The 72,089-nt window shown below is 39.2% G+C and overlaps 1 long non-coding RNA gene across 1 annotated transcript; it reads left to right on the forward strand.

Moving 5' to 3' along the window:
* Positions 1-25,557: 25,557 nt before the first annotated feature.
* Positions 25,558-28,520, forward strand: LOC127463745 (uncharacterized). The gene is made up of 3 exons (XR_007900920.1): positions 25,558-25,909; positions 26,421-26,536; positions 28,445-28,520. It is a non-coding gene; the product is annotated as an uncharacterized LOC127463745 (long non-coding RNA).
* Positions 28,521-72,089: the final 43,569 nt, after the last annotated feature.

Below are 72,089 nucleotides of genomic sequence, written 5' to 3' on the forward strand. Positions count from 1 at the left end.
CCCAAGTTCTCAGCAAAGGAACAAAGCCGTGTTTAGCATATGAAGCTGTTTACAAACAATTCAAACACAGCTTAAGTAGCTGTCCTTGCGAAGCACAAAGACTGAAGTCTTGTATTGCTGGAAAATGAAAATACCCAAACAAATAAGCCCAAAGTCACTCTCTTCCCCACTGAAATATGTCATCGTCAGAAGCTAATTAGAGGTCGGGAAAACCAGGATCCACTTCAAAGTTTATTCTGGGGTTCCCCAGTGTAAAGCTTATGAAACATGCTGGGGAAAGTCAAGATATGAGTCATTCATACCAATCCATCAAGACATTGTGGGAATCTACTGTTATTACCCTTTGGGCTAAATGACTTTCCGGAGAAATTCCACTGAAAGCAAGACACAGAGGACTATTTTGGCCCTCTATGTTGAGTTCTTTTTTCCTTTTATTTCTTTCCTTCTTGTTCTCTTGAATTTTCTTTCCTGCTTGCTTTCTTGCTATTCCTTTCTGTCTTGTTGTCTGGCGTTTTTGCTTGTTCTTTCTTGCTTTTACTCATTCTTTCTCGCTTTTACTCATTCTTTCTCTCTCTTCCTCTTTTTCATTTTTTATTCTTTCCTTCCTTCCTTCTTAGGTCCTCAGTATAATATGAACAAAGGACTGAATTGAGGTTTGGACATTGATTTGAGGGTCTTATGTGACTTAAAGGGAGAGCTGTGGCAAATATAATCCGTGCAGAAATGCACAGTGAATGGCTGTAGTGGACCCAGAGAGCTTGTAAACAAACATGCTTTCCACCAGGCTGAGTCTGCAAGATATGGAAAAGAATGTCACATGGCAGTGAAGTGACTATTTCAGCATTATCCTCCTACCTTACAATAGGAGGATCAAACACTTTGAGAATATATATATATATTTATAACTTGAGCCAATTGACACTGAGAGTTTGTTGTCAAAAAACTAAGCTACAAATGCAACTAATCATTTTCTCTGTCTCCTATTTCTCCCACCAGTTCTATACCACATACTCCTAGTCTTTACACCTCCAATCTTTCCATATTTCTTCAGCCTAAAGAAATGCATTTTAAGGATGTAAAAGCAATGAAATCCGATAAAAGCGCAATATGAGGTGTCTTCAGCTTTTATGAGGATTGACAGAAAAATATTGATGGAAACTGTCTGAGAGAAAAAATTTGGCTTCCAAATCTCATTTCTGGTCCCCAGACATCATGCTTACTGTCCAGAGAAAATACAGTATTTTTTTCCTGAAAATTTAATGCTTTTGGAACAAAAGACAATTCCTGTTACATCTGAGGAGCAGCCATATTATGTTACTTTGCCTCTACCAAAAAGCAGTGTTTTCTGGCCTAAAATTGGATCTAGACTCTGTGGAAAGTGGGAATGTCAAGGACTCAAATTTTCTTGAAGGTTCCCATAGGCACATGTCAGAACATGATTTTTCACTTACTGGTTTTTACAGAAAACAATCAAACAAACAATAACAAAAAAATCCAACTCCCAAATTTTTATTAGGATTTCTGCAACAATTTTAATATTATCTCACTGGGAATTTTCTGTTGAAAAAATGAAATACACAGCATCAGACATCTCCATTTTTCCAATAACCCTCATCTCTTAGCTAAAGAAAGACATTGATGTACTTTTGGGCATGTTATGATTAATATCTGATTTACTGACAAGTGGAGGATGTAATCTTACTGATTCTTCTTCATACTCTGAAGCCCAACAGGATGCAAAATCAATTATTTTTCTACTCTTGCAAACAAACAGCTCTTGCATGACCAGCTTTGTGTACTTATTTACATTTTTACTGTGTACAGCTGAAGATTACTAAACATTAGAGCTGAATTAATTACTAACTGTAATTAGTTATTCTGGCAGTTAAGGCCCTCCCTCCTTCTGGACTTGGGAGTGACTCCCCCTTCACTTGGAGTCTGTGGTAGGACACTCGGTCTGCTTTATCATAGGAGCTCCTGCAGGGCTCTGCTCAACCTACAACAAGCCAGCAGTGCTCTTTCTCTAACACCTTGTAGCTCCTTGCATTCCCCTGCATCACAAAGAAACATATCTTTAGGAGTAGAATAATTTACTTGAGTGCTCAAATAATGCTACTGAGAATGTTTTGGGAATTTTTTTCCCTCTGCAGAAACAGGGAACCTCCTTTGTTTCCCACTTCTTCCTCACCCAATTGCAAAGTTTTAGAGAGAATTTTTTCAAAGAAGTTTCAGCACAATCTATCATGATTTTTCTCCTGGCTAAAAAGGCACCTCACTTCTGCAACAGAGACTCTACAAGGGGGTTTCTAAGGCAACCTCTCTCTAAGTGCTGCCCGAAGGCTCTAGTTTAGAGGGAGACCCACTGTCAGTTTATGGTTAGTCTGCACATACAGGGTTTATAGTCAGTCAATTAAAATATCTCTGTCTCTTCAAAGAAAGTAGGAACTATAGTTCCAAAATTATTACCAGACTCATACTACCAGACTTGCATTTATAGATGCAGTTAAGTAAGTATACAGAGCATCATTAATCTTCAGTTAATACCAGTGCTAACGAAATGCTGTCAATGAAATACTTTGCTATTGTTGAAGGTAGTAATGATTTGCAAAAAAAGTTCTTGGGTGGCTGAACAGCTTTTAAGTTACTCGGTTCAAAAGAGTTATCTATGAAATTAATACAGTTTCCCTTCCTTGAAATGCTGATTTTCGGAATTAAATTATGCATACCAACAGATGTTTGGTTTGAAAAGGTGGCACCATGCCCATCTGCAGATATTAAATCACATGAGGGCTCAACTGCAGAACCATTTGCAAAATAAAATGGTCATCCTTTTGCGGGGATGCTAAAGCTTGGAGACAAATTTTCTATAGTTGCAGAACTCATTAGTGGTCAGATCTGGTAATGAGTCTTGTTCCCTAAACATCAGGTGTGAGGCTGTCTGAACTACATTCTCTCTTAGTTAGCCAGTAAAGAATAAGTGAAAATGATATCACCTAATTTTATCAAACATTTTTGTCACTTTAGTATTGCTATGAAAGTTTGTTCACTACTAGAAATCTGGTTTAATAATTTACATTCTTATCCATCTACTAGAAAGACAATGTGCTTAACGCCTTTTTAATGTTCCATTTAGTAAATGCACCCAAATTTAGGAATTTGTTTGCTGACACCACCTTTCTCTTCTAACAATTGCCTTGGAACCAGATGTATTAGGGTGAACTCATGATATGAAAGCACACTTTTCCTCTCCACTCCTGTGTGTATTTGCAACACACAACCAGTGCTACTTATTCTGTCAGGTCACACCACAGATTTGGTTCTCCTTCAACCCTCTTTAGGCCTGAAAGCTTTTTTGATTTCTAATCAGCTGAAAAAGATAGGTATGATGATACAAAAATGTGTCTGCTCTTACCCCAAATGAGAGCTACAGACAATATCTACTCAATTGCTTCTCATTTTTTATGACAAGTGGTTAAGAACTCATTCTTGTCATGCTTTTCTGTGATAAAGGTGTTCATATTTGGAATATATCTTTGTTATTATACTCTGCATTGATGCAAAAAAATTATAGCTCTTCATTTGAGCTTCACTCCAGCTGATTACAAATGAACACATGAGTTTACACTGCTAAGACAACAGCTTTCTTGTCTTTTCCCAGCATTTATGATGGGAAACACTGGCAACTGGTGAGAGAAATTTCAGAAAGGGGTGGAGCAACTCACAGAAGACAGCACATGGCTCATTTTTAAATATGGTCCCTGAGATGTGACGTTCAGCTTGGGTAGTTTCTAATCCACTGACCCTAATAAACAGAGAGAGCAGAGTGACCACAGTATTTTGCAGTGCTTTTCCTGGCTTTGATATCCTTTGTTCACACACTTGCTGGTGACAGGTTTTTTCTAGCCCCTTTCAACTGCTCCTCTGTGTAAGTAGTTTTCTGGAAGCAGTTTTCCTTGGGATCTGGTTTTGCACTTTTGATTCTGGAGAATTTAAAATTATGGTATTACCATGAAAAACCATCACCATGACATGGTTGCTTCTTCCTTCTGAAGTTTTGTACTGGGAGTGAGATTCCTCTCTGAGTCATAGGCATTGATTCTATTTTGAGTTGTGTGTGTTACTACACAAGGTTTTGTAAGTGAATGAGTACAGAATGTAACACAATGAGCAGAGTATGCCAGATTTTGTCAGTTCCTATGGAAAGCATAAGGAAAATATTGACTTTAAGATACCACATCACATTATCTTAAATCAACATAGGATTGTGATTAACTGTTTAAAGATATTATTTCCATGATATCATGAACTACAAGTTTAATGATTCCCATGAACACAGTATCTATTTAAAAAAACTGGGGACATGGCAGGTGACAGTGACACACTGTCCTTTGCTGCACTAGGTGTGGAAACAGTACTTGCCAGGCAGAGGACAAACCAGAAAATTGCTCAAGAGCAATTAGCTAAATCTTCCCTGCAGAAGAATCTGTAGACACACCCTGCCTTCTGTAATGAGATCAAAGAGTTCTAGAAATACATATGCCAAGGCCTTTACAGAGCATTATCCTCAGATCACCTGGAATGTGAGTGACATGGTAAGTGTGTTGTCTTTGGTGGCATTTCTAAGCTCACAACTGGGAGGTCATGCAACTTACATTTGTATCTTTAGAGAAATGAATTAAGTAGCATTAGAAAGAAATATGAACAACCTCTTTTTGCTCAATGGATTCAGGACTAAGCAGAACTATAATGCTTTGGCTTATCTAAGCACTCCTGCCTGTAACTTCATTACCTTCTCTACTGTCTTAAATTGAGTTTACATTTCTTTGCCTGCTTTTTTTTTTTTTTTTTTTTTTTTTTTTTTTTTTGTGTGTGTGTGTTTTGAATTAGAAAAGGACTTTCAAAAGCCTTGTCTGGGCAGACATTCTTTGTGTCTCAAGACTGAGCAGCCTATTCAAAGATTCCCAGCTATTTGCCAAAAAAATAGGTCTGTATTGTGTAGTCTTTTAAATGTGCCCCAAATGTAAAGGAATCAGCTTCTGATGTGCAACAGTTACAAAATAAAACCTGAATAACAGCACATCTAGTAGAACAATATGAATAAAATACTTGTACCATTTTAAAGATTTTACTAAAATACATATTTTATGTGTCTGTAGATTTTAGTACCAACAGTACACGTTGAAAACACTAAGCACACTACCAAAAGACAATGAGTATACTAGTGGGGGTTTCTAATAATTCTAAAGAAAAACAATTGTAATTGTCATTTAGGATGTATAATCAACCTTCTATGGTACACGTGAGCAGTGCTGACTGCTCCATAACCTGGCCAGGCACTGAGGTCAGGCTGACAGGCCTGTAGTTTCCTGGGTCCTCCTTGCAGCCGGTTTTGTGGGTTGGTGTGACATTTCCCAACTTCCAATCATCTGGGACCTCCCCAGTTAGCCAGGACTGTTGGTAAATGATGGAGAGTGGCTTGGTGAGCTCTTCTGCCAGCTCTCTCATCCTCCTTGGGTGGATCCCATCTGGTCCCATAGACTTGTAGGGTTCCAAGTGGCTCAACAGGTCGATGTTTCCTCCTGGGTTACAGGGGGGCTATTTGGCTTCCTGTCTCGGTCTACCAGTTCCGGAAGACACTTGTCCTGGAGACAACCTGTCTTACTGTTGAAAACTGAGGCAAAGAAGGTGTTAAGTACCTCATCCTTTTCCTCATCTTTGGTGGCTATGTTCCCCCCATCCATGTCCAACAAAGAATGGAGGTTTTCCTTGTCTCTTCTTTTGCTATTGAGGTACTTGTAGAAACACTTCTTGTTATCCCTAACAGAAGTGGCAAGACTCAGTTCAAATTGTGCCTTTGTCTCTCTAATTTTCTTTCTACATGACCTAATTATATTCCTAAACTTGTCATGAGTAGCCAGCCCTTTTTTCCATAGTTGGTAAATTCTCTTTTTTCCCCCAATTTCCTTCAGAATCTCCCTGTTCAGCCAGATGGATCAGCTTCCCCGCTGGCTCACCTTTCGGCACACTGGGACAGCCTGCTTCTGTGCGTTCAAGGCTTGCTTCTTGAAGCATGTCCATCCCTCCTGGACCCCTTTGTTTTCAAGGGCTGTTTCCCAAGGTACCCTCTGAACCAGTCTTCTGAATAGGCTGAAATCTGCTCTCTGGAAGTCCAGGGTAGAAGTTTTATTGATGGCCCTCCTTGCATCCCTGAGTTTTGAAAACTCTATTATTTCATAGTCACTGTGCCCCAGATGGCCTCTGACCACCACATCTCCCACCAGTCCCTCTCTTGTTTGTGAACAGCAGGTCTAGCAGGGTCCTACCCCTGGTAGGCTTGTTTACCAGCTAGAGCAGGAAATTATCCTCTATACACTCTAGGAATCTCCTAGACTGCCTCTTCTCCGCTGTGTGGAGTTCCCAGCAGACATCTGGCAGATTAATGTCACCCACAAGAACAAGGGCTGATGATTTTGAGACATCTGCCAGGAGCCTGTAGAATAATTCGTCACCCTCATCATCCTGGTTGGGTGGTCTGTAACAGACTCCCATCAGGATGTCAGCGTTGTTGGCCTTCCCCCTGATTTTGATCCACAGGCACTCAACCTTATTGTTACTGACTTCAAGTTCCACAGAGTCAAGAGACTCTCTAACATACAGAGCCACCCCTCCACCTCTCCTACCTTGCCTGTCCCTTCTGAAGAGCTTGTAGCCACCCATGGCAGCACTCCAGTCAGGTGAGTCATCCCACCACGTTTCTGTGATGGCAGCTATGTCACAGCTTTCCTGCTGCACGATGGCTTCCAGCTCGTTTGTCACCCACACTGCGTGCATTGGTGTACATGCACTTCAGCTGGGCTGCTGATTTCACTTCTAACTCTGACTTTCCACCCTTAGGCTTCTCTCTGGAAAGCCTGGTTTCAATCCCTTCCCCCTTCAAACCTAGTTTAGAGCCCTCCTGATCAGCCCCACCAAGTTATGGACTAGAGTCCTTTTGCCCTTGCTAGACAGATGAAGCCCACCCGACTCTAGCAGGCTTGGTACCACAGAATTTGCCCCATAGTAAAAAAACCCAAGATTCCGCCAGTGGCACCAATCCTTTAGCCACTTATGGATTAGATGGGTCTTCCTACTCCTCTCCTCATTCATCCCTGCTACTGCAGGAACTGAGGTGAACACCACCTGTGCTCCTGTCCCATTAACTAATGGACCCAGTGCCTTGAAGTTCTTTTCAATTACCCTGGCACCTCTGTCATTAATGTCCTCTCTGCCAGCCTGGACCACCAACAGTGGAGAATAACTTGAGGGCTGGATTAGCTCAGGGAGTCTCCTACTAATATCCCTCACCCAGGCCCCGGGAAGGCAGCAGACTTCCCTATGGGATGGGTCCAGTCAGCATATAGGGCCTTCAGGTCCCCTCAGAAGGGAGTCACCAACTGCAACTACCCTTCTTTTTTTCTTTATAGCTGTGGTTGTAATCCATCTGGTAGATGGGGTGCAACCAGGAGACTCTCCAAACAGATCCTCCTCTTGACTGTCCTCTGCCTGACTCTCTGGGTCCAGGGCCTCATACCTGTTCTGTAAGGGTACTCTGGGAGGTGATGGGGGGGCGGGAGGGGATTCTTTTACCTCTCTGGTCAGGGACCTGTTTCCATTCCCTCCATCTATTTGGTTTGCTCCATCTGCCTGATGGCAGGAGGGGCAGGGCTTCACCATCTCCTGCTGGACTTCTTTTGGGGTCAAGAGTGTATGACTACACCAGTCTATTTCCCTTTCAAGGAGCTCCCTAAATATCACAGTTTTCAACACTTTGAACTAGAGTCCAAAGTCTGAGCCTGCAAACCACGAACCTAATGATCAGGAACCTACAGGACAGGAACTGGGCTCTGGATCCAGTTCTCTCTATAATAAGTGTTAATATATTTTGTACAAAACACTTCTTCAATACATCATCAATCTTCACAACAGGAAGGGTGTAGCAAAACTTCACAGTCTTCTAAATGAAAATCTACATCCTTGTTATTCTCTTATTCAGTGAAGGCTTTAACACAAGGACTTTAAGTTCTTATGACTTAAGGTTACTTACAGTGTTCTAAAAAAGAGGGGCTGTTGTAAGATCTGAGAATATGGAACTGAAGACAGCAGTATGATGTTAAATATAGTTTGCAAAAATGTTTGTTAACTAAGCTTTGAGTAAAATTAGGAAGACAACTATGATCAAACAGTTATTCTGCCACTCATTTTTTTCATTCATATTGCTACCTTCATGGTATTCCATCCTTTCATGTACGTGCAAACATTCCAGAAGATTAAGCAAGATCCAGCTTAAAATCAATGCAATTTAACAGTGGGACCAAATTGAGTTAAAGTGAACCAACATGAGAAATCGTTGATGCAGTTTAAATATTAAGTTAGTAGCTCGAGCACTGATTAGTCAAGTCTGTTTTGGCGAAAAATAATAATAATTTTAAAAAAAGAAACATTAAAAAAACCCCAAACAAACCAAATGAAAACATAGACTGCTCCTGAAGAATAACACAAGCACAGCGGTAAAGATAAAGAACCTTCCCTGAGACCGAGTCTAATTTGGGTAATGGGACCAAATTTTACAGTCCTTATGCGTGAAAGATACTTGTGCAAAGTATTTCCTACAGGTGCTACTTGCCCTACAATTACCTTAATCTTCACCTTAGTTAGTCCAGATTGCTAGCAAAAGGTATAATTTGTTATTTGAATTTCAAAAGAATCTCACAGAAGCGTTGAAGGATCAGGCCTTTTTGTAAGAAAAGAAGGCAGATTCCTTCCTCATTTTTTTCCCCTCTAATTTTCCCCATAATGCATTAGGTTTTTCCAATCTTTCCAAGCTCAAGGAACTCACACAGAGTGGTCAGATGCTTAGAATGCAGCAAAAGACACACATGTGTTATTGAACAGCAAATTTGATGCTTTTAAGAGCACTAGACAACTGAGATACTTTCATTCATATGTATTTTATAACTGAGAACATAGATAAGGAAATTGTTCAAAACTCAGAGTTCTTAATTTTGCTCTAGTTTCTTCACATTTCGCAGTCTACTGAAGCAGGGGATGCTGAAAGCAAAATGGAAACAGGTAAAACTTCCCCTCCTTCCTCAGGAACATTCTGACAGGTTTTGTGTAGCACTTGGAAAGGCAGATAAATTGTCTTTTCCACACCCCATTTTTGTTTCAACAAGTACAGCTCTGACACATTCCTGTCAGCTTTTTAATTCAGACCAAGTAGGACTGTAATTTTTTAAAGGACCTTGTGTATTTCCGACAGAGGCAAATCACATTTTCACCGCAGAAACAGGAGAGAGAAAAAAGAACAAGAAACAACAAAAAATATACCAGATAGAAAAAGCTATTGCTGGATTATTTTCTGAAACAAGTTGTCCATAGCAGCTTCAACAGAATTTGTTGTATTCAGCAATTCCGAGTATTAAGGAATGCACAGCAGAGGGTATGGTATCATGGAAATAAAGTCTGAATCTTGTTCTGTAGGTAAATCCCAAAGTACTCAAGGAGTATCTATCTCGAATTTATCTGCCATATGGTCAATCTTCAAGTGCTTACTAGATATCATGATGCTTCATTTTCACTGAGCTTCCTCATGAAAGGGCTACATTTCTTTAATATTTTCTTTAATATGTTTGCATTTATATTTAGCCAAGACTAAAATTTGAAACAGAAAAATCCTTGGACAATTTTTCTATTTATGAAAGGTAGTCTACATGCAGAACTTCTACAGTAATAATAGCAGGTTATTATGGTAAAAGTCTAAATTTCTGAAAGCTGAATTTATGTGACATTTAAGTACATAAAACTACACCTTTTCATTTAGACAGGGAAAAAATGTGCTTATGTCTAGTTTTATAATCAAAGAATTGCAAAAATGCCAACTCACTTGAGTTCTGTCACACTGTTCTAGTAGTATTTAGAAATATTTATTTAGAAATACTACTTAGAAAGATTTATTTTTTCTCATCTGCATGGGAGTGCATATGTCTTCCAGCATAATGGTTCCATCAAAGAATTTCATCCTTTTGTTCCTATCTCAAATTTAATAATTTTCAGTTGAACATTATCCTGTGTTTTGGAAAGTGACCCATTCTTGAGCTACCAATTCCTAGTGATGGAGGTTACAGCTGGTTGGGAAAAAAAAATCCCTTAGAAAAAATCTCACGTGAAATATCTGAGTTCAGATTCCTTCAGTCGAGATTGTGAACTGAAAGTTTCAAATACGTAAGAAGTAGTTTCAAACAAGTCTGAAATACAATAGCATCAGGGTTGGGTGTTAAGCACTGAATCTTTATCTGATGGCATATTTTCTGACAAAATAAGAGTAATATTAGACCTATCCTTAAAAAAGTTTAAATCTGGGGAAAAGAGTGAACATTATTTCCAAAATTGGCTTTTCAAGAAAATATTGATCTCTGTAAAAAAGAAAACTCTCACTGAACAAAAAACCATATTCTCTGTTCAAATAAATCCCTTGGTAGGATGTTATATTAGTTAAATATTCTCATTTGTAATTTGCATTTAAATTTAATTTTTCCATTGCCAGCTGCCAGACAGTCATTACTCTCTTTACTTTAGAGTCAAGGAATCTCTTCTATCAGATCCTGCATGTGCTGTTTCAGATTGTAATCAAGTCATATTTAAGATTTGCTTGTTTTAGCAACCACAGTTCTTTTACCAGGAGAAAATAAAAAAGGTCAAATCTCCTTTTTAAAGGAGATTAAATGTGGTTTTGAGTACTTTATCCAAGGAATTGTCAAACAATTCACTGAGGTTCTTATGGCAGTATATCCCTAATATCTGTAGATAATTATCTTCACTTTTAAAACTGGCATTGCTCTATGTAGAGAATATAATAATGGAATTCTTAATCTGCACTCAAAATATCTGTTTACATGGTCACTAGAATGACAGTACCATGCTTAGAAGACAAACTAAACCTTTCATTATCCTTAATAAGAATTGTTTTAAAGAAGACTTATTGTGGTGTCTCATTGCCCTTTGGAAGGAAAAGAAAGAAAAGAAAATGAAAATTTTTTAAAGTAAGTCCAACAGGAAAAACATGTTCAGCAAAGAAATGCCTCTTCTCTTATTTAAAGAGCTCAGATTCTGAACAGACAGCTACTAGTATTTGTACATTTCTTTTTCTGATGTTTCTCATTCTACAGATATCAAATATGTCTCCTTTAAGAGCTATTTTAAGCTGGTTATCGGAAAAGCTTTGTTTCTTGCAACTCATGAGTTAGGGAAAAAATATTGCTATAACATTTAATCAAAGTGCTCCTAGTTTGTTTTTGGTTTTAATTCCTGTTTCATACTGGGACTACAGGAGGATAAAAAGTATATTTATAGAAATATAGAACTGTAGTTGTATAGAACTGAACTGTTTGAGTGCCTGGGGTAGCAGAAAATGTTTACTTTGCTTGTGTCTGCAACTTTGCCTTGCTTATTAAACCATCTTTATTTTGTTCCATTTTTCTTGCTTTTGTTCTTCTGATTCTATCCTCCATCCCAGTGTGGATTGGAGTGAGAGGAGAGATGGGGAATGGTTGGTTACTCATGGAGGCCAAGCCACCACAGTATTGAATGTACATGAGGACAGAGCTCATTGACACTGTAGTTGGCCTTACTATGGTCTGTAAGCCCACACAACAAATGAAGTTCATTAATAGCTCAGATTTAACTGCACAAACCCTCTCCCTGTGGAATGCTGAGATCTGGCTGTGCCAGATTCCTAGCACTCACCCTCATCTAGGCAGACACAGCAAATAGCTCTGAGCAGGTTCATATCTGGATCATGATATTGGCATGAAGTTACTCAAAACTGCACAACCAAACAGTGTGGACTGGTTTCATTCATGGCAGGGTAATCACAAACCGAATTTACCTGAAATCAAAATGTGAACCTCTGTAGAGGATGCCATAGTGGGGAAGAGAGTTTGATCTGAAAAAGTGACAAGGAATGTGTATTGCCTAAGCTGTGATCAGGAAAACTGAGGCACATACAAGAGAAATAATTACTGCAGGGTGTGCAAATGTCCAGTGGCAATGCTGAGAGAACACCAACACACACCAAGCACATCACTTTTTAAGGTATTTGCTGCTTTCTCGCATTACCTCACTGAGCTGTTGCAATTCAATTTGCCCCTGGAGACTTTAAAAACACTTGCAAATGGTAAAGCACTCTAAGTGTTGGGAGCATGGCCTCTCACTGTGATAGTACCCAGAGAAACACTGAGGATAAAAATCCCATTTCCTTCCCTTCAGCAATGTCTGTTACATGCCTTTCCCCCCCACCCCTTCTCTGGTTGCTGGAAGACATTATATTGCATATCAACCCACTTTTGCTTTGCTGAATTTGCAAATTCCTGTGTTTGGTTGGTTTTTTATTTTTTTTTTCTCATTTGTTTTGTTTTGGTTTTATGTGTTTGCTTGTTTTTGTGTTTTTGTTTGGTTTGTTGGTGTTTTGTTTGTTTGTTTGTTTGGTTGTTGTTGTTTTTGTTTGCTTTGTTGTTTGGTTTGGGGTTTTTCGGGTTTGGTTTGGTTTTTCCTTTCCCTGTCTCATTTGATTTATAGGTTTGAAACACTATTAGAGGGCTTGCAGCCTATTTCTGGAAGACTCTATTTGAACACATCTCTGCTTTTCCTCCCCCAGTTCGTGATAAGACTGCAATACCTGCTGCCTTTAATAGTCTCCCCAGTCCAGGAAATGCACTTGTCCTTTCCTTAGAAGTGTTCCGGTATGGTTAATAGATTGGATTCTGTCCTGTCTTTGCTTTAAGCCTAAGACTTGCTCAGCTGCTGAGTACTGTATGAAAAACATTCCTTAAATTATTTCCTGGGACCTAAACCATTCTAATATATAAAAGGTGAGGGCTATGGTGTGAGGATGTCCAGGCAGACATGTCATCAACATTGCCTCAGAAACTCAGTGTTTCAATTTCGTGTTCTTCAGGCCCACAACGAACACACATAGACAGAAGCTCTACTTAGGGGAAATCTAATTTACCTGAGTGAAGAAACTCTCTGAGACAAAACCTCTTTGAGTTTCCTCACAAGATTTCTGCTGGAGGAGCTCAGGAACAGACTCTTTGTGGTTACAACACAATAACATGGCATCCTGGCCCATCAATAATCTAAGCTATGCTGCCTGCTCGTGAGACATGTCTCTTAATAAGCCCTATGAAAATGGTGTGGTAAAGTCCTTACAAAGCATTTCTTAACCATCTTGTACCTAAATTCACTTAGAAGTCCTGTAGACACTTCTGTGTGGGATTTCTGATTTGATTCTTTATGAGTCACCTGTGCCCTGGAGGACACAGTGCACAGAACAATAAATAACCTTTGGTCAGCGGAAACTCCTAACAGAGAAGAAAATAGTTAATGCCTCGTGTATCCATAGAAGGGTAAAGAACAAAATGAGCTAAAGAATATGACTAGGTGACTGGAAATAGATGGGAGCTTTATGAAGTAACTTTATGTTTTGTTTGTCTCTTCTTTCTAGCCTTGTGGTTTGGTTTTGGGCTTGATTTATTTATTAAATCTACAGAAATCTACTCATTATATTTACCTATTCATCTTTCTGAATCAAGCTAGAAAAGCATCTCTTCCTTCTTGAAAGTGAGACAGAAAAGAGGCAGAGCTTTCTTTGTGAGAAGAGACACACATATACGTATCTAACAAGAAAAGTTATATTACTGACAAAGTTTTCAAGCAGTTCTTAAAAAATGAATTCCATTCCTGATCAAGCAGTATTTATCTCTCCTCCTTCTACTGAAAAGTAAATACAGCAAATATCAACAGTTCATTCCCCTGTCCAAAAGGTGGTGGTGATGTCTTGGCACTGAGGGTATAAGCCTAGGACAATTTAGTGAAGTCAGGGTCATGAAAACTGAACACTCTTTCCCACATAGCCATTTAAAGGCAATTTTATTATGTGTGTTTACAAATCACAACTGAACCCCCCCTCATTTCTGTAGAGCAGGAACTTGTTACACCAACCTTAAGGTGAAGGAGAGGCAAGAGTTGGGTTGACTGAACTTGTTTGGCATTGCACTCAGTGGTTCTTCATGCAACTCTATAGGTAAAGATGCTCTCTGAAATGAAAATGTCATAGTAGCACTATCAAATACCACAATTGTCTGCCTGAATGAAAACAGGACCTGCCCTTTTGAATTCTTGTGGTTGGGACATTTGGAGGGAAATGGGTTTTAGTTTGTTCTGGTTTTTAGCTCCCTGCAGATGGACATATTTTCTAACTGAAGCATAGAGGAAGGAAGAATTTATTTCACAGGGATGACTGACAGCTAAAAATCTCACCTACATCCTACATACAGCCCATTTGCCTTAGCAAACCCATGCACTTTGTGTTTCTAAGGCAGAACAAATGCCCATGTACTTCCATTAGCTACCGTGGTCTACCATTGTAAGACAACTGTCCAGAATGCTGATTTCCCTGTTACTACTCCAGTTTTTATCTATGAAAATTTGGGTATGAGAAAAATATCAGCTGTATATAGAAATTAAGCTTTTCAGAGCAGCAGTGTCTTGATGTGATGAACACGCTGTTCTCAGAAGTAATGCCATGTAAAAAATACTTTGCAGGCCTGAAAAGAAGGAGAGACTACTGGTGGTACAGTGGCAGTTCAAGTGATTCAGAAATACAGTGATAAGTAAAATATGCTGTTCCATTGACATTTACACCTTCCATCCTTGTGTTTCAACTCTTTTTTTGAACATTTGGGCAGAGCCTTGCACTTCCAGGTTCTCAAACAGGAACATACAGACTACTGGCAAACAAAACAATGTTTTAGTGTGGGACAAGGCTCTGAGGCTTTGCAACACATCTATTAAAATATTAATAGCTCTTCTATTTCTGATTGTTTTTTTGCTTCTGGAGGGTAAAGGCAACACACTGAATGCTTGTGCTGAAGATAAGCCCTCTGGCTGAAAACTGCAGCTCTTGCTCTCACCCAAATCCGTTCACAGTTTCTACCACCCCTAATCTTCCTCTCGGACACTATCTGGGAGCTACCTGGGTCCTAGTTCCTCACAAGGAAGAGAAATTTATTAAATAGTTGCAGCATCCTGCACTCTTTACTGAAACTGAGTCAGCCTCTTACAGAGCAAGGGCTGGAATCTGGAACTGAGACAGCAGAAAGCGGTATTGATGTGGCAAACACTGGAAAGTGGTTTGCCTATTGCTAACAATTGTTAAAGTGCAGGTGACAGCATAAGAGTAAGATCAATACAATGGGGAATGTCCATGAGTCTCCAGAAATGTAGAAACCACTACAGTTTAGCTTTACAAGTGTTGCAACACCATGAAAATAAATAGGGGAACTAAATATCTGTATTTCAATACTTGCTCATCATTAGAAAACAAATACCTCTCTCACATATATTTAAATGAGAAAGGAAACGAACATATGATTGATATTTACATATCTAACTCTACTTTTTATAAGCCTCACAAGAAAGTGATTATCAGTCACCTTTCTCTATTCCTGAACAGTAAATGATACTAAAGAAGACAAGCATCAACATACCTGATTGATAAAACTGACACAGTTGAGGATCACAGACAATGAAAATGCAACATGTCCAAAACACACTCCTGCTTTTCCCAAGGTGTTAGTAACAAGCATGTTGATTTCTGTGGTCTTTCTTCAGGAAACACTCTCTTCCCTTCCTCTCATCCCTACCTTCAGTTCAGACATTAAAAGAATCCATAATGGAATAAAATAACTATTTGTTCACAGAACTCCTTCACTGCGTCCAGATCCAACATGCAATTGGAGGCACCTACGTGTCCACTGGGAAGTCCTGCAGTTTGCAAGGAAGATTATTTTTAATTTGCTAACAAAGCTATTCAAGGAATCAGATGTTGACAGACCTTCTTCAACCCTAAGCATTTACGACCTGACCTTGATTGGAAAAAACCTGGTTTTTATGTATACTTAAACCTGCATGTCCTTCATGAAAGGTCAGCACATCTTTGCAGCTACAGCAAAAAACTTTATCTTTTTTTTCTTTTTCTTATTTTTTTTAGTTTTATTTATCTTTTTCTCTTCACTTTTTTGTTTTCTATGTTTTGTTCACAATAGATGCTCAGAAAGTCCACTATTTTTTACAATGCCTGTTAGTAAGTGCATATTTTGTGTCTAAACAGAACAAAGGTGATTACTACTGATTGTAGAGTAAACTACAAAATACTGGTGCTGAGATTCATTGAGTTTTCTTACTGTAGCTGGTACTTAACACCAAGCAAAAGCTAATAGAGTAGGAATGAGCATGAAGTAAGACACTGTTTCTCCCATTGTAAGCAGACTATTTGTAAACATTATGTCTATCTGGTATTGGCCTCATTAGCCACCAGCATGCTTGTAACAAATGTGGATAGAGCCTTCCTAAATCTTCATTTGCGAAGCCTAGCCATGATGATGATGACGATGATGATGATGATGATGATGATTTGTGAACATATTTAATTCTGTTCATGCTTGTATTCCTGAGAGCTGACATGGATTTTTTTTTCTTTGCTTCTAAAGTCATAAAGGTATGTCCCAAGGTAGATCATGAATGACAGTGGCTAAATGTGTTTAAAGGAAATGGAAAAACATTAGAGATGTGAATAAACAAGAGCTTTATGCCATTGAAAACTGCCAATGAAAGAGCCTTCCAGGATAAAAGCAACTGTGCTATGGTTTGAGCCTTGATGAACTGCATGGCACGTTTAACATCACATCAGTTCTTCCTCTGAAATTCCACTCCTGCTTCCAGGCCACTACAACTGTGATAGACTTTAAACTTGACAGAAGAAAACTAGGGAAACAGTGAAATATGAAAAGATACTCCAAGGATTGTCATCCTCTAACGGACTTGCTGACCTACTGACCTGGAACTGGTATCAGAGGAAGTTGATCTAACTGGCATTTTTGCAAAGTGGAAGTGGGCACACTGAACAATATTATATGGGATCCTGGGGGGACTCCACCCATAAATAATAGAATAGAAAGATTACAAGAAATCTTAGCTGCAGTACAGAAGATGACATTGCTCCTCCTGTTGCTTAGGATTTTACAACCCATAGTATAAATCACACTGTAAATTTCATAGATCATGTGAGGATACCTCAAAAGCTGAAGATCCTCATGAGACCCCAACACAACCCACTCCTAAACATTAAGATAAAAGATTGGCTTACAGCCTACAGAAATAAAATGCTAAACACTTGATTGAAATTGCATGGCATGTCAGCGACAGAGTTAAGAAGAAAACCCAGTTTATCAAGTTCTAGCTGCCAAGAAAAAGAAATGTCTCCAAATGAGACATAATATATAGGACTGCAATGAAGATTGGTATTCCCCCAAAATAGCTCTGTGATAATAATGTCTGAAAAAAATCTCGAGCAGTGTGTATGAAGCATATTCAGGACTGAAAAATCTTCGTGGAAAGTCAGATAAATTATTTCACGGAACACTTGATATTCGCTAAACCAGACTGTTAACAAGACCCTTGCTTAAAAATATGAGGATTTCTGAACTACTCTAGATCTGTTCAATGGGTAGGTTTCATTCTAGATGAAAAGAAATACAAAAATTCTTGACCAGCCTCAAGAAACTTGTTGGAGTTTCTCAGCCTTCTGCACATCTTTTTATGCTGTGTTAAAAAAAGGTTCATGGAAAAACTGTCCCAGAGAAACAGTTCAGTTGAGGGACATCTTTAAGTTCCTTCAAGAAGCACCATTGGCAAAATTCCTAAAACCTGCGAGGGACCACATTACTGTGTGTTATCCTCTGGATCATGGTAAACTGGTTTTACTCTGTAATGCTGGAGAAGCCTCAAATACCAGCTTAGCCTAAGGGCTGTGGTGCTTGAAAGAGGGCAAGAAAAAAAAATCAACTACATAAAGAGGCCCACTACAGGTTTGGAGCCCTCAGAAGCATAATTCTGGTTATAACTAACCCACATTGAAAGATTTTCTACATCTTAAAAAGTTTTTCATTTAGGAGTTTGTGTTCTGCAGAAACCAGGTGTGGAAAGTTTAGTTATCTGGGGCAAAAAGTGAATCTGGCTCAACTAAATCTTTGCATTTTCAGAAGTCTGTGTACATACAGCTTGAAAATGATGCAGGAGTTCACATTAACCTGGATGTATTAGAGTTCACTGTGAACAAATGGCATGCTCTAAATTCTACATTCTCCTTTAATACACTAATTTACTCTGAGTACTGCTTTGGTTGAAGCTATGAAGAATTTTAGAAATAGTCATTACAATTCCCATAAAGGTTAAATTAAAAAAAAAAAAGGAAAAAAGGAAAAAAAAAGAAGTGTGCTTTTATGAGATATATACGCATATTTAGTAGTAGAAATGTCTATACTTAAATTCCTAAGTCTTCTTGTTCTTGTTGCCTTGTTTTTTCATCCTTGAAACAATCCTCTGTAAGATGAAAAGCTATTTTAGAATGAAAAATCATAGATCTCTTTAACAATATATTTGTACCCTCAGAAAATTTCATACTTTCCAAGGTTTCATGGACTAACAGAAAATTTACATCTTGTGCTTTGAGGTTGCAGATGCCTTGACTGAGTTTTTCACACTGTGTACAAAGTAAGCATATGCATTTTTATTCAATACATTATTTGGTTTAAAAAGTGTTCCAAAAAATATTGTTGTCATACTACAATGTATTTCAGGAGAATAACAAAGTGTCATACCAAAGTTTTTTTAATTTATCAAGATCTGACAAACATCACAAAAGTTGTATATTACAGTACTTCTATGTGAAGAGAAATATGGGGTCCAACTTGAGCTAAGCCAATACCAGTAATTTCAATTATGTATGTTCCAATGTTTTTTCTGTTTTTATGTATATATATGCACACATGTAAAAGAACCCCAAAAAAACAACATGTAAAAGAACCCCAAAAGAATAAAATGCAGTAAAAAAAAACTTAGTTATTTTTTGTAACTATTTAGATATTCACCTCAATATGCCTTCAACTTCATGCTGTTGTTCTAGTGGGTGAAAAGATAATTTGCCAGAGTTTATTGTTGAAAACCTCCTGTGTTTGCAAAACCAAATTTGAAATTTCACAAGGAAAGTCTCCCTTAAAACACTGCATCACTTTTATTTTTGCAGCTCAAAAAACCAAGATCAGACAACTGTGGTCCTGGTAAGAAACTGACTGCCCAGATCTCCCTATGAACCAGTTAACTCAGGGCTCACTATCACTTGAATGGTAAAACTAAGTTGATTTTTCTTTCCTTCACACTTTGACTATGCCTTGTTTGTTCTTGCCACATGCACAGCAAGGCTCCACTGGAGTTGACTTTTGTTCTGCACTGTTGCACTTACCCAACAAAGGCATCTTAGACATTATACTGGCTGAATCACTGTTTGGTCTGATATTAGCATGGACATCTCTCCTGAAGCAGGTGCTGACAGACCTGAACTGATTCCGCCTGCCTTCCTCACTGCCTGAGTGAAAGGCAGGTCCAGTCTAGAAACTATATTATAGCCCCGTATTTTTTTTCCTATAGATAATAGACACTACCTGCAGATTTTGGCAGGAAAACTTGCTATTGTAAGGTCAAAACATTCTCCAAACAGTGGACTAAACCATTTGTCACACATAGGGATCTTCTTCTGAGCTTGAAGTAAGATGGGACAGAGGTGTTTTCAATGTCAGGAATTCTTGACAACCACAGTCCCTGCAGTTTCTCTCAGGTTGTGTAACACATAAACTATAACAAAAATCTCATTAGACTGAGTTTTCTTCAAAGCCGTGTGGCATCAAAAAGTGCTCTGAAAGCTGGCACAGTTTCGTGGTTTTGAACTCCCAATAGGTAGTGTATCCTTGTCACTTCCCACTGTCACAACCTGTCATATTTTGTAGCTTTACCTTCTGGAGACACTTGTGAGGAGCATATTTTGTTTTGCAGATGGTAAAATATGATATTACAGAAAAATCCCAAATGTTTGTAGTCTGTAGATGTAAGGAGAAGCCATTAAATGGGGTGGTAAAAAGAGAGTCCTTCATGCAAGGGCACGTAGTTAGTAAAACTCAACCCCAGTGACAATCCTGCCTTTTATGTTACTTAGTTGTTTTCTCCCATAAATTATTTAGTTGTTTTCTCTCTGTCCCACTGGAAAATGGTAAAAAATGCAAACCAGAAGGAAAATAGCTTGTTCCTTTATTTGACTAAACTCAACATACGTTCAATTTTGAGTTAAATGAGTATTTTTCATTATGTCCAAAAACAAATGGAAAAGCTAGTGGCTTTTAAACAGCTTGAGATGAAGATGACAGTTATGCCTAACTTTTGGAATTCAGCTTTTTGAAAACACTTAAAAATATTATCTATTTGTACTGCAATATTTCCAAGATACACTGGGTTATGCCTTTTCTCCAGCTGGTACATTGAGCATTTCCATGCAGTAGAAATTATGCATCTCCAAGTGTACTTAAATCTACTGGCCTCCTGCTGTCACACATAGTCTACTCACGCTACAGAGGAAAAAAAACGACCCAAAACCTGTGCATTTGTGTAAAATTCAAGCATTATGGGGAGATGCACATTGCATAAAGCAGTATGGTTTAATTCAAATACACATGAAGATGAAACACAGACCTCTTTTGCCAACTGTTTATTTCATGAGGCAAGGAAGGAGTGTTAGAGACACCAGGCTTTCTCTTAACCCCAAAAAAGGCAGGTGTTTTGCTATACACTACAGGATAAAATCTTTCTTCCCCTGACTCTGTTTTGGTCCAGCAGCGCTTCAGCTGGAGATGATTCTGCAATTTCCCAGAGGAGATATGTGACCTCAAGTGTGGTGCTCCATTTTCACTCCATGGACCCCTGTTTTGATGTACTCCAAGGTCTAACCCTGGCTGGCCTGTCCTTGTGTTCTATACTCTAGTTTGTGTTCTGCAGAGCTGCTTCCACATGGAACCACTGGGGTAGATTTGCAAGGCTTTGGAATGCTCCTATTTCTGTATGGAGCCAAAGTAGTTCAGGTAAATTTTATCACTTCTGGCTCTGCTTCACAGGAATTCAGACACACAGTTTCTAAAAATGTAGATAACATAGAAGAGAAGGCAGCAGCACTACTGTGGTGCTAAGCATTTAGGAAATGTCCCTCCTGGACTAAGAATTCCTCACTCTCTCTGACACTAACTGACAGCTTGACAAGCAGCCACTGACAGTGAAGGACTGACTGAAATATGCACACTCTCTTTCTACATACAGCTGTGCACAGGCTTTCAGAGGAAAGGAAATTAAATCACAGAATATCCATACAAAAGGCAGCTATCCGATCAAGGACAAATGCACCACTTGAGCAACTTAAGTGACTGAACAGAGATCTTAAGCACCTGATATTTCACTACACTACTGTCTTACAGAAAAGTGGTGTGACTTACCCTGGTTTTGGCCTTTTGTCAAAAATAAGGAGGAGGGAGGCAGACTCTATACCTCACATGGACCAAGGTCATACTAGAAGGTGAGCCCAAGTCTCCTGAGCAGTGTCTAAATGTCCTCCCTATGCCTGCAAATAATAAAAAAAAAAACTTTCTTATTCATTCTCTGACCTGTTCATGATGTATTTAAAGAAAAAGAAGAATTTCAGCAGGAGAAGTGGCAGAAGCTGAGGCCTCAGGCAAAACCATTATGTTAATAACCATGATTTTTTTGCTCTGGCTCCTTAGTTTAGATATTCAAACAGGTATTCAAACATATTGGGATAGAAATTCTCTCAGATACACACTCAATATGTAGTTATTTGTTTTCTCTTGGTCCCTGTGACTAGGAAAGTGACTTTCATATATCTCCCTCTATTAAACATAGAGAGTTTTGGCTCGAATACACTGCAAAACAGAAAAATACGGTTAAATACGAAATATTTTTAGAAAGAAGTGCCATTTCTACTTCAGCTGTAATTAAAAATTTTTCTTTTCATGTCTACATGGAAAGTGAAGAAAGAGTGAGAATTGCCAAAGTCCTTAATTTTAAGTCTTCAAGGGACTATCGTGAGTGCTCAATATGAACTACTGGACAGTTTCTCTTGTAAAAGTTGTCTCTAGTCTTCCATTAAAAAACTCTAGGTGTTCATGAGCTTCCCTCCTCTGGAAAGCTATTCCAGTATTTGTTTAAATAATGTTTAATTATGTTTAAATTAATAAATAATTTATTTTAAAATATAAATTAATATATTTTTTTATAAATTAATGTTTGATTAGTTAGTTTTCCTAAAATTTCTTTTCAGTGTCTACTTATTTATTATTCCCATGTTTTTAACAATCTCATGTAAAGATAAGTTTCACATAAATATGTGACTGCCAGAGATTTAAGAGGGTAGTTACTTTTTTTAATGCTGCAGACACTTGATAAATCATCCTGATTTTCTAAGGTGTTAGTCAGGAACATCATCCTGTTTTCACTGTAACTATCTACTTTCATGAAAGGGCTTAGGAAGGGTTCCCTGGTGCCAGACACCCCATTTGATTTGGTCTGCTCAATGCCCCATGGTTTGTATGTTTTGAATGCTTTGATTATGAGTCCCAAGGCATGGTGCCAGTGGCACAAGTGATGCTTGGATGGCTCTAGACCCTTTCCAGTGCTTTTACATTCACCTCACATTACTGAGGCCATGCAGTGTCATGAAAATAAAACCACAAGTCACAGAAATGACACTTCCAAGATGAAGGTAAAGAGCAAGATCTCTAATGTGTAAACAACTATTTTTTTTCTTAAGAAGCATCCTTTTGCTACTTTATTATTTAGTTTTGGAGTTGTTGCAACTCATTGAGCTGTTTTTGTCATTGGATAACTTCTTCAAAGCTCTGTGCAAGCAGTACCACATCTGTAGTGTGCATTGATGTAACAAGTAGAGACTTTGTCCTCTATTTTCACCTGTATTTAAAAGAGATTTTGTCTTTCACAGGAACAGCGTGACACACATAATAATTGAACTTCCAGCAATTATTTACAGTGATATCACTGAACACTTCATATTATAATAAAATAGTTTACATAAACATGATAAAACTATCCCGTATCATGTACTGTCACTGATTAACACACTTAGTGATTTGGTTATTGCAAAATTTTTGCTGTTCTTGTTGATTGTTTTAAAAGACATTAATACGTAGGGATAACTGCAAATTTCTGATTCCTTTACAGCTATTTTAGTATCCTAGCTCAGTATTTCATTTTATTAAAGTGTTTAATAAAAGTTCATGTTGCACCAGTAACTGCATATTGTATGTAGTATCTTAGGATCAGCTTTGAAGAAATATCCCTAGAAATAACGTTCCCTAAAATCTTAAGTATCCCTCACCTCACAATAAACCAGGATTTTTGTCCTTTTTTTTTCAAAAACTGTTTTAAAATACAGTGTGTGACAAGATCATGAGGTCTGGTAGAGTTTGCTCTCCATGGAGGTAATGGGACAGTTCTGATGAAAAATTGCTTTCTCCAGGCCTCACCCTGCCATTGTTTGTCTGGGATGCTTGTTCCCAGGCTGGTGCCTGCCCCATGCTGATACAACAGTCCTTGTCTAAGTGCTCTGACACGGGGTGCCACAGCCCCTGTTTGCACAGGTTGTTCCTCTTCAGATCAAGAATGTTCCAGAGAGAACCGATTTTCCCACCAGTCGGTGAAGGTCTTAGTCACCCATCTAAACAAAAGGAAAGGCAGTATATCGATGTTTTAAGAGAAAACAGCAGGGTTAATCTTCAGATTGGAGACAAGTCCATTTACTAAGATGTTAATTTTGTTTAGGTTCTGTACTTTGATTTGCTGTTCTTGTCTCATTTTCTTTCTTGCCCACTTTTAAGAAGACAGTGTGGACTCTTATGTTCAGCTCAATAAATTAAATCAGCATGAGGACTAGCACTCCACACTACTAGCCTTATGAAAGAGTGACTAAAGCCTGGCTTTCCTCCAAAAGCTTAAAATTCTCTTACTGTATCAGAGATATTGGCTCATGCCTGTTACATGCCTACAACACAGGCTGTCCAACTGTCTGTTTCTGTGCTATAAAATGCCACACAGTGGGCATTTAACCCATTGTGGATTAAATTAAGATTTTGCAGGATCTGTCAGGAATAGTAATTTTCAAGCAATACAAATAAATAAATACACACACATGCACAGATGTGCAAACCAGGGGTACCAGGATGGTAGACGTGTTTCTAGCAGTTTGGTTAGTCTGTAATCTGGAGAGGCTGGATTCTTCATCAGACAAGGCTGAGGGCATCAGAGTGGCCTGGGCTGCTTTTGTGTCTAACCTCACTGATTTGTTCTGAACCCTCTCCAGATCAGAGGATGCCATGTGTGTGTGTTTACTGTGATAGCATCAACACATCTGATAAGAATCCAGACCATCAGCAGGTATTGATTAGCAGAGTTCAAGTCAAGTCACTGATCCTTTAAGGATCCTTTCTTGTAAACCCAGTTATAACTGACCCTTTTTCTCTAAAGCTCTCTCTAGCCCACAGAGCCATATCCGTGGCCTCTATTTCCTTTTTTCCTCCCTTTCTCCCTGAATATCCCCCTCCACACAAACTGCTGCACTTGGACCATGCCTCTGTTCCTTTCCATGCAAAGTTTAATCTCTTTTTCAACTGTGATCAAGAGCTGTCATCAAAATGATCTCTGCTTTCATGTTGGATTGAGGGTTATGTTTACTGCACTCAATTTAGGCTCAGACAGTGATGTATCAGGGAAAGCTTTGTTAAGTAAGAAGTCCAGCTCGTGTGGTCAGGCCTGTCTACTTAAAGAACAGCAGCGGCTTTCATTTAGACTGTGAAAAACCTGCCCCTCCAAGTTTTTCTCTATGGCAGTAGTCTGTAGACAGGAAAAATCCTTAAACCTAAGAAAGAATAAACCAGGTGTTCACAGAAAGACTTATAAACAATCAGGGAGAAGAGCGCAGGTAGGCTTAAGAGGAATGTAAAATGGAATGTAAAACGTTGACACGAACACAAAAAGCAGCAGAGAAAAAATTTTCATAACTTAGGACTCCAGCTTAAAAAAAGAAAAAAAAATGTATACACACATGAGACAGAAATTTGCCACAGAAACCATCTTGAACTGTGTCATAGTTTGGAATTGGCCCCCCTGAGAGGCTGGGGGGGCTGAGGGGTGATTGGGTGCCAGGGCAGTGTTCTCTGGAGAGCCGATCACTGTCCATGTTGTTCGCTTCTGCTCAAAATCATATATCACAGCACTGGAAGCGGTTGGCATTGCAGTCTTGGTTGTTTTGCTGTTGGTGTCTGCTGTGTGTAGGTGGACAAGGCCAGGGGGTGGCTGGGCTCCCTCTCTTCCCCTCCGGGGGGGAGAGGGGAGCCCTGCGACCCCCCAGCTCAGCCTTTGGCTAAAGTTAGAGTCAGCATTTGGAGTGTGTGCTGTGAAGGAATAGATTCACAGCACCTGAGGTAAGAGGAGAGAGGTAGGCTTTGCAGCCAAGCCTTCTTCCCCCTCCTTTTTCTGCAGTGAAGCTGTAGAGGGGGGCTTTTTCTTTCCCTCCACTGTAAGTGGAGGAGGGGCTCAGAATTAAAGCTGAGCCAAGAGACTGGGCTGTGGAAGAAGGCCCGGCGCTTGGGAGAAGAGTCCCAGGTGAAACTGGAAATGAGCCAAGAGCTCGAGAGTTGCCTGACGAAGCTGACTGGGGGCAGCTGAGAACTGATGTGGAGGAATGAAGATTCCAGGATGTGGATGCTTGATAAGCTAACTACAGCAGCCTATGAACTGAGGTGGGACACTGAGAGGGAGGAATCACCAGCAGCAGAAGAGCAAGGACTCAAAGCTATCTTCTTGGACTTCATGAGGAGGAGAGACTACAACAAACAGCTGCTGGAACTTGGTGAGGAGGGAGTGTTCAGGAGCCCAGAACACCCCCACAGCAAAAGACTGTTACATATCAGCCTTAAAGGCTGCTCCTGGACTAAAGTTAAAGGAGGGGCTTGAAAGGACTGACTGATAGTAATGTAATATATATATATATATATAATTGCCTTTAGTTTGTATAGTATTTATTTGTGTAAATAAATGTATATACTTCCCCCTTCCCCTACAGAAGCCTCTGGCCTGAAAGTTTCTCTCCGGTGTTAGGATAAATTGTTGAGAAGGGGTGGGGGAAGCCTAAAATTGGATTTTAGATTTCTAATGTGGCTCAAACTACCACAAACTGTCATCTCAGAAAGTCAGTATATGAACCCAAAAAGAGAATAAAAACATGAAACGGGAAGACCAAAAATGTGTAAATGTGTCAATTTACCCAACCTCATCTTAATTCTGTTGGTGAAAGTAATGTGCAACTATATCGGGAAACCTTTTATAGCCATGTGTCTTAACAAATTTGTTCTGTATTACAGAGTAAATTCACAAAACAGGAGTTGTAGAGGCTTTTGACACCACTACCAGCCTGGAGCATGAAGAAGTGATGTGAAGATGGCATTTCCTAGAAAAAGCGTGCTGGAGTGGCAGGAAGGTGAGACAATGTGGCTTATTAACTTTTTTTTTTAATTAAATTACACATCTGTGCATTCAATAAGTTGTTTGGTCCAGGGAAAGTTTCTTCCACGAAGCTGGACTACCATCTGACAGTCATATGTCCTTTGCCCAAGCTGAGGCTGTGACACTCAGACTTGATCTGGAGAGCTGACCTGTGTTTGGGAGGACCTAGCAGGGGCAGTCATTGCTCATTCAGAGGAATCACACGGGTGTAAAAGCCTGACTGCAGGGTCCTGTGGCATATGTGGGGCTGGAATTTCCCTGCCTGAGAAGAAAATATCCTCTGATGCATGATACCTGTTCACAGTACCTTGCAAGAGTTTACTCCCTTTCTCTACATCATTCTGAAAGGGCTTCTCCTGAAAGAAAAATTGTAAGCACTGCTTTTAAGCTCCTCTTTTCTCCACTGTCCTGTACATCCTATCTTATAGCATCTGCTATCACATACCCGCTCTTTCCATGAAAACCATCTCTCACCAGTTATTCTGGAGACAGGCTTTTACCACCTGATAAAAAACTCAAGCCAGCATGTTCCTGCTTTTAGGACTCAAATTAAAGAACAGATTTAATCCATGTGAAAAACCACACACACATAAATACAGACATTGTAAGACAGCTACTGTTCCTGCTCCAGGAATTTTTCATACTCTGATGACTTCTTAGTCAGCACAGATTGGTTCTTTCCACAGCCTGTCTCTTGAGAGCATTAGTGTAGTCCGAGACAGGCTGTTGGACAATCTTTATGTCCTTCCCCATCCAGAAAAGGGCAAATCCACACACAAAGAGCTGTACAGTGCAAAACAGGCCAGAACAGCTCAAAGAAGAGTAACAGGAGGGTATAGGTGCCTAGGAAGGTTGGTTATGCAGATGTGACAGGACACTAAAGCCCCTGCCAGGGAAGACTTTGTACAGGGGAGACTCTCCCCTGAAGCATCTCTCAGGTTAGACAAGTCTCTGAGGGGCTGGGCTCACTCACAGAGGGTACTCATGGAAACCTGAGCTGTGGTCTTATCAGTCTGTAGAAGCTGAAAGGTGTACTTGATGAGCTCCCACATTGCTTTGGATCTGTGGCCTTTTAAGCTGCTGTGACTCTAAAACCATTACTCTAGAGTACTTGAGTCTGTTCCTCCTAGCCCATGGTTTCCAATTATGTTGATGTATAAGAAGAAAATGTAGAAGTCAATTAATCACTTTCATAATAAACTATGAAAAATAAGTTTTAGCTACAAGCTCATTGCCCATCCTCAAGTCTCTTACTTTTCACAGCTTCCTAAATTTGTTAAAAATATGCATGCTTTTAAGAAGACAGAGCATCTGTCAGCTAAACAAGTGGAAGAGTTCTGCTTGATTTTGATGAGATGCTCTGTAGTGACAAACTTGCCCTTTGGACATTTAAGACAGCTGAGTGCCAGGACTGTCTCAAGGAAAAGTGGTAGCAAGAGAAGTAGTAAGTTGTGGCCATGTGTTCAAAGGCAAAGTCATATAAGTGCTCATGCATTTGTGACTCAAATGAACAAGCATGCTTCCACTCTCCATTCCCCTCTCTAACTGAAATTATGTGCATTAGAGTCTGAATTTGTCTCATTTGTCACAGGTGATGAAAACTCAGTAAATTTGGGTTGAAATCTTGACCTCATCACAAACTCTTTTCCTGTTATGACCCTGGGTATGTCTTGTATTTTCACTTTTTCTATCATGATCCTGACCTTTTCAGGACACACGTATGTAAGGGTTTTGCATACCTTGGCCCTGATTTTAGTGTACATACTTCGTACCTTCACCCTGATTTTAGTGTGCACATTAAACTACACTGTCACAAAAATAACAACCATTTTCTGCTTTCTTTCCTGACCTATTAATTTTCTATTTCTTTTTTTCTTCTTAGACACATAGAACAAAGATTTAGCAGAAAAAAAACACCTTTCAAGCAACAGAAGTAGCTTAAGGCATTCAACAATCTGACCCGCTTCCCAAATCAACAACTAAAATAAAATAATAACACTTAAACATGAGTTTTGCTTAGAACAAACTCTCATAGTAAATGCCTTGTTTGTAACAGTAAGAAAATAATTTCCTGACCAGAAGAGGGCATTTGACTTCATGACTTGGACTCGTGGCTGTGGGCTCATCATCTTGAAATAAAAACAAAACCACACCAAAACCTATTCTACATTACTAAAAATTCTTACCATTAGTGGTTACTTCTGTGCAGTACCAGATGTTTAAACCTTTCACTCAAAGATCCCCCTGAAGTCCAGAGGGGCTGAGAATATGACAATGAAGAAAAGAGTCATTGATCGATCCTTCCCTGAATTATCCACTTCCCACTTTCTAGCATCAAGACAAGCAAGAGCTTTACTCAACCAACATTCAAGAAAAAGAGCCACCTGCAAATGGACTTGTTTGTCCCAAGTTGCAGGCAGTTACTTGCTGGTCTGAACTGGCGCAGTTATTCCTCTTTATTTTCTTTGTTGTTAGTTAAAACCTCTGAAACGGTGAGCATACAGGAGTTTTATGTAATCTCAGATCTTAAAGTGGGGGATATTTACACCCTTGTAAAAGGTGCTTATCATCCTCAATCATTACACCAATTAATAACTAGGACAAGACCCCAGCTGTGTGAATGTGGTTTTCCACAGTGTTGACAGTGAGTAGAAGAAAAATACACTCACTGAAAAGTGTGTGCTTTTGGGATCTTAATTTAAAGCAAGAAGTACCAGGCAGGGGAAATACTCTCCTGTAGTTGAAGGGTGAACAGTGTGGATAAATTGCAGAGTTGGGCAAAATAGCTAATAAAAAGAAATACTAGAGTTGCCAAAACTGCATGTTTCATGTTGTCACATTGACTTTCCTGAAGTGTCATCCTTGACACTGAAGTTCCCAACTTTGGTATTTTTTTAAGAAGAAAATCCCTTCCCTTTTAAATGCCAATAAGTATATTGGTATTCCAAGAAATTTGAAACTTGATTTGTTTCCTATGGATGCAAACAAAACACAAAATATTTCTGTTTTAAGTTTTAAGAGTTTAAACATTCCTGTTAAATTAACATTAACTCCAAAGTTTTAATGTTGTCTGCTCACCAGGCATGAACTGGAATTGTCCCAGACAAAATTGCTAACAGTAAAACCAAATAAATCTGCTTCTACTTTACTTAGTTGCATATTTTTCAATTTTAAGTTTTTATGAATACTTACAACCCAATTGCCATTGACCTCAACAGAGCCTCCAATTTTATGCCATTCTGGTCTTGAATATGCTGGGATGTCCTGCAAGACTAGAACAGAGTCAGGTCACAGCAGCTCAGGCAGTGAGAGTTAAAAGTAGCTTAAGCCAAGAGCAGACCCAGGAGACCCCAAAAAGGGAGTGTGAAGGTGTTCATAACGTAAAAGTTTAGGATCAGTTTTCTTGTGAGAGTTTATTTTCCAAATGGGTTTAGGACAATCTGGGTTAGGTGATATCTGAAACAAAGAAAAGGAAGTTATTATTTCAGTGTTTTATAATAGATTCATAGTTTTCTCTTGAGGTTGTTATGCAAGATATGCACATGTGCCTGTGAGAAACAGAAACTAAATGTCAGACACACGTTAACATTGGAAACCAGAATAACAATGAATATACTTGCTTATTAAAGAGATCAACACTTTGGTTTCAGCATGACACAGAGAAGTTCCTAATGCTATGAAGCAAGTTTGCCAAGTGCAGCTGAGTAGGTGGAACTGACAGCTGACACCGTTCAACCTAAAGCAAGACATGCAATTTTGCAAATGAGGAAACCCAATCACAGGAGGTGATGACGGCAGGATACATTAAGTACTCTGTCATGTGGTATTTTCAGCTGGAGCTGGCAAGCCTTCCCCAGAAGAAAGCAGTTGCTCAGTCACCAATTGCCAGAGAACGAGGTGGAGCCACTTGGAGAAACATCTGTGGTTTGCCTCCTGCAAGGAACCAGTCCATTACTGAAATGGCTTGCTCCTGGCCTAGATTCTGCTACAGCAATGCTGCCTCTGAAAAACTGAGCAGTATGAAAACATATGGTCTGGAAACTTGTGGTGCATCTTTGAACAACAGGAAAGTCTACTCATTAACAGATAAAGCAATGTTCTGGTTAGTCAAGACAAACAAAATTTGGGAAGTACTTATTTGCTGGTTATATAGTGCTCCAACATATCATGGATGCTGGCAAAACAGATTCCCCTTGCACACCACAGCACTGCTTCAGCCTTTGGCCATCACTTTCATTGTCAAGTATTTAACTTCTTTTAATGTATGAGTGCAATTAAAATCTACGACAAAGCACTACCAGAGATATCAGCTATACCTTCACATTCCTCAGTGGTTTTAGTATCAGAGCAGAGCATCACTCCTACACTGCCATGCACCTGTGCTATGTTAATGGCCTAAAAGCCCAAGGACAAGATTCAAGACACCATATAAAATAATTATATAAAGCAGCCTCTACCCTAAAATGCCGCCATTTACTAGGCTGATGAGCCACATCATGGAAGAACTAGAAAGAAAACAAAAACAGAAAAGAGGCTTGTCAAAAACATGAATTAGCTTTCATAAAAGCAGCAATACAGAACTTCTTGAAAAAAATCTTTGAAAAACATGATCAAGGACAATGGATGTGATAGAGATATCTAAAATTGTGAGTGACACGGAAAATGATCTCATCATACAGGGGCAGTATTTTTTTCATACATCTTATAGAGGTACCTGGATGTTAGGTAAATTCACTGACCAAAAAAAAAGGAAAAATTTATTGTTGATTTTCATTTCTAAGCTTTTGGGCTTTATGTGCAGTAGCAGGATTTTTGGTCAAAACCTTATGACAGCTGTTCTTGATAGACTGAAGGAGGCTGACCAGACAGTATAAATGAACAGACATACCTCTTTTTCCTTCCTTCAGCTGTCTACATTGTGAAGATGATTTCATTCATGGCTAGGCTTCATGAACGAGGATTAAGGAAGGCTCTATCCACATTTGTTACAGGCACGCTGGTGGCTTATGAGGCAAATACGAGATAGACATGTCCAATTGCAAAAGGCACAGCAGAAAGACTCCTTAGGTGGTATATTCTGCAAGACATGGTTCTTTCTGCGTTGTCTTTTCTCCTTGAGAGTGATCCTGCGGGCGTTCTCAAAGGAGACAGCAGCGTTATAGATGGTGTGTCTCCAGGCCTCCTGATTGGAGGCCAGAGTAGACCAGTTATGTTGATCAATATGGCCAAGGCTGAGATGTTGTTTCAAGGAGTCCTTGTATCTCCTCTTCGGGGCTCCTCTCATGTGGCAGCCAGTGGCAAGTTCACCATAAAGGAGGATCTTAGGGAGGTGGTGGTCCTTCATCCTGGAGACGTGCCCTGCCCAACGCAGCTGTGTTCTCATCAACACGGCCTCAATAGTTGTGACTGCTGCCTGTTCTAGAACAGATGTATTGGTCACATAATCTGACCAGTGGATGTTTAGGATTATTCGGAGGCAGCGTTGATGGAATTATTCTAGGAGTCGCAGGTGGTGGCGGTAGATGACCCATGATTCGGAACCATACAAGAGAGCAGAGAGCACAATGGCTCTGTAAACACTGATCTTGGTGCTTTTCTTTAAGTGTTTATTACGCCATACTCTTTTGTGGAGTTTTCCAAAAGCACTATATGCCTTTGCTAACCTGTTGTCTATCTCTGTCAATCTTACCATCCGAGGAGATGAGTCTACCTAGGTAAGTAAACTGCTGGACTGATTTGAGCTCTGATTGGCCAATGGTGATGTGGGGATGATGGGGGACTTCCTGAGGTGCAGGTTGATGGAGAACTTCTGTCTTCTTCAAGCTGACTTCCAGCCCAAAGAGCTCAGCAGCATCTGCAAAGCAGGATGTTAAACGCTGCAGAGCTGCTTCTGTGTGGGCAACAAGGGCGGCGTCATCAGCATAAAGCAGCTCCTGGACAAGATGGTTTAAGGTCTTGGTGTGGGCCTTCAGTCACCTTAGGTTGAATAGGCTTCCATCAGTACGGTATTGAATGTAGATACCATTCTGATCATCGAGGTCTGCCGTGGCCCTTTGGAGCATCCTGCTGAAAAAGATTGTGAATAGGGTTGGAGCGAGAACACAGCCTTGTTTCACACCATTCTTTATTAGAAAGGGCTCAGAAAGTGTGTTGCCATATCTGACCTGGCTGTGCTGATCCTCATGGAGTGGGATGATCATTTTAAGGAATTTGGGGGGACAACCTAAACGTTCCAAAATCTGCCACAGACCTTTTCTGCTCACAGTATTGAAAGCCTTGGTGAGGTCGACAAAGGTTACATAAAGATCTTTGTTCTGTTCCCTACACTTCTCTTGCAGTTGTCTGAGAACAAATACCATGTCTGTGGTGCTCCTGTTGGCTCTGAAACCACATTGGCTTTCAGGTTGAATTCCTTCTGCTATAGTGGGTATTAGTCTGTTCAAAAGTATTCTTGCCAGGATTTTGCCAGCATTGGAGAACAGAGTAATACCACGGTAATTTGAACAGTCTGATTTAATTCCTTTCTTCTTATACAAAGTGATGATGACTGCATCACAAAGGTCTGATGGTAGTTTGCCTAGTTCCCAACAGCGCACCACGAACTCATGAAATTTAGCATGGAGTGCAAGGCTCCCATGTTTCCAGACTTCGGGTGGAATTCCATCAACCCCAGCTGCCTTGCCGATTTTCACCTGCTGTATGGCCTTGAGGGTTTCTCCTAAAGTGGGGGCAGTATCCAATTCATACTTTACTGGTTGTTGTGTGATGGACTGAATTGCTGAGTCTTGGACTACACAGTTGGTACTGAAAAGAGTCTGAAAGTGTTCAGACCATCGATTCAAAATTGAGGTCTTATCTGTTAGAAGTGTTTCACCATCAACACAGAGTAGAGGGCTTTGGACTTGGTACGTAGACCCATATGCTGTTTTCAAGGCCTCATAGAATCCTTTGTGATCACCCGTATCTGCACATAATTGAGTTTTTTCAGCTAGATCGATCCGCCACTTGTTCTGGACATTGTGAAGATGGTAAAGGAAGGAGAAAGCTCACCTTTCAGAAATGCAGAAAGAGTAATTCAGGAATGCTGAAAGAAGTTAAAATGGGCTAGGAAGCACTAGGGAAAGTGTTTGGGTTTTCTTTTTTGTTGGATTTTTCTTTACTTTTCCCTAAACTGTTGCCCATTCTCATGAATAACAAATGTGTAGAAAAAATATGTACTCTCTGCAAAGCCCTTCTGTGTTTCTGTATGTTCATACACTTCAACAAAGCATCTCATGGACTATCTAGTCTGAGGGATTTCTGTCTCCCGGGTCTGTAAGGGAAAGTGTCCGGTGCTATGAGTAAACTCTGAAGAGATGAGATTTGTGCTCTCTGTAGCTGACTACCAAGTAGACTACAGTTCCAGTGCTAAGGAGAGTTTTATTGCATCCTCAGAGTGAGTTCAGGGATTGAAAAAAAAGGAGGGATGCACTGTAGAAATTTCATGCTACTTTCTAGGCATTATCTTCCTGATATCTTCCCGAGGTCACCACTCTCTTCTCCCTGAGCTGGTGGGTCCTCTTTATTTTGCACGTAACAGGCTTGCTATTTACAGAGTACAGCATGCCAAGTCCATTTGTTCTCAGTGTTCATAAGTGGTATAAACAGTCATTAACAGCCTCTAAAAAACACAGGTGATTCAGAGTAACCTTTTCAATCAAGGAGGTTCCTACCTCTCCCTCTGTGAGTTATTTTTTTGAATCAATATTTTTCAACTGAAGGTATCTGTCAAGCTGCCAACAATGCTGGACTGAAGTATTTTGGTGGGGCTAGAGTCAAACCACAAATTTCAGTGAAGTTAAGATCATTCCGAGCACATCAGTAGCTGTGTTCCATCTCTTTTCTCCCAGGAAGACACTTAGATACATTACTGGGACCAAACAGCTGACAGGAAAGACAGTGAAAGTTACATAGAAAGTGTGGATGGAAAAGTTGCACTCTATTTCCAATGAGGAACTCAATAATCCCCTCAGCAGATGTGAGATTTGGAATGTGAGACTCTGACTCTGGTGCACAAATATAATCCAGACTGGCCCTCAAAGGAGGAAGGAGCAAGAAACAAAAGAATTAAAATTCCACAAATATACTGAGTGGCAGATGTATCCACCTCAAAATATATCCCACTGTGGACATTCAATCAAGAAAAAGACACCCAAAATCCCAGAACCTTTGAGAAAAAAAGAAAACAACAACATATATCTGGATCTATTTTACATACTTTGATTATAGCCATGGTACTTTTGGAACTTGACCAGGTCTGTTTGTGATGGAGCTAAACAAGCATTTCTGTACTTTTGCAAGTAATTTAACTAAAAGCAAGAGTTTGTAACTGAGAAAGGTCAGGGAGTGTTTTCAAACTGTAGATCATTATTTCCAGAACAGATTACAATTTTCAGCTTTTCTTACTGTATTTCATTCCACTGATGGCTCCTTTTTATTTCTTCCTTAAACATTTAGGCTTCATACAGACTGAACATTTACATGTGTATATGTATGTGTATTAATTCTTAATGTTTAACAGAAGTTCTTTTGAGTTATTACTCAATGAAGGTGATGTACCTTCCAGTATAATCCATTTAACATAGAGTGGATGCATAGTTCTTTTAAAAACTGTATGCACAGTTGTTTTAAAAAGATGCATAAATAATAAATTTGGTGTTCTCCACTTTCTACTGCTAAATCAAGACTTCTAAAACACAAGCATCCGTGAACCTCATGACTGAAAAATTTCTCAGGGCAATAAACTGTAAGACTAATTTATAAAAACCCTTGCTGTTGTACAGTGAGATTGCAGAGTCATGGGCATGCTTGATAACAAATAAGGTAAATAAATATACAATGTCATCTGCCGCGGTCCGAAGAGGGAGATGGGACACGAGGAAGGGTGCAAGCAGAATCCTTTATTCAGGTGTGCACACTCTCTTTTTGTTTGCTCGGGAGTGGAATGGGCCAGAACATAGAGACAGACAAGCATAGGGACAAAACAGGATAGGGACACTGGTAAAAGGGGGAGGAGTGGGGGTAAACTCATGGCAAGCCTGGGTTTGTCCAGGCTGTGCACTGTGTAGTGTGAATACAATGAAACCACATAATAACAGCAAAGTCCACACGACAAAGTCCCACCAATTGCTGCACGCTTCTCACCACGCCTGGAACTGTTTCCATCCTGAATCGTGTTCCCTCACATCTCACTCTTTCTTATTTGTTTGAAGCACGGCTAGAAAATATCTGTTTTGATAGTCCTCTTAGTTGCCCATTAGTTTTTTCCCAAAAGTGTTTTAGGTGCTGATGAGAGGATTTTAGTAGTTTTCTCCAAATCCTTCATGAGATGAAGAGGTAGGGTAGGAACCTCCAAAATCTTGTAAGCAAAGGCTATTATTGTTTATAGATGAGCTATAGGATTCAGTGAGTTGACTCATCATTCATTCCCTATCTCCTCAAACCTGGCTGGACAAGTTAGTGAAAACCGAATGGATTGATAGAAGTCTTACGAAAAGTCTTTTTTTTATTTTCCTCTTGCTACAGTTGCAAAATTCATCCAACTTTGACATCAGCTGTGATTTTGGCACACCCATTTATCACCTAGAAATTTTGCAGGAAGACCCTCTTCCATCACAAACCAAACTAACCAAACTGAAACACTTGTGAGACTTTCCAGAGGCCACCAAATACTTTTGCTCCTCAAACTTAACAAAGTCATTAGCTAAAGCTCCTCAGAGAAGACTGATACACAGGAAGGCTGGCAAGAGTTTCTTCTATCACAAGTTTAGTGACTTCAAACCTTTTTTGTATATCCACTTATAAAATGAAGTAATTGCCATTTATAAAACAAATTAAAGAGAGTTTGTACTGACTTTGTAATCCAACCACTTCCCTGCCTTCCTCCCTGGCCACTAACACTCCACAAAAATATATTAAAAAAAATAAAAAAGGAAAATCTTCCAAGATGTGTCTGTAGTGCTCTGTAATGGAACATGCCTACATATTGTAACACTTATCAGTCTTGATAAAGGATTTTGAATTTTGCATTGCAAAAGCCAAAAATGCCTAGAATGGCTTTCCCTCCCCTGTGCCACTGTGATCTTATTGCCTATTTCTTAAAAACCAGGAAAACGTCTCATTTACAGACTGTTGTAATTTTCTACTATACACTTCCCTTGATTTTCAATTTAGAAAAGAGCTTTCAGATGCATGACAGAATTTACTCTCAGTAGAAACAACAGACATTTCTACCAATAAGTATGTTAACTTGTTTAACTACCTTTTTGGCACTAGATCTCTAAGGCCCAGCCCATAGAAATTTAAGGCAGTGCTGACTTACCCTAGCTGAACTTTTGGCTCACTGTCTCTTTCTCTTGTTCCAGGCCATTTGTTACCTTTGCACACATTTAAAAGAAAAGTTCAAACTCTTGCACATTCAGTGTTCATGGATAATGCAAGGCCTCTTTTATTTGACACTGTTGGAATTTCAGAAAAACCTACTAACCACTTTTCTCCTTGTAGTCTCTTCAGGAGATAACATATGCAGGGCACTCTACAGATTATAATACATTTTTAGGTAATCCTGTTCTACAATTTGCTTTAGCATCAGAAATATATTTAATCTCACAGAATCTCCCTTCTGCATTTGCAGTTGAAAAATAAAAAGTGTGTGTGGGTTGCTGTTGTTTGATTTTGCCTTTTTTTTCCCCCCTTCTTCTTTCTTTCCTTTTTATTCTTCAACTACTGGACTTTTCCAAACCATAGACTGAGCCTCCTTTACCATATGCCATATTCAGAAGGGAGGACTGAAAGAAGCCATTTAAAGGTTTGAGGTTTATAGACTAAGTTCTGGCTATGTCAGAGACATTAAGGTCTCATATCCAGTAGGAATGTGTCACAAGAATAAAAGAATAAAAACCCACTCTGCCAACAAAAAACCTGAAGGGCAAACAAGTGTTGCAATAAATAACAAGTAATTTATGACAAATTTAAATTCCCACCTAAAAATTTAATCTAGCTTCAAGATCCCACTGTGTCAGGGCTGTTTAGACACAGGATGAAAGAAATATGCCTTGACCCACAGAATGTTCTTTAGGGATTACACGGGAGTACTGGACACATAGGTGGGATAGATCTTCAGGGATGGAAATAAAAAGCACTTATCATAGGCAAAATCAGTAATCAATCTCATCTCTCTAACAGAGCACTGACAGAGAGGGGGAGAACCATGCTCAGTTTGGCACAGCTGTTGCAAATTCTAGATCTCTTATGGAGCATCTGAAAACCTTCCAGTCTTTTGTCTCTGTCTTTAAAGGTAGGGCAGTTCTCTTGCCACAGTTTAGTTGCTGGGATAGAACTGTGACACAAATTATCCAGGTGGCACAAATCTTTTATTTGCTGACTTTTTTCCAGTGTTTTTTTGTACTAGGTTATATTCCTGCATCACTTTTTGAACAGAGAATGTCTGCATAAGAAGATATGCTCCTACCAGTTCAATTAAACAGGTTTACCTGAGTAGCTTGTTCTGATACTGAAATGCATAAAACTCCAACCATTCTCTTCTCTTCTTTTCTGTGCCTGACAGAAGGCAACATAGTAAAAAAAAAAAATCTTAATTCTTTTTCTACCACACCGTTTTATTCCAGGTCATACTAATTATTCATGGTTTTCAATTCTAAATCTAGTCTAGATCTCAGTAAGAACTGCACCAATACTTGCTAAAATAAAGCCCATGCTTAAGTGATTCCATCATCATGCATTTTTCACATTATGATTTCAGTCTATGAAAAAATGAGATAGAAACAGCAAACAGTGAATGTGGGGTTGAATGAAGGCACATCCATTGAAGGAATGAGGTGAAAAAGAGGAAATAAGCACGGCAAGGATTTATGAGGCAGAAAAGAATATAGAAGCATTACCTTTGAGAGTGTACACATCTCCTGATTGTTGGGCAAGTTACATATGAGTATCCAGTTTCCAACCACTAATAATTTTGTGATGAACAAGACATCTTGCATTAAATGTCAAAGAAACAAGACCTGAATCTGCAGTCAAGCAATACTAAGCAACAGATTTTTGTCAGTGTTGCTCTTCCTATACTTGAATCAACATCCTCGAGATCACTGAGTATAAAGTGACAATAAAAAAAACTTCAATGGACTTTCAATCAGAATAGTAAGATCTGGTCTCTGCCAAAAAATTTAACCTATAATACAGTTTTCTGGTCCAGAGGTTCATCCTACTTTCTGGCGGTGAATAAGAAAACTTTGTGTTTTGCTCACCATGTAAGTCTGAGTTTTAATTGCCCAGTTCCCTGCAATGACAACTAATGTCATACCTGTTTCCTGAAAGATGGCAAGATGAAGATCATTTGTCCTTCTAGTTTTGTAAGTGTAGCATATGAGAACACATTTTGGCATGAAAGTGTATACGTACAACAAGAAAATTGCAATCCCACGTGCTTGAGTGTTCAGGGCAGGTATGGAATGTGCAGGGTGTGTTCTTGTGCTCTGATGGCTACATCTATTTTTAATGAGAGCAAAATGTAAATTATGAAACCAGTAAGGTGTGTGTGAAACAAAAATACATCTAATTATAATCTTGTCCTTCACTTAACCTATTATTTAGCTAGATCTGATGAGACCACACTGATTGTTTTCCTTACTTTCTCTCATCCTAATTTAGTCTTTGACCAGGAATGCGTGTTGTTAACTCAGTTAATTATGTTGGACATTATGTTTACTTGTTCAGTTAAAAGCACAGGAGCTTAAATTGTACTCCTGTATTCAAAAGAGAAAGAACATCAGTGGAGGAATTAAAGTTGCCTGTCAGATGACAGGGTGAAAAAGGAAGAGCCATGGAGGTTATTTAGGGTCCAGAACTTCAGTGGAAATTCTGTGGAATTTCTGAGCACCTACCTCTTAATCTCACCTTGTAGTAGCAAAGAAAGTAAAGGGTTAGTAACGCATTTAGGAGCTACTGTGACAAGACCAGTTTGAATAGGTGGTATTTTCCATGTGTAAGTTGTAGTCCAAATTGCCAAAACACAGTGTGAGGTAAATAACTTATTATCATTCAACAGATAAAAACACACAGACTGAAAGGTACTACATAATTTTATCAAATCTCCCCAGCCAGGCAGTGTCACAGAAATGGAATATCCAAAAACCTTTCTATAGGTACACAATTACTTTTACAACAGCTGTCAGTCGTTGAATTGAAGAGATCAGAACTAGAGCTGATCAAACAAGCAAAACAAATTAATTCAGAATTTCCTTCTATTATTTTGGTCAAAAGAACCAGAAACAAAGTGCCTATTTTAATTGAATTTAAAATTCCCCCTCAGGAAAAGTAACTATGTCCAAAGCTGCATGGTCACTACGAAACATTTGATTTTTGGCAAATTCTTTCCAGCTGAATAAAAGACTGAACCAAGAAGAAGACTGACTGTGAAACCAGGAGATTTGAACCAATGACTTCAAAAGACTTCCCAGTTAAAATGGAAAGAAAACAAAAAGAGAAGCAGAAGAAAGTTCTGGCTTAGTATCGTCTTATCTTCTGCTATAGTGTGGTTTCCTCTTTTTTTTTTTCTATGACTCTGAAAACTTATTTTTTTTTTGTCTAAATTTTGTCTTGTTGTCTGAACTTACCATGTAACTTAGCATCTTTTACATTTCTGGTAGTGAAATTTCTCTCAAAATGAAAAAAGCCTTCTGTCACTCTCAAGAGAGAACTGAAAAATAATACAGATAACTTTACATGGACCAAACATAGAAATTAGTATCTTTGGCTGACGAATTCCTTGAAACCATTAACATAGTTATACAAAATATATTTCTCCTTTCTAATGGTCTGGTAGACATATTACTTTGGGAGCCTCTACGCTAATTGCAGTGAAAATTTTGTCATGGGAAATTGAATACCAACTTCCCAAGCTGTTTTCAGCGGAAGTAAGATACTTGGATACTCACTGAATTTGAGTTTTCTCTTGTCGTTCATCAAATACTTTTGTCTTTCCTGTCTCTAATGTTCTGAAGTTACTGTCCTCAGATGTTACAGCTCTCCCACTGCAGCAGATGCTTAACTAAGATGCTTAACCATGGCTGAGTGTGGGTAACTCCTCAGTGATAACCGTAAAGGCTACACAAGCTAAAGTACATTATCAGTCCTAGGAAGGAAACGAAACTAAGAAGATAGAAACAACTAGTAAAAAGACTATTTCAGGGAGACATACAAATCCTGTTTATTTTTGCAAAAATACTTTTTTTTTTCACTGAAACTAAGACAAATCTTCTTTCAACACTGTAAGACTTCCACGAGGACAAGTATCTTTTTAAAACAACAAAGATGGGAATTTGAAATACCTGTAGCACTGAACATACTGATCTTCTGGACTGTGTCTGCACTGGTATTTAAAGACAATAATTAACTAACTAACTAACTAAATACCACAACAAAAACAATAATAAAAAACCGAAAACAAAGAAACCCAACCCCAAAACAATATTAGATCAGAAAAAGCAGTGACCCCAAAAGAACTACAGCAAAATTAGGTGACCTAGTTTTCATAGGTTAAATTTAAGGTCCAACATAGAATCTTAAATCTCATCAAAAGAAATTTCCATTTAAGCTGCTAGGTCACTTCCACCTTTACAAGCTGCATTGAATAAGGCATTTGAATAAGGATTTTCCCATCTTTGTGAAGAAAGATTAATTCACTGTTTAACATTACAAACAGCAAGTACAATTGAGTACAAGGCTTATGAGTCTAATTTATAATCCAGCACTTCACTCCCACCAAGTCCCACATCACCTTTGTCTGTGGAAGAGTGCTGTTTGTGTTCTCCAGTGGCTTCAGAGATGTTACTGTGTTTGCTGCAGTGCAGAATCCGCATGTTTTCTAAATCAATCATTTCACTTCACAGTTAATGGTTATTACTGACTTAGAAGGGTTGCCTTAATTTCACTATGCAAATTGAGATTATCTGTAGATTAATTAATTTGCTAAATATCCAATTGCAACACCATTTTAAGCATCAACTTGTACTTAATTTTCCATGGGTACAAAATATGACAGAGCACTTGAGGTTGGACTTAAATTGCTATATATTGGGTGAAGTAACACTACATGTTTTCCAAATGTTTCATTGTAATCTCAGGATAAATGAAAAAACCCCAAAACCCCAAACCAAAACAACCAAGTCCCTAAACCCTTAAAGCCTCTATAAGCACATTAATATTTTTGCATAATTGCTTCTCATAGAGATGCACTATGGTTAATAAAGTATGATAATTTACAAGATCTGCAAATTTCCCACCTATGGCCAAAGCCACGCAGGTTTGCATTCTTGACTAATCATAAGTCCATTTTTTCTAGACCTACTCCCACTATTCCTTCATTTCAGGTAAATGTGAATACTAGAAGCTGTTCTTGTTTAGATAGGTGAAAGTATACAGATGCTTATGACTCAGAAATTAGTAATCTGGAAGAGTGAAAACAATAAGAACAAGATATTTATGGAAAAAGTCTCAGATTCAGGATCTCCCATCTCTTTATTCCTCCTGGGGAAAGCAGGTTTGATGAAATTTCCCATTTCTGCCTGTATCTAACCTAAAGCTTTATATATATACCCTTATAAGGGACTTTCAACTTACTGATACAAACAGCATCATATGTCCAAAGTGGAAAAAACTTGGGCTATAAATCTTGAAGATCTGCAAACCTAGAAAGTCTACAAAACACAGCTAGTAATTCACATCCACACACAACCCTAGTTTAATATCTGATACTGCAATTACTTCTGAATGGACTGCAAGAAAAATTCCAACACTTAATATAATTTATGCATTCTAATATATTTCAGGAACATTACTCTTGATTAGTAAAGATGTAAAAAATATAGAACTTGTACAACCAATACTTTCTAACATGATATTGTAGTATAATGCTTAAAAGGAGTTATCATATCCTAAACTGATGGATATTGCTGCCAGAAAATCAAAGGCTTTTAACATTATAAATTCTTCTTTCATGTTTGCCCCAAAATTTCCACTTTTTGTTTTTTTTTGGTTCCCCAACATTTCATCTATATCTATATAGAGATGAATAATCTAGGACAAACTTTGTAATTTCTTTTCTATTATGGTAATTCAGTTTAAAAGGGTCGATTAAAAAGGACAGAAAAAAGTATTTTTTATGGTGCCCCAAGCACCCCCAGCTGAGATTTTCCCCATCCTGAGTCAGGATAGAAGGGGGAAGTTTTACATTTTTTTCTAAAATAATTCAAAACTTCTAAATTCAATACAAATATTACACTAGCAGAATTTTGTTTTAATCACTTGTGAAAATAAGTACAGTTCTCAGAAAAAAAAATTCATATGTATTTTCAGAAGATCTAGTTCCTTTTTTTTTAAATGAAACATAAATTTGAATCAGTTTGTTGTAGGTAAGTGTTTCCCAGAAAAATTCATGACCCTTTGCTTTTGTAACCAAACACTGTTTTCCTGCCAGATCACAGAATTCCATTTTTGTGATAGTATCTAATCAAGCAGCAAAAGATTTGAATTGGGAAGCATTTTTTTCTTACGCATTTTGCTGTGACCTAGAAAGAAAACATCAGTCTTATGGGTACTACAGTAACATATTTTCTTTCTACTATGATACAGGAAAGGTAGGGAGAAGGAGGAAGCACACAGTCTAATAAATTGAGAACATTCCAGTGAGTGCTAGAATAACTGCAGCAAAAAGGGTCACATTAGATTGTCCAAGACATTATAGAATTCCAGGACAAAAAATGGTCTTGCCTTTTTTTTCTGCTTTCTTTACTAAACTCATTAGTCCCAGAAAATGAAGGGAAACTTTAACATCTCTCTTGTGTATCACTTTCCTCACCTGGAGCTGCTTCAAGACATGAGGACATCAGTAAAGCAGAGACCAGCTCCTGAATTCACTTGATCACCTTCTACCGTCATATTTCTGACAAAACTGAAAACAGAATTTCCTGTTTCACACTGGTAAGGAACAGGGCTTGAAGTGGGATATGAAGTGAGAAAGGAATGCATTCAATCAGGAACTTCGGCACTGCTGTTTCCCCATTCATCTCAGTTCACATTCTCTGGTTCTCCAAAATGAAGCAGCTAAATAGTATTAGGCAGTGCCTGACCATGCATCAATTTACTTTTTCTCTATCCCCATGATCTTGTTTTCCAGGTTGCCCACCCATTTACATCTTTCTGCTGCATCTATGTTTCCTTTGCTTTCTGTTTTATTGCTATACTTTTGACAGCGTTTAGAATCTTAACCAGCAATGATATTGGACATAAAAGGTCCAGTGAGCCACAAGAGACATATCAACTGGTAGATATCAGCCTAATTTAACTGGAATGCTCCCAGATTCACCTCTATGGAGCACCTGACCACATGAATTTAAACTAAGAACATTCAGATACTGACTGACCCTGACACTGATTGTGTAAAACTAACAGTCCAGACAGAGTGGCTTTGGTTTCAGATTTCACAAATTACCCCATCTAGGTCCCACTGTTCTTCATATTAATGATTTGCCTGGCTTTTTACCAAATCAGTGTTTATTTGCAGTAATCTAATATAATGTTAATTGCTTACTCATTGAAATCTAGCTGGCATTTTTCCCCTGTAGGGATTTGTCAAGGCAACACCCGTGTGTCGTTTCATCTTCAGTTGTCTGTGTTTAATATGCCAGCTGCTTCCCTATCAGCCAATTCCCGCCCACTCTGCATTCTTGCTTTTCTTTGCTCTCCCTCTCTCTTTTTTTAATTTAGGGATAATTGTGTGGTTGGGTAAGCTCAGAGGGCGATATATTGCCACATCCAAAGACAAGGCAAGAGGGTGGTAGTTTTCGTTTATTATCCGTTCTAGAAGTGGCATGAAGCAGCATAATGCATAAAATAGCACGTTGTGGGGGAGGAAAGGGAGAGTTTTAATGAAAAAATCTTCATCATTTCAATGAGAGGTCTTGCCAAAAAACCTAGTGGGACTATCTGGGCTCCACAGCTGGAGGGGTGATGAAGGATCCCAATTTATCAAAAGCAGCCTTAATTACAGTAGGACAAATCTTGCAGGAGATATGCCAGCAAATATTGCAAAACTTTAATTAGTTTTTGAACACTTTGATTTCTTTGGATGAAAGGCAGTGTATAGAGATACTGCTATTAAGTACAGTTTGCTCATATCTTACAGAACTGTGGAGCCTAGAATTGGGTTAGAGCCTAGTCTTGGTAAGACTTGATGAACAGTCATATATTCCTAAAGATATCAGTGAATAGAGGAATGACCCCTTGCCCCTAGCACACGCATCAGTGGGAGGTCTGTGACAACCAAATAAATGATCTGATTTGCCCCAAGTACTCTGCCAAGGCAGCGAAAGAATCAACAAGTGTCTTTGTCCTAAATAGTCTTGACCCTCATTGTAACCCCTCAACAGCTGGAGGTCGGACAGAAGGGTTTGTTGCTTTGCTGTTGAATAATCTTTATAACCTTCTAAAGATGACTAACTTTTGTTTTTATTAAAACAAGTCCAACTAAAAATAAAAAACACCCCCCCCCCCCACTTTTTAAAAATTAGTTCATTGTTTTATGAAGCAGAAAAAGTAAAAGTGAAGAGAGATGAAAATCCGTAAGAAGAAGAGCCATGAAACTAGTAAATGCATGTTAGTGTTCAGAAAATAGTGATAGTTTGAAGGCTGAAGATAAGGTAGAGATTCCCCTCGTAGAACTCAGCTCTTGCTTTTTGAAAACCGTGCCCTCATCCAGTCAAAAATCACTACCTATTTGTGGAAAAGTTGTCCTGTGTGAATTGCGATGTATTCAGGAATCCTCAAGTAATGTTTCTCACTTAGCTTTAACTAAGGCAATATTTTCTCTATATGTGACTCTACATAAAGCTTACAAGAGGAAATTGTTAGCAAAAGAAAATTGAAAACAGAAGAGAAACACCTTGTCCACATGCCTCTCTACTTTCAACACTGACAACATTTAAATTTAGCTTCACAACATCAAAGAAATGGAGAACAGAACCTTTCAAATTCATGAAATTTGTTCTGAAAAATATCAGAAAATTCAGGTGTTAAACCTATTAAATATGTAACTTTAATTTTAAATTGGAACTTTAAAATGGACTGTCTACTCTGACAATCTTTCCTTCTTTCCAAATATTTTTTAACAGAACACTACAGATTTCTTACTCCACTGGAAGAAAGAGAAGATAGAAAAAGAAAGATACAAGCTCTCTGCCTTCAGCCTATTTTTCTCTAACTTATGACCCATTAAGAAACCAAGTTGCTTAGCCATGCAGAGAGGTGTCAAGAATTATTTGGTTCTGGTAAACACATAGGTACTGTGGTCAAAAAGGTCAAAAAGGCTCTGGGAGATTTGCATCTGTATTAAATCCCAGGGATATTGTATTGTTGAGGGCAAACTTCAAGTACTTTGGATGCCAGGGTGTTTGGTTTTATACCTCTCTTACATAAAACAATAGCCTGTTTACCTTTCCAATATTCTCTGGGACGTTGACATGACCTAGTCCTATTTTCACATTGATATTATTTACTTAGGAGGCCATCAGAAGGTTGGGCTAGCCTTTTGCATTTATACAATGCCCAACACTGTGGGATCTCTGCATACAACTGTATTCAGAAATGACTTGGGTGCAGAAATTGAAGTGATACTGAGTAAGTTTGCAGATGATACAAAACTGGGAGGAGCTGTTGCCTCCCTTGAAGGCAGGGAGGCCCTGAAGAGAGACCTCGACAGATGGGAGGTCTGGGCAATCACCAACCACAGGAAGTTCAACAAGAGGAAGTGCTGGATTCTGCACCTGGAATGGGGCAACCCCAGATGCACGGACAGATTGGGAATGAGAAGCTGGAAAGCAGTGCTGGGAAAGAGACCTGTGGGTTCTGGTCAGTGGCCAGTTGGACATGAGTCAGCAGTGCCCTGGCAGACAGGAGGGCCGACCATGTCCTGGGGGACATCAGGCAAAACATCATCGGCCGGGCTAGGGAGGGGATTGTCTCGCTCTACTCTGACCTGTGACGGCTTCACCTGGAATATTGGGGTAATTTGGGATGACAGAATATAAAAAAGACACTGAAGTATTACAGAGTGTCCAAAGGAGGGACACAGGACGGTGAAGGGCCTTGAGGGGAAGCTGCGTGAGGAGCAGTTGAGGTCACTTGGTGTGTTCAGTTGGAGGAGACTGAGGGGAGACCTCATTACCATTACAGCTTCCTCATGAGGGGAACAGGAGGGGCAGGCACTATCTCTGCTCTATGGAGACCAGGGACAGGACCCGAGGGAATGGCCTGAGGTTGTGTCAGTGGAGAGTTAGGTTAGATATCAGGAAAATGTTCTTCCCCCAGAGGGCGGTCGGGCACTGAACAGGCTCCCCAGGGCAGTGGTCACAGCACCAAGGCTGACACAGCTCAAGAGGTGTTTGACAAGGCTCTCAGGCACCTGGTGGGATTTTTGGGCTGTCATTTTGATGATCTTTGTAGTCCCTTCCAACTCAATGTTTTGTGATTCTGTGATTCTGTATGAAAAGTACTTGTAATTGGGCATCAGTGCTTTTAGAGCAAGTTCATTTTTCAGACAAGATGACTTCTTATAACTCATTAATGCAGTACTTTTCCATTATTTTACCAACTGTACTGCAGCTTAGCAATTAGTTTACAGTTGTTTATCTTTGTTCTCAGAAAGAAATAATTCTCTTCAAAGTGTTGTTCTTGCCTGTGGCACGTGACAACAAGAAAACAGTACATGTAATAACTCTCTGGTAACCATCTTTCTCATGATAATTCCAAGAATTTTTTTAACAGAAGCGAAGGTAATTACCATTAATATTGCACCTTCAAGCATCTAGACTAATTAAATTTACAATGCTTTTGATTTTAAATGTTAATTTAGACAGAGAGAAGCTTGGAGAACTGAATGTTTTCCAGCCTTCTAAACTCCTAACTTCACCCCATCACTTACAGTTTCAACATGTCAGAGCTCTCTTTCTCTATCAGTGTGATGTGAAGGGACAGTGCATAAAATGTCCCAGAACAGTCTAGCCCGAAGGAGAACCTAAACCTACATGCTGCAATGCAGTAGGTTAGACTGTAGCTTCAAAGAGAAAATGCTTACCCTGGAGGAATAAAGCAAAATTGGACTTGGGTGAGCCTCAAAGGAACTGCAAGCTCATAAGACATTGCTTATGTTTGGATTTGAAATTGGAATTGACTCTGGTGGCTCAGATCCTCACCACAGACTGTGAATGGTACCAGCAACAGAGAAGAGAGGCTTGAGGAAAGAAGGCAGAAAGGGGAATCAAATTTTTCCAGAACTTAATGTGCATGATAATATGATTGTAAACCTATTTACATTTAATTTGTTATTTATTTTTCTAATTTAACAAAATCTCTCTCCTGCCTTTTTATATGTCCTCTTGATTTATAAATTTTAGCAGTTACTTTCTCCCGGTCATTCTCACACATCCTAATTCCTCCTTAAATTTCACTTTAAACTATTTACTACTTGGGAGGTCCCAGATCCCTGAAGGAAATGAGGGCTGCCCAAAGACTGGAGTATTCTTTCCTTCTTCCACTGACAGACTAGTGAGAACAAAAGCTGAAAACTTGTTTTCCATCATTGTTACTTATTCCCCCAAGGACATTACCCGAACAGTGCAAGGCAGAACACCAGGCGACAAATCATCTGCTGGCAAGAAAGTCTGTCTCACAATTTTGACCTAGTCTGGAAATCTTTTGTGGGTGGTGGTGCTCAGTGAAAGCTCCAGGCACAAGAAGCTTGTGATCCTTGCCCCTCTGCACCTGTCTGGGCTACTTATTTGAGACTTAGATGTTTATCACTACACACACACACACAAATAAAAACAAAACCAAAAACCAATTAAAATTTCTTATGAAGCTCTTAAAATAGTTTTTTTACTCAGCTGGACAGTTTCTCTCAGTGTTTCCTTAGTGGTCCATTTAATTTATGAAATTTTGGAAAAATCAGTTCTTTCAGTACAGACTGAATTGTAACAGCAAATCATGCTACCAAACTGCAACCAAACTTTTATCCTGAAGTTGAATTAGCCCTCACAAAAACCTCTAAGAAAACTGACAGTAAAAATAGATGTAACAGGATGAGCATGTCTATCCAGCGACTCTTACAAGATCAGCAGAACCAATGTTTTTATAAAATTGGTTTTTTGGGATAATTTTTCTAAAATTCAGTTACCCCTTTGAAACAAAAACTGCAGTCATAACAATGCAAATGACAACAGTATCTTTGAAGGGATAAAATACCATAAGCTGGGCCCAAGTAGTGAGCACCTTCAGAGCTTACTGGCATGAGAATGCCAGTGAAGGGTAGACATTTGGACTGGATTGAAGTAAAAGAACCTGTAGCAGCTCAAATGAGAGCCCACAGTTCAGTTGACAGTTATTTTGAACTGGTGAAAACATTGTTTGTGTAATTTCAAGCCACGTCACTGAGCAGGAAAGTCATGGTCTCTAGTTCTTAGGTGATTAAAGCCTGAAGGTTAGACTGACTCCCATCACTGGGTCAGTCAGCAGTTTTATTTTTTCCTCTCAGAATGCTTCTGTTGCTACACCCTTGCCTGAGCTTTGTAAAGCCAGCAGTGGAAGATGTAAAGCTCTGCCAGCAGAGAGTGATTCTTCTTTCTGTGTGCATTTCTATCTGAAGAAAAAGTATCTCTCTTCTGCTGGACTCTCATACACTTCTCTTTCTACATTAGGTAATGTCATTACAGCTTTCTCTTACCTTACATTTTGTAATGCAAAGATGGTCCTGAACAGCTTTTTCCTCTCACTCCTCAACAAGTACATATAAAATACTGCCTAAAGTCTCCTTTTTTGAGATTTACTTATATTAACTCTAGCTTTGGGTTTGGGTTTCCACTTGACTTAGTGGATCCTAGTTTCCATCAACATCTCTTTCAAACTACCTCTGCCTTTCCATTCATATGGCACTCCCATTTTATATTTTGGGATAAAAGGTCTTCATTTATTCTATGAGGAGGAAAAATTATAAATAACCCCCTGATAAGAATCATGTACCGATGATCAGAATTCTGGAACTGAAGGACCATACACCTTCTATATTTAAATAATCTTTGCCATATGAACAACCACATCATAGGCAGGTGATTTCTCCATGTCACCTGTGTAGTGGTTTGAACCAGGTTTTCCCCCTGAAGCTAAGAAAGTGGTAAAACCCCAGGGGGTGGTGACCCCTGGAAATTTTGAAGTTTTGTCCAGTCTGCGCTCCTGTGAAATGTAAACATACCACAAGCAAATGGAAGAGAAGGTTAGTTGTAGTTTGGTGTTGAAGAAGTGGCCATGTTGTAGGAGCCACGAGGAGAAACAGCAGCAGGCCCACTGGAGGCTGGGCTCCCCCAGCCCCCAGCGGAGGCTGCGGGGACCTGGAACAGCATAAAGCTGGGCTAGGTGCCTGCAGCTGAGAGCTGAGAAAGTTTTCTCCACTGTGAGTGAGCAGAGACAGAGCAGCAGAAGCAGTGTCCAGAAGCGATGGTAGAGAGCCAAAAAGATAAGAACGCAGCAGAGGTGGCTTGCAGCCAGGCAAGCAGACACAGAGATGTCTAATGAAGAGAGAGAGAGCCGAGAGAGCAGCAGGGAGAGAGGAAGCTGGGGTAAGAACTGGAATAAGACCCCATACCCCTCTGAGACCTCTGAGAAAGGAGGGAGATGGACTCCTATTAAGGAGAGGAGCCTCGGAGTGCTTGCAGCACCAGAGAGAGCAAAGGAGCTAAGAAGCTCGGTTGTCCTGAGAGCTCAGCCAGGACGGTGTGTAGGAGGTTGACCTTGGAGCCCTCCCTTGCTGCAAGCTACAAAGAAGCTCACAGCCATCTTGAGGCAGGGCACAGAAGCTCTGCAAGGGGCTTGAGTCCCCCTGAAGATACCAGACTGTCACGAAGACCCCCTGTGCTTTGTGATATGACCGTGGTGGAACGACCTTTGTCTGGGGTGACGTAGCCCACGGAAGACCCCCTTGCCTGTGTCGAGGGGCCAAGAGGGGCTTGAAGGCCTCCCTCGTGAGTGCTGGCAGAGATCCAGCTCCAACTGCTGCATGGAAGACAGAGAACCTGCTGCCTTAGAAGATACTGCTGCTCAGAGACTAGAAGGGATCTGTCCTTCTTCCCCCCTGGACTTCTATTTGGAGGGGAGAAGAGATCTGATCCATTGTAAATACTTATGTCATGGTAGAGATAGTTGAGATCGTGTGTATAATGTATTATAATATTTATTTATTTGTACAGTCATTGTAATATATATTCCCTTTCCCCCATTCTGAGTCTCGTGTTTTGTCTGGAAAAAATCATCCCACATTAGGTTGAGATGTGGGAGGGGGCTTAGGACTAGGGAATTAGATTTTTGAGGCTCTCAAACCACGACAACTTGTATCACCTGGGGAACAAGGAGCTGGTGACATGTCTTGCAGCAATCTTTGTAAACCCAAGTGAGGAAGGGTTTCATATATTCTCTAAAGGCCACAAGAAAGTTGTTAAATTATTTGAATCAGATTGAAACAAGAGTCTACTTTTTCCAGTACTATTGGAAGATAGTGGCTACTGAAGATGGTCAAGAACAGGAGCTGAAAGGGTGTGAGAAGGTGCAAGAACAGGGCATAACACTGGGATTCTTCCTGGGCTGGGAATACTCTGCTTAAAAGGTACATCCATCATTTGCACAGGGTATAACTGCTGTCTAAATATTTTGTAACACATCTAGGTAGTGATAATTAATTTTTACCCTATTATAGGAAAAGAAAACTGGTGTAAAAAAAATAAAGAATCTTATGGATGTATCATTATTCACGCCTTATTACAAAAGCCCCATTCCAGTCCCCTCTGAATTTATTCAGATTACCGAAAGGTTTCATTTTCCTCATGAAAAGAAAGCCACTAGGCCAATATACTTAGAAGTCAACCGACTGCTCAATTAGAAGTAAAAAAATTCATACCTTTCTTCAGGAAAATATGTCTTCCATGGGGTTGGTAGTGGAAGGTGGTGTGTTAAATAACTCCATCATGATCCAGGAAAAGGGAGTGCACTCCTGTGTGTGACTGCTTCTGTAGAGCTGGATGCACAAACCACACACAGAGTTGAAGTTCCTCAGTACTCAGTTTGTACAGTGTAACATCAGTGGAAAGGGACTTGGGGCAAAATAGTGCTTCATGGAAAATTCCTTCCCCCTGTTCTTATTCTGGTACTAGTGTGACGAGGCAGGAATCACATTTGTAGGCAAAACTGGGAACAAATCTGTATCCAAGCCATATAAACATTTATTAACTTTCGAGGATCACCTATTTTCAGATTTAAGCTCACTACTGAAGCTCAGCTATCTTTGGCTAATTAAGGATTTTCAGTTAATTTAGCTTGGGTTAAATTTAAGGTTTAAGGAATAAACGGAATGTACAATACAGACAAGTCATAATTAAATGTTGCCAAAACTTCAGATGGGATTAATCTTTAATTTGAGTCAGCAATACTGAATTAATAGGAGGCCTGTGAACACTCTCTAAACTTTTGAACCTCCTTCTGCTTCCAAATGGTTCCCCAAACACACCACATGCATTCAAACTTATCCTAAAATCAGGGAGTGAAAATCAGCCCAAGATATGTGCTGTATCCTCTTCTCCAGTAAGTTTTTAATGCCCAGAAAAGAAGGCAGATATTGGAAATTGGTGTCACATTCAATCACTGCATGGTCAGAACATTCCAGCATGTGGGGAACACAGAGGGAAAATGGAATCAGAACACTTTAAACTGGGCCATAAGCAACTTGGAGAGGAACAGCTTCTCTCTGTGGTTTGGTCCTGTGAAACTGAAGTGGAGCTGTAAGTATCCCCATGAATTCTTAATATTTTAAAACTACTAATAGAAAAGTAGGAACTTAATCAACCATAAAAAGACAATCTTTTTCCTCAAGAAGGCAACTCCTGCAAATAAATCTGAAGGTAGTCAACAGATATATTGCAGTTCTATCAAGTGTTCTTGATATTTATGTGTCAAAAGTTATCATCACAGTCTCTATTCATATCTAAAAGCTGTCTTTCTCAGAGGGACCAGAAAATCTCTGCTTGTAATTTATTTCTCTTTGAAGCTCATAATTCTTTGGGAAATTTGGTGCAAAATAAATTCTCTGTCTCAAAATTTCCAATACTTCAGAGCAATTCCTTGTTAAAAAGTTCCCTCTCAGTTTCAGAGGACACCAAAACTGTCTGTTTCAGGGAATTGAACTGATCAAGTCCCAAGTCAGTGTTAAACAATACTACTTATTAACAAGAGTATTCCAGTCGATTTCAGGAAATACTAATCTTTTGCAAACCCATAAGACGGTATTGTAAGGTAACTCTACAAGGATTTCTCACAATGGCCTTTGCCTGTATTTCTTGGACTTCTCTATTTATCTTGTAAACAAAATTACTTCTTAAAGCAGTATCAATAGAATTAAGTAAATAATTACAAATCTCTAGCGCTGTCATTAATAGCTTATGTCTTCTCTCTATAATATTTTTCCCTTTCTTTTTAATAACATTGTAAATTTCAGACCCTTTGTCTCCAGTATCTCTGAAGCCTCCATTTGCCTAATCCAGTTATGGGAAAATAATATTGAAAACCTTGGATTTGTTTGAATAAAAACAGATTCTGGCAAAAATTCCAACTTGAGGACTAATGAGCTAACAACTTAGCTGAGGACCTCCCTGCTAGGTAGAGCTGGTGCTGTCCTATAAACAACTGAAAGGTAAGTTTACACACCCTGTGCTCCATCCTGCCTGCAATTAGGCAGAATGGAGGTACAGAAAATACCATCCTCTTGTGCTGTGGAAATACAAGGAGATGACAGAGCTAAAATCAATCGCAGTGGAAAGTCAAAAAGAGAAAAAAAAAGGCTTTGTGTCATACAGCCATTACTGCAATGAACAGAAGCCAAGGCTGAAATGAAGTGGTTCCTTTACAGAAGAAAGTCAGACCTAAAAACACTGAGGAATGAGCTGGGAAAGTCCAAAGCTGTGTCTTCAGTAGTGTCAGAAAGCAGTGAGTTGGGCCAAGCATCTTACATCAAGTTATTTTACAGCATCCTGCCTATCTCTCTATTTCTGCACTGTTTTCACATGAGTGTTACTGAATGAACTTTCAGTATTTCGGCTCATCTTAATTTGGCAGCCTAGACTCAAAGTCAGCAATAGATAACTCACCCTGCATTTTGGGATAACTTAGTTGCATGGTTAATTCTATTTGTGCAGAGAATGGATTTCCAAAGTCCTCCTGAGATCTAGGGTTTTAAAGCAGCAGTTTCAACTTCTGTGAGTTTATCACAGGCCTCTGTAGGTTTGTTTGTTCTCCCCCAGGCCTCAGCTGCCTATTTAAAACAGGAAAATCTTAACTTCCACTTTGAAGGAAATGTCATTAACTTCTGCAGCTCCATTTTTCATTATTATGGATTCCCATAAGTCTTCTGCCTAGGACTTCATAGGCTTGTCGATGCTGAGAGTGAAAGCTTGGCTCTAGAGGTTGGAGAGCTGTGACCTTAGGCTATATGATTTAACACTGCTATTAATTTTTGAAAGGCAGAGACATCTATTTCTTTATTTCTTTGCAATGGATTATTCCTTCATCACTTATCCACCAGTTAGCTAAGCTAGAAAGAAAGCACAAAAGAATATACAAATGTTACATCATTACAGCATTAAATGTCATTAAGTTCTTAATTACGTCAAATAATTAAAGTTCTCTTGTTGTTCTCCTGTACTTTTCATCAATAAATTCAAAATACTTTACAAAGGAGGTCAGTTTCATTATCTTCTCTTTGATGGAGGGGAAAATGAAGGCTTAGGGAGGGGAAATTTCTCATCACAAGGCCAGCGGCAGGGTCTGGATTTGAAATGCAGCATTTGAATGTTGCAGTCCCTGGTAAAGATCACAAGGGTTAATCAGATTTTGTGGGTTGCCCAGAGAAGTTGTGGATGTCCCATTCAATGGAAGTGTTCAAGGCCAGGCTGGATGGAGCTCTGAGCAACCCGGTCTAGTGGAAGGTACCCCTGCCGTGACAGGGGGTGGAACGCGATGGTGCCTAAGGTCTCATTCAACCTAAACCACTCCATGATTAGTAATATGGTTCCAAAATTGTATAGCAAGCACAAAGATATACAGACATATATATGTATAGAATATCTGAGGACACTGAAATTTGATCACTCCTTTTTATTTCTTCTGCATTTTTTATTAAAGCAAACTGGCTGGATCTTTGCAGAATTGAACTAACAAACTGCCATGTAGGAAAAGTAGGTTGAAATTCCATTTTCTTTTCTGGTTTCTGGTTAATCCACAAAAAAATTATTTAAAAGAATAATTTCCCTTCTTGGGAAATCGGGCCTGAACTAATCTTCACTTCTCTAAAAAAATTTTAGAGATCCCCTAAAAAAAAAAAAAAGGAGCCAAATGAATGCCGGGAAATGCTCTTGAAGCTTGTTTCAGTTGAAAATATAACAAGATCTATTTACGACTCTGAAGATATAAGGAAAACAAAGCTGCAAAACGTTAAATAAGCTCCTTTAAGTGAGCCAAGAAATGGTTGCTATATCCTGTCTGTATTTTTGCTTTGTAAATCCTTTTCTTGCAGATATGTCTGCATCCGAAATTTCCACTAGAGCTGATATCACACTATATAGAAAGCAACAGCTCCTATAGGCTAAAGTTGTAATATACATCTTACAGGAGGAAATATATTTATGAATCCATTCATGGAATTCTGACACATTTTTTGGACACTTTGCTAAGAGGAGCAGTATTTTTCCTTCCATTCTTCCGGTCTCCTGCTCTACATGCAAAAGGTCTCTATGATCAGGATTGTTTCATTTAAACTTGTAGGATAAACATCTCAAGCAGGATTTGGTCCTCATAAAATGAAAGTGGCTTCACTGTTGGTAACAGCAGATGAGACACCTGGAGAATTCACAGTATGCCTTGTAAGGTACAGAAGGGCAAGATTATAAGAAACAAGGCAGAGCAGAACAAGAAAACTTGGTATTTTCTATAGATATTGACACACATTAAGGCATCTACTGCTTTAATCCTTCAGAGATGTGTCTATATGCAAAATTCCCCTCCTTTACAGATATAGAAATGGAAAGGCATGAAGAGTGTTTGTAACTGTTCTTTCAGTGCAGACGTTCAGCTGCAGCAGCATAAACTCATTCTGAAGTCCTGGAGGTCCAATAAAGACTGAGGTACAAAAGGAGAGTATTCCAGATATGCCAGTTCCCATCTGCTCAGAGGAAACCTTAGAGGATACATGTGGCTTTTCCTATGATAATTTTTTATTTTGGTTGTACTCACCCGCAGTAAGATTGTGCTTTCTCTTAACCCTTCTCACACAGCTCCTGTAGAGAGGCTGGAACCTGTAGTTCCTTCCAGTAGCAGCTACTGCTGAAAACACACAAAGGGAAAATGTTTGTTTTTTATTTTTCAGAATTCATCCTTGCTTTTAGACAAATACAGAGTTCGCAGCGCCAGGGACAAAGCTCTGCTAGGACTTCCTGTCAGAGCTAAGAATAACTATTCTTCAGCTGTAAATTAAATAAACATTGGACTATCAGAAATGAGCTTTTCCCTTGCTGGAAGGCAAATGTGCCAATTTCTGCAAGGATCTACGAGAGCATGTGGCTCCTCTCTGAGTCTCACGAAAACATCCATGCTCCAATGAAAAACATGGAACCTGCAACATATGTAACTGAAAACTCATCAGCAATAGCATTTTTTATTGCTCTTAGATCCTTCGTCGGGACTTTGTAATTAATATAAGAGTCTATTTTGCACAAAAGCCAGGAAAAGGGAATTCTGCTGATTGTTTTGATCTCGTTGAAATGGATTGCTTTGCCAGTAGAGGATGAGGGTTCTCTGTGCCAAACTTTTAAATCAAATACCTGTCTTATGTTGCCTCCACAGCGGGCAAGGCATTGTGAAGTAAAACTTGAATGACAGAATCGCTTGCAGAGTTGCAGTACAAAAATAATTGGAAGATACCGTTGTCCAAGAGAGGAAAAATTTTGATACAGTGACATGTAAAAACATCCAGAGAGATAACAATTTTGGCAAGTTGTTGCAATTCAGCAGCAAAGCCATGCTTCAGAGCTTTACCTTTCTCTAAAGAGATTTCTATTGCTTGAAAGATATGGACAATGCACACAATGAAATATTGACTATTGATTTTGATTCAGAGGTAAGTCCAGGCAAAGAAAAAAAAAGGGTGTTTTTCTAAGTGCTGTTTCTATTTAAAGCAATATTTTAATCCGAGTTTTGATTTCTGCCTGAAGAATAGTGAAAGCTACAAGCAAATACAGTCTGTTCTATTTGGTCTGATAGGGACCTAAACAGTAAAGAGGAGGCTGAAAGTTAATTTCCTGTCAATTTCCGGTTACACTCAATTTTCTTATTATTATTTAAAACATTTGCCTGGTTTGATAAAATATTTTAGATAGAGGGAGCAAATCACTGTCAAACTAACTATATATATCATAATTTTTGAATACTGTCTCTTGCTGTGTAATTCATGTCTTTATGATTCATATATGTCCTGCTGTTTTCCTAATTGAATATGAGATATATATCCAGATTATATCTTACACAATCAATCACGAATCAAAAATCAAAAATATAGATAGTATTTTGCCTTTATTTTGAAAAGTCATATGATAGTCAGGTCTAGGAAACTGAGAATGAGCCTTAAGAACATCCCCTGGAACCCAAGTATCGGGAATATATGTAAAAACTAATACATTTTTAACACTTCTATTCATGCGCACAAATAGAATACTCCTTCTGCAGTGACACCTCTGCTTGCTTGCCTGGATACATATTCTTTTCACCATTTTGTGAAAATACTGGAACACTAGCAGGCATTTTTAAAGAGCTGATGGTCAAACGGAACATAATTTATCTCTGAAATACATATCTCCTGTTCATTATATTTTTCTGCATGCCAAAACACTTAGAAATGTGCTCTCAAATTTTTTTAAATCATCATTACACTTGAATGAAATTCTAAATGCATTGCAAAAAAAGAGAAAATTATATATGTGTGATGCAAATGAAGTAAACATGGTCTGAAAATCTGCAATCTTCAGAAAACATCTGTGGTTGACACAATACAAAAGCATGGAAGAGAAGGGAGAATGCCTAAATATATACAATAAAATCTGGGAGATTGATTTTGGGTATCCATGTGGATAGTAATGTATGGCCATAGTGCTGTCCCTATTTCAGTTACCCAGGATCAGAAAGGGGAAGAAAAATTGCCAGTGTCATAAGATGAAGATGAAATACAAATAGTCTTACATATTTTTAAAATTATTTTTTAGATAAGTCTTCTCTCTACTTTTCTTTTTCATTGCATATATCGGACAAGCAGGAACAAAACACTGGCAATAAAAAAAGGAAAGACCTTAAATGTGGCACAAATTATATATTTATTCCTATCACTCTGCAGTTGAAAAGCATATTGAAACCATTTGGGGATTTAAACAAAAAAAAAACAACTCTGAAAGTCAACATGAAAAATCCACCCACAGACCACACTACTAGTGACATTGCAGTTGGATATATACATTGGTAAATTTAGACTTTCTGGATATATATGCAAACAAAAGCTCTTGCATGGTAGCCAGAATCTGGTATTAAAAAAACTCCATTTTCTTAAAAAAGCCTGAGAATTTCAAACTTTAATTCCAGAGATGTAGCGTGATAAAAGGGAAACATTAGGCAAATCTGGGTTTCAGCTAATGGCTTACTTTAGTATTTCTGTTGCTTTAAACTCTGTTTCATGTGTGCTTGGAAGGATGTTTTGATTTGTTCTTGGCTGTGTCCTTCCATGCTGTCTCAGCCAGGGCTAAAGCTGAACTGCATCCCTGTTCTGATGACTGTGAAACAGGACACACAGAACCTTAAAATATCAGCCTTCAGTGGAAAGCCCTATAAATGCATGGAGAAAATGGAAGTATCAAAATTCTTATTCTGGGATGTGAAAATATATGTTACAGATTTTTGGAAAAAAAATCCAACAAACACAATTTTTGAAATTGTGTTTCAAGTTCCCAGGTACATATGCTTAGGATCAAATCTTTTGATAAAAACAAAACCAAACCAACAACAAAAAGCCCCCAACCAAAACAACACCACCACCACCACAAAACCAAACAGAAAAAACGCAACGCCCCCTCCCCCCAAATCCTGGAAACCTGGTGCATCCTATTTTATTCTTTGCTGGGGTAGCCTAAGCAGAAACAGAGGCAGATCATTTCCTGACTGTGTTTACAGCAGGAGTGCACAGCAGTCCCAGAGATGCTTGGGTCCCATGACACTGTGGGTTGAGCACATGGGATTTGGGAGACAGTCACGACAGATAAACAAGAAAGAAAGAAGGGGACAAGAAGTAAATTAAATTCTTCATTCCAACTAACATATCTAGTTGGAAGTCCGTACCTGCACAGTCAAACTTTGACACCTTGTCTTTGGGATCACAGTGCACCCACACTTCATCAAATCAAGAGGACGGGAAAGGAAATTCTCCTCAACCTGACTCGAGACAGAATAACTGCAAAATTGGAATCAGGTAGGATTGCAAAAGAAAGTTGGTCACAAGGGTTGTGTTTGTTGCAAATGCTACTTACAGTGAGTAACTAAACTAACTTCAGGTGTGAACTTTCTTCTGCTGAAGTTGAAGACAAAGCTTCCATCAGATGGCATGGAACAGAAGTAGACTCTGGGGGCCAAATTCAGCACACCTGTGAAGTAGATGGTAATGCAGTTTGACAGGACGTAGTTCACATGATCAAAGTCTCACTGTGCTTTCCTTGTGAGAGTCAGAAGGAGACCTAGAGTCATCCAAAGAACAAAAAGGAGCTAAGTGTAATGGAAGCAATATATGTCAAATTTTATTTATGCAAAAAAGTTCCTGAAAATATTTTTTCCTTTTTTTTTTTTTTTGCCCTGCCCCAATGCCCTTATCTGATATTAGGGAAGGTTAACATCTAATGGTTACTTAATCCATTTTTAGGACTCTTCATATTTTTCTGTATAAATATAATCATCTCTGGTTTTAATGAATAATAGTTTTCTACTGATTTTACAATTGTAACAATTTAATATTGTTTTAATTCTCTAAACACTTTAAGATGTGGAAGTATACATGTGGAATTCAGAAGGCTAAAAACTTAGAGACTATCTAAGAAATAAAATCCCATCTCATTCTCAAGTAAAACAGTTCTAATGCACATTGGAACATGAATACAGTTAAACAGAAGTTGTGAGTCTCTGAAAGAAGCCAATTTTCATTTTTATTTTTTACACATGAAACTGAAAGGATTTGAAAGGGCTATTTTTCCTCTTCCTTTAGGAAGACTTAAAAAAAAAGATAAACATTTTGTCAAGTAGCTATCTAAGTTGTGGACTATACCACCTCATCTGAGTAGGCAATATTTTACTACATATCTTACATACTCTGAAAAAACTTCACAGCAATGACTCAGAAATCTCCCCTGCAGATAACTAAAAGCTTTTGCATGATCTTATTCAAGTCCTCTTTTCCTGAACAGATGGTGGATGTCTTCAGGAGAGACACTTGAAAAGCCAAAAAATTCCAAACGAGTACGAATTATTTTATTATTTTAAAAATCAAGAAAAGGTAAAATTTCATTAGAAAGCAAGCACAGGAATTTACAAAGGTAATCTGAGACTGCTCGCAAATGTTCAGAAAGTAAACACAGAAGCTGAGTGTTCATAATGGACCAAAAAAAAAGATAAATATCTATTCAAATTAAAAAGCCCAAAGTCTTTCTCTCCTTCTGTCTCTCTCCTTACTTATTCTCATGAGAGGAAAGACGTATTCTAAAATTTTTAATTATCCCAATAAAAGCAGGATGGTTGTTATTAATAGTTATTTATTATTAATAATTATTAGTTATTAGTATTATCAAACACCTCCAAAACATTGATAATTCTGGGCTGTGTGGGCATTATGCTGTTGCTACACTCCCACAGATTATGCGCACTTACTCTAAAAGCTTTCAAGGGATTGAAGAATCCACCACTGAAGCTTAATAACTTTGGTTAATTTGGTTTGATTTTGGTTTTTGGTTTTGGTTGGTGTTTTGTTTTTGTTGTTTTTTTTTTTTCTAATATGGCAACGTGAGTTATAAACCCCTGAAAGTTGACCTATTGACATTCAGTTTATGGCTAGGAACTGACATTTTAGAGGAACATAAATATGCTCAAGAATAAAGTCAAGGTGACCATTTGTTTCACTGCTTGGGCCTCAGGCAATTCTCTTAAGTCACCAATATATTGGTGTGATGATCTTGAACAACTACCCTCATTCTCTGCCTCCTTTCCACATCACATTCATCACTCCCTTTTGTTACCTTTGAACTATGAGAATTTTGAAGTAAGTCTCTGCCTGACATGAAAGAGTCTGGTTGCTCTTACAGTGCTATTACTTAAATAAAAAAATGAAAAATATGACAACAGCCACTCAAACAATGGTAAGTCCACATGGATTAGTAAAAAAAAATCTATTCAATTTCAGGCTATGAGTGGTCACAACCTATTCTTCTTCCAAGAGACCTCCACTCCTGGATCCTATCTTGCAATTTTCAGATAAAATTTACACATGTGAAGACAACAAATGACAACTGCTTGAGAAAAGGACTATTATATTTTGGGGTTTTCTCTTCCGAAAGAGAATTCAGTTTCTCTCAATGCTTACTTCCTAAATTAAATGAAGTCTCTGAAATTTTTCTAAGTAATTCAGGCCTGAAAATGTTGATGATAACATTTCATGAAACAGTTATGTGCTGCTATAAGCACTATGTTGGTCATGAAAGATTAAATAAAAATATAAATGCTGTTCTCTTTGGACTTAGAAAGGATGCAAAGCAATCAACAGCAGGTGAACATGGGCCCAGATGTGCTCAAGTGGCCAAGAAGGCCAGTGGCATCTTGGCTTGTGTCAGTAATAGTGTGGCCAGTAGGACCAGGGAGGTGACAGTTCCCTGTACTGGGCACTGAAAAGGGCCCACCCTAGATTTTGGGTTCAATTTTTTAGCCCTCCTTGATAAGAGAAACATTGAGGGGCTGGAGCATATCCAGAGAAGAGAATGGAGCTGCGGAAGGGTCTGGAGCACCAGGAGCGGCTGAGGGAGCTGGGGTGGCTCAACCCGGAGAAAAGGAGGCTCGGGGGGGACCTTCTTGCTCTCTGCTACTCCCTGAGAGGAGGGTGGAACCAGATAGGGGTCAGGCTGTGCTCCCAAGGAACAAGGGAGAGGACAAGAGGACATGGCCTCAAGCTGTGTCAGTGGAGATTTAGGGTGGACATCAAGAAGAATTTCCTTATGGAAGGGGTTGTTACATATTGGAATCAGATATGTAGGAGATAGTGGAGTCCCTATCCCTGGACGTGCCCAAGAAATGACTGGACATGGCACTCAGTTCTCTGGTCTGGTTGACAAGGTGGTATCTGGTCAAAGGTTGGACTCAATGTTCTCAGAGGTCTTTTCCAACCTAATTGATTCTGTGATTCTGTAATAAGAAATTCTGTAATAAAAAACCCCAAGCAAAACATTAGGCTTATATAATGATAGCATTTATCGTTGAATTTGGGAATAGAAAAACCCATTTCTCTGCAGGGACCATGTCTACAATGAATAGCAGGAGGAAAAAACCTCTCTCCTGCTTGCCTGTCCACTCTTACCTGTGCTATCACCTAGTCTGGGCTTCAGGAGATGTTCTGGCTCTCACTGTCACAGGTAGGCTTCTTTCTGCACCAGCTGTACCTTTGCTGGCAGCTGACATCACCAGAGGGTGTGACACTTCAGACCACCTGCAAGAAAAGGCTCAACAATGCTCAATAACTGAGTTTTATTGGGAAATGAAGACATAAGCAACCTCTTAGAACTTCCTGTATGGCTTTAGTCCTTAAATCTTGTCAAGACACAAAGCATAGCAGTAAGTTAATACACTTAGCAAGACTGTGGGGTCAGACCTTCAGGAATGAGTTCCTGCATCAGCCCCAGTGGAGTCTGAGGGCTGGTGCAGTTGCTCTGTGGAAGGGCAAAGTTCAGGGCCACTGGCAGGGGGACGTGAAGGAAGTGTAACAGCAAAAGAAACTGGAGAGGGAATTTCTTTTGGCAGAACTGCCCAGTGGAAGGTTTGGCAAGGAGAACAGGGAGAGCGCCTGCAGGGAGTGGATGCAGGGAACATTCTGGGGCCTGCAGTGACCACAGGAGGTGAAGAGTGTGGTTTTAGTGACTCATCCAAATCACAGCCTCTTCAGTGTGCCCTATGCACCAGGGTGCTGACTCAGTCTTGACTCAGAGGGAGAGGAAATGCCTTCATGAGTCACCACCACCAAATATTTTCCTCCAAGTTTCCAGAACAGCACATGCCATGTGAGTACCTGCTCCTCTCCTGGGAAATCTGATATCAGACCTCAGCTTGAACGGCACATATATTTGGAAGTGACTTTTCCCTCAAGTAACCTTACTCAGTAAAGTATTCTCTCTGGACATATGGCTGGGTTAAAACTCCATATAAGATCTTCCTGTTACATGGAAAATATCCCTGTTTCACTTTATTATAAAAGTAGTCTATTCTCAATTAAAGGTGTAGGATGAAAAATTGCTTTTTTATAGAAAAAATACAAGATCTGTACTGAACTCCATAAGAATGGTGGTAAGAATATGGTTCTGTTGATATTGCCATCCATTCAGAATAATATTTTTGAGATATCATTTATAAAACTGTTACTATGGCACTGAAATACTCAAAAAAGTTCTGCTAGAGGTAACTATGATTTTTCTATCTGTACTTACAAACGATTGTATTTCATCACATCTGAGAGACAATTATTACCTCTCAAAAATAACATTCTTGCAGATTGTCCATAAAGTTTATCTGGTAATTTGCAAAGGAATTTATATGCAGGCAATTTGGGTTGTGTGCATACACATGGAGAGACCCATATAAATATACATACACTCACGATCCAAATTTTTGTATAAATATATATATATATGCAATATGAATAAAGAAGTGAATATAGAAGCAAATTTACTGTTACTTAAGAAACTGTTAATCTATAACAAATAACATTTGCACTAAAGGAGGCTAAACACCTACATACAAAATCAGTATAAAGCTTAGAGAGAGAGTGTTTATGTAACTATAAGTGTGAAGTTCAAAGAAGGAGAAAAGAGCCAAACTGGCATATAATTCAAAGTACCTAAGCTCATTCATTTAGTTATGCCAAAGCAAGACTTAGTATTATGGGGAGTTATAACTGGAAAGGACTAACCCGTGGAAGGTAATTGTAATTTATGAATATCTTGAATTAAACTTACTACCTTTGTGTTACATAAATTTAGGTTGTACAGGTAACAGTTTCAGGAGAAAAAAAACTTCTTAATTTTGAGGCTGAAAGAATGTGGAAGTTATTAATTGAAGTACTGTGGTAAGAATGAAGAAAAGGATACCCCAAACAAGCCCCATGTAAGCATGAAAGAAAAAAATAAGGATTCAGTCCCTCAGTAGGTCCTCAGAAAAATAGACAAAGTCAATATACGTGAAGAAACTGCCATAACTGCACAAAGCTTCCTGTGTTTTCACACTGACAAACAATTGCGAGCTCTTGACCCACGGCTGTTTTGAATCAACCTCAGACTTTTCTTCCCTCCCAGGCAAAGAACATATGAATAAGTGCAGAGAAAACCTGAGGACTGAAAGCCATAACTTATCATGCAGTTCACATGATAGAGCAGAAAATACCCCAAAAATTGGCATCTCCACTTTTCTTCACTCTAACTGATAGACAAGTGGTTAAACACATGTTACATTATAGCTACTGGGCAGTGACAAAGCCTGCTTCCTCCTCCCTGGGGATGGTCCAGCAGCCCTCACAAGCCAAAGCCGCTTTCATGGGCTGTTTCCAAGAGAAATCAGGTGCCATAGGAAGTGACTGCGGCAATGGGAGTCTCCCTTCCCTCTGAATCAGTGCTGGAGCTGTCAGGCACCTCACAGTGGGACCTACCACAGAAGAGGATAAATCATTTGTGGTCAATTAGCAAGCATGTGCCTTTTCCAGCCTACACCTCTGGCTTGGCTCCAGGAACAATCATTTTTACACCTTGTGCCTTGCCTAAAGAGTTGATGCATTTTCTGTCTCGTTTCTCTGTCCTGAAGCCTTCACTGCCCTGGGACTCTAGCCACAGAAGTAAATGCACGAGTTTAGTCATGATTTATGCTAGAAACACATATCCTGCTGTAAACAGTACCAACATGAGAAATAGAGAGATGTTCCAAAATACAAGCAGTGCTCTCTATTATTCCACAGTTATTATTGTAGGAAAGCAGATAGGAATAGATTTTCTTTTCAAGATAGTGCTGAGTGAAGAAGACATTTTTGAAGTAGTGCAACACTAATGCCTTGTGGATGGAGAGAAGCAAAGGAATCTCAGAAATAAAGCACTGGCCCTGAGCTTTGGTGCCCACCGCAGATGTGTCACAGAAAATGCAAGGGTCTTCAGCAGGTCATTTATTCATTGAATGCTTCAGAGCTCCGAAATTGTAAAACATAGCAGATGGAAAAGTGGAAAAGCTACAAGAGATCTTTTAAAGAAACATCAGGGTTTTATGAAGAAAGTAGTAGGCATGGATGTAATAAGGTTAATAATGGATTATTAATCCATAGTAATGGATGTAATAAGTCTCCACTGTTGCAATATGATGGTTTTCTTGGAGTAAGTCAGATTGATGAATATTTAGCATTCACGTGTGAATTTTATCTAAGACAGTGCATATAGAGGAGACAAGAGCTGTACTTCGCTCAAATTTTCTCATCCAAACAAGGGGCCAAAGCCCTTAAAGACTACCAGCTATGTGTGATGCACAGTCTTTGCATGAACAAGGTGTGCTTTCTTGGTCATTCATTATAGGAAGATGCTCTGGCCAAACAGAGATTAACACTAAACCCTTTGGGGCTGTAGTGACTGGGATTCAGTAAATATTCTTATGCTCAGGATCATAAGCAAGGACACACTTAAACAACTTAGGGGCTACCCAAGTAATAGTTTAAAGATAGACTACCATCTAAGTTTGAGTGTAGCTTCAGAGTGCCATAAAGAAATAGTGGGACAAAAGTCTGGTTAATTTTTGCTTGTACAAATATCACATGCTTTCAAACTCAGTAAGTGATTTTTATCGCTAGGTTTGGAAAGTTGTCTTCAACTTGCCTTAAAAAAGCTGTTTTTCCTAAATGAGTGTAATAATAATGACAATAATAAAACAATTTACTGTTAAATAATAATTCTGATCCTAGTCTATAAAAGCACTAAACTACTTCATTAATTCCCAAATATCAAAAGTATTCTTGTTTCAGGCTACACTCTGAACTGTTGCATGCTATTTTAGTGATAGTAATATTAATAGTATTAATTGTAATTAATTAGTAGTAAGCAATAGTAATTTAGTAATATTTTGTATCTTTAAAGTGTGACTTAAGCCTCACAGCAAACACCTTGCAGTTCACTATACTACACAGAATCTGTGCATAAATAGCCCACCATTTTTACCATCTCATAATCAAAGTCAGATCAGTATTAGATAAAAGAAAGAAGTCACTAAAAAGTGTCACAGTAAAAAAATAAAACTTTATAATACAAATTCAAGCAATTTATCTCTCTAGGGAAACCTTGAAAGTGGTCCCTGCTACTAGTGGAAAACTTTCCTCTCCTTTAGAGCCCTTGCCAGTGTGGCTGGGATGACAGCCAGTTGCATGCAAGTGTCTCTGTATCTGTGCCTCAACTAATCCATAATCCTTCTAACCTGAGGGAACTGACACCTGATCCATCCTGAGTTCAGGCTTGTGAGCAGGGCATAGGAAGTCTACAACTCCTGAAACCACATTGCTGCTGAGAAAAGAAATTGATCTGCCGGTATCCCCCAGTACCTCTGGGGGAGGCAGAGGAAAATGAGAAGAAAAATTAGGAAAGGGTGGTCGTGGAGCTACATTTTGCTTGAAGAAGAAAACCTTTCCTGGAATGTGCAGCTACAGATAGTCTATAAATAGTGACCCAGTTTCCTTTCATACCTCCTTAGAAACTCAAGTCTTCATGCCACTAGTTTAATTCCTCCCTCCAAGAATTCTCCTTATCAAGCTACATCTTACAACCACTTGGATTCCTTGCCCTGTTTTGAAGGCCTTTCCAGATCTCCACTATTTGGGTGGTTAGAAAATTTCTCCTAATTTCCAGTCTAAACTTATACATGACCAATTTGCAGCTATTTGATGTGGTGCCAGTATTAGTTTAAGGTAATTTTCCCCCTGTCTTGATGTTCAGCCATCTTGAACATAGTTATACAAAGCTACCATACTGCCTTTTTTTAGCAGGCTGAAACAAGGCACACTTTCTAATTTGTTCTCTACTGCACTTCTATTATCATCCAAGTAACCCTTCCTGACATTCTTTGCAGTTCAAGTACACAATCTTCCTCAAAGATCCAGGACCTGTGTCTTATATAAGAAAATGAATGTTCTACTTTTGTGCTGGTATCTCAGTCCATGTATCCTTGCTGCAATTAGGTTTTTTCTTCAATGGGATGAAATAAGCAGTGCAGATCAGTAAAGTTATTGACACGGATCACTTTCTGGTTTATACCAAATAGCAAGACTCCATTTTATAGAGCCCAATTATAGAAAATTAATTGCATGACTTTGCACTCTTTAGACTACTCAATGTAGGCTTCAGGTAAAGATTTTACCTAATCTTTTATTTTATGATCGTCTAGTCTTGCATTGGGAATGCCTACCAAGTCCTTACTTTCACAATTGGTATAAAGAAAAATGTTTGTAGACAAATAGTCACTTTCATTTTATTTGATAAGAACAACAACTTCCAGTCTCTCAAAGTAAAAGATCCATTGTCTTTGGTTAGAAAAACCAGCAGCATTTCTGCCAGCTTAGGTCTGTCACATAAGTGCCAAGGAAAAATATAGAAAAAACCCCAAACCCTACGACTTCCAAGGTATTTGTGTGCTGTAACACCTGAGGAGGAAAGACAAGGGAAGAAAGCATTAAAGGACAGACATTTCTGAAAACTAGACTGTGATATAAATTCTGAGGAAACTTTGCAGCTTAGTCATCTAATGTTCTCTGTGAAATCTTCAGTTCATCACAAGCTGCCTTTTATGCTCAAATTGGTGGTAAAGTTCAGTTTCACCATCAATAGATGTTACTGGTAAGTGTAGCTCTTATCTTGCATGGATCACATTCCTGCCACAGGTAGCAGTCAGACTGTAAGGTTTGAGCATGGGCTTCAGAAATGCGAGATCTCTGAAATGTGCATCAGTAAGCAGTAGGAAAAAGGAATAACCTTTGAAATGTTAACAATTTATTTGAGATGGACTTCTCTGTTGCTGACATTATCTTCATCTCCATTCTCCTCAATTCAGCCACATGCTAATTCTCTAAATATTTTTGTTGTGGGTTTTGTTTTTTTTTTAAATTTCTTCTAACAAGTTGTCAATACTAAATCCTATTCCGTGAAAGTGTTTGCCAGAAAATTTCACAAATTCTCAGAAAAAATTGAATAGGAACCTTAGTTCACTGGGTTGAACAAGGCATGCCTGGAAGTGAGAAATAGCTGTGTTTCCTGGAAGAACAATTATGACAATGAATTATAACATTTTTCTGTTTTCAAACTAAAAATCAGTTTTGTCATTGCTTAGGAAGATCTGGGTGATTAGAAAGAATATAAAAAATTTCAGGGTACCACAACAGCATTTTAGATTCAAAAATATAAGGCACCTTTTGCTTTCCACTTGTGCATTTTGATTTCTCTGACCTTCTTTAACTTTTGAGTTTCTACAGAGGTAAATATATTTTAGTAAAAAATTTACCTGAAAAAATACTCTGGGTATAAGCTCTAGAATATGTTCTCCACTCCCCAGCCACTCCCTAGAAATGTGAGATACCTGTAGGCTGCAGATGCACAGTGAGAGGCACACAAATCAATTTTGGGCTCCTTTCTCTCAGTACCTTACTAAGCACAGGATCAGCACCAAGTGACAGAGGCATTTTTCCATGCAGCAGCATCCAACCTTATAGGTTTGACAGCTAACTAAGCATTTGTGTGGAGCACCGAGATCTGGCAGCATGAACATGCCACAAAGCTGCCAACTCATCTTCTAACCTGTAGTACACAGAGCAGCTCAACCAGATGAAAATTAAACATATATATGATCATCAAGTGAAAACTGATCACAGTGATTTAGGGACAAATCTACCAAGTCAGCTTTTAAGTAGAGTTTGTTCTGCTGTATTCAATGACACTGCTGACAACTTGACAGCAACTTTTACACTAAGGAGTTCTTCCCGCTAAGATGGGAAGGACAAAAGGGACAAGTGGCTCGTCTTGTGGTATTTCATCTTTCCTTGAGGCCTCTTTTTTGTTGGTTTTTACCTGTCATTCTTGATAACATAATAATAGGCAACCCAAGATATGTAGCAGGGATTTAGTCAAATTTGTGTCTTCCAGTAGAAATTATTACACAAAATACATTTTCTGGCCTTTATGTTTGTCATAAACAAACCATGACAATGTTGCTTATAAATTGCCTCTAAGGGTCAGTATGTCCTTTAGACCAGGGTTTGCACAAGGGAGATATTAGAATGATGACTTGTGATCCTGATAAACAAAGACGAAAAGCAAATTCTGCAGAGATTTCCCCCCTTCTGAAAGTTTTGTGGAGATTTGTTTGCTGGTAGGTGTCTGTAGCTGTAGGCGTTGGACTAAATAATATTCCTTTCAATTGGGATCTCTAGAATAGCTGCAAATGCTGTTTGGCACATACACTGAAAACATAGAACAAGGGAAATTTATTGAATTAAATTCTGTCTTTTTCCCTCTAGGAAATAACTTGGCTTACACCTAGTGAATAAAATAAGAGCATGCAACAAGATTAGGTAGAAAGAGAGGGTGACATTTTGTTCTTAAGAACAGGCTAAAAGACATGAATGCAAGTGAACAGAAACCACAACAAGGACAACAAGAATACAAGACTGAAATCAAATACTTGTAAATCTACTAAAATTAAAACATTGTGAAATAAACCTGATGGACATTTTCTTTTTGTCAGTTTCCGCTCAGCTACACCTCCAGGAGGTTGCCACTACCTTCCACCATTTCCATTGAGATCCCTGTGACTGACAGGCATTTTGATCAATAATTTATATATTAATTCATCCTTTAATTTATGGGACAGAATAGTAATTGTGGATAAGAGCTGCATGTACACCAATGCACGCAGTATGGGAAACAAACAAGAGGAGCTGGAAGCCATAGTGCAGCAGTAAAAATATGACATAGATGGTGTCACAGAAACGTGGTGGGATGACTCACACGAATGGAGTGCTGCTATGGGGGGCTATAAGCTCTTCAGAAAGGACAGGCAGGGAAGGAGAGGTGGAGGGGTGGCTTTATATGTTAGAGAGTCTCTTGACTCTGTTGAAGTTGAGGTCAGCAGTGACAAGGTTGAGTGCCTGTGGACCAGAATCAGGGGGAAGGCCAACAAGGCTGACATCCTTGTGGGTGTCTGTTACAGACTGCCCAACCAGAATGATGAAGGAGATGAATTATTCTACAAGCAGCTGGCAGATGTCTCAAAATCTCCAGCCCTTGTGCTTATGGGTGACTTTAACCTACTGGATATCTGCTGGGAGCTTCATACTGCAGAGAAGAGGCAGTCAAGGAGGTTCCTGGAGTGTATAGAGGATAATTTCCTTCATCAACTGGTAAATGAGCCTACCAGGGGTAAGGCTCCGCTAGACCTACTGTTTACAAACAGAGAGGGGCTGGTGGATGATGTAGTGGTTGGAGGCCGCCTGGGGCATAGTGACCACGAAATAACAGAATTTTCAATCCTCAGGGATGTAAGGAGAGTCATCATTAAAACCTCTACTCTGGACTTCCGGAGGGCAGATTTTGGCCTATTCAAAAAATTAATTCAGGGCATACCCTGGGAAACAACCCTTAAAGGCAAGGGGGTCCAGGAGGGATGGACATGCTTCAAGCAGGCAATTTTGAGTGCACAGGAACAGGCTATACCAGTGTGCTGAAAGGCAAGCCGGCGGGAAGACGGCTGGCTTGGTTAAATAGGGAGGTTCTGAAAGAAATCAGGGATAAAAAGAAAGTTTACAGACTGTGGAAAAAAGGGCTGGCTACTTATGAAGAATTTACGAAGAGAGCTAGGTCATGCAGGAAAAAAATTAGGGAAAGAAAAGTGGAATTTGAAGTTAATTTGGCTAATTCAGTTAGGGATAACAAAAAGTCCTTTTATAAATACATTAAAAGCAAAAGGAGGGGCAAGGAAAACCTCAGTTCTCTGTTGGACTTGGAGGGAAATATAGTTAACAAAGATGAGGAGAAGGCTGAGGTACTTAACACTACTTTGCCTCAGTTTTTAGCAGTAAGACAGGTGGCCCTCAGGACAACTGGCCTCTAGAGCAGATAGACAGAGACAGAGAGCTAAATAGCCCTCCTGTATTCCAGGAGGATGTAGTTAGCGAATTACTGAGTCAGCTGGATCCTAACAAGTCTATGGGACCAGACGGGATCCATCCCAGGGTGATGAGGGAGCTGGCAGAAGAGCTTGCCAAACCACTCTCCATCATCTTCCAACAGTCCTGGCTCTCTGGGACGGTCCCAGATGATTGGAGGTTGGTGAATGTCACCCCAATCCACAAAAAAGGCTGCAAGCAGGACCCTGGCAACTACAGGCCTGTCAGCCTGACCTCAGTGCCTGGCAGGGTTATGGAGCAGATCATCCTAAGTGCAATCACACAGCACCTTCAGGATGGACAAGGGATTAGACCCAGCCAGGATGGGTTTAGGAGGGGCAGGTCCTGTCTGACCAATGTGATCTCCTTTTATGATCAGGTGACCCACCTGGTGGATGAGGGGAAGGCTGTGGATGTGGTCTATCTGGACTTCAGCAAGGCCTTTGACACTGTCTCCCATAATATACTCCTGGAAAAGTGGCAGCCCATGGCTTGGACAAGTGTATCCTCTCCTGGACTAGGAGCTGGCTGGAGGGTCAGGCCCAGAGAGTGTTGGTGAATGGAGCTGCCTCCAGCTGGCGGCCGGTCACTAGTGGTGTTCCCCAGGGGTCTGTTTAACATCTTTATTGATGATTTAGATGAGGGGATTGAGTCTATCATCAGCAAATTTGCTGATGACACCAAATTGGGAGGGAGTGTCGACCTACTGGAAGGCAGGAGGGCTCTGCAGAGGGATCTGGATAGACTTGAGAGATGGGCTGATTCCAATGGGATGAAGTTCAATAAAGCCAAGTGCTGGGTCCTGCACTTTGGCCACAACAACCCCATGCAGCGC

This window comes from Manacus candei, unplaced genomic scaffold, assembly GCF_025592945.1.
Source record: "Manacus candei isolate 608988 ecotype Guabito, Panama unplaced genomic scaffold, ASM2559294v1 h1tg000171l, whole genome shotgun sequence".
Lineage (NCBI taxonomy): Eukaryota > Metazoa > Chordata > Aves > Passeriformes > Pipridae > Manacus > Manacus candei.